Source organism: Haemaphysalis longicornis, unplaced genomic scaffold, assembly GCF_048455015.1.
Source record: "Haemaphysalis longicornis isolate Haplotype H1 unplaced genomic scaffold, Haemaphysalis longicornis Haplotype H1 scaffold_31, whole genome shotgun sequence".
Classification (NCBI taxonomy): Eukaryota; Metazoa; Arthropoda; class Arachnida; order Ixodida; family Ixodidae; genus Haemaphysalis; species Haemaphysalis longicornis.
Genome location: NW_027526340.1, coordinates 3,606,704 through 3,678,792, shown reverse-complemented (window position 1 = coordinate 3,678,792; position 72,089 = coordinate 3,606,704). Strand labels below are relative to the sequence as shown.

Sequence of the window (72,089 nt, the reverse complement as noted above, 5' to 3'; positions counted from 1 at the left end):
CGGAACACCTTTGCCATCCTCCGCTCCATCTTTGACCTCGGCCGCCTCCCGGTCAAGGACGCTGGAATTGGCCGTGTTAATGGCGAGAAAAGCGGGCCCAACGCCAGCTGTTGATCCTGCACAATTCGAGTGATGCGGGCGCGTAATCTCGACCAAGAGTCCGACACCATCGCGCACCCAGTGCAGACACACCACTACGTCGCCATGGGCATCAAGTTTCCGGGCGTTCTCGGGAGGCCTCATGAGTCTCAACTCCGACCATCGGGTTACCACTACTCTTTGGTAGGAGACAACGCGAACTTGATCAACATGATCCCGGTGAGCATGAAAACGGCAACCCCGTTCCGAGCTGTTCCAGTCGCTTCTCTTCTGAGAGAGACGGATGGGCCAATCAGATGCCTTCCAGCCATTCGTCAAACCTGGCATACAGTTTAACAGGAGAAGCTCAACCCTTCGCGTCCTGTGGTGTCGTCTTGTCAGGAAACGCCAGGTGCCAGCCTTTCACGACGGATTTGACTTCGCCTACCTGCTAAAGGTGCTGATAGACGGAATCCGGCGGATGGAATGCACGGCCACTTTTATTCCCTGCACGTTGAATTCCTAGCGACATGTGGCTTCAAGTGCATCCCGAACGGCTGCCCCAGCCTCCAGGAAAGTGCCCCAGAGATGTCGCGAAGATCCGAAAACATCAACGATTCCGGTAACATCACCGGGCGAGTAACAACTGCTCCCTTACTCGCGGGTGTCCCTTAAAGATCCGACAAGTGTACTGTGGAGGCAACATCGAGGCACCCTACTTCAACGTTTATAGAACCGCGTTTCCCTACTCCACGTGCGTTGCAAGCAGAACGTGGAACCTATCTAGTGGAACCTTGCGTAACTGTTGCCAGTTGCTTTCTTAAAATGGCGCCAGAAGCTATAGTGTCGCGGGCGACAGCAAGCGACGGCGGAGTTAATTCTTTTTCTGCAGTTGATGAAGTATTTAATTTCGCAAAAGTCAAGCATGTTTGAATTTTTATAAAGGAACACTGCAAATATCACTTCTGCATTGATTTGTTGTCTCATATTTGCGTAATGTCTTGTTGTTCTTCAACAATGTTGACAAGTATGAACATTACACCGGACATAGACGGGTAGATATAGCTGTGACTATATAAGACTATTACGCAGGCATTGTTTTGCTTTGGCCGGGTGGCTGAATCGAGTCACAGACAGACAGACGGACAGACATACAGACCGACCAAAATTTCTGGGTTTAAGTAGCCCAAGAAAGACTATCGTCTTTAAAAACAGGCAGCCACACCAAGTGTTGGAGGCGACATTTTATACGGCAGCCGATCCCGCGTTTAGTAGTCCTGCAGAAAACCCGCCTTGCTTATAGAGGGAGCGGTTTTCTCCCTTGGTAACCGCCAGCAGGTGCGTACCGGGGCGCAGGGAGGGCTTAGGAGTCTTCAGCACCCCTTCTGGCACAATTTTCGGGACATATAAATGATTTTTTTATGAATAAATATTTTATTTTCTTAACACAACTTGTTGCTGAGCTAGTTGGTACGCTTACAAAAGAAGAAAACGTGGCGCAAACTGGTCATGAACGAAGAAGACAAAGTACGACAGATACAGGCGCCAGATTTCTTTTTTTTTGTTCTGGACAGTACGCTTGGTTAAAAAATCGGTCATCTACGTGTAACATACATTGGTAGTAGTCAAGTTGTAGATTTATTATACGTATTTTATTCCTTTCAAAGGTCGAACTGTGATGACTCAACCCCAGAAAACTGATGCCTCCAAGTATGAGGCCCAAAACAAATTTATTTCAATCTTTCTTTTATAATGTGCGTCGAAATAGTTTCGTCTAGGGAGCATCATCACTTCACATATTTTCTACACCAGCAAAACTGGAATCACAGGGGCTAACTACAAAAATTCAAATTCTTGGGTCTAACACTTTGATGGTACACAAGGGATATGAGGCGCGCCGTAGACTCCGGATTAATTTTGACCCCCTGGGTATCGGGCTCAGTAAGCCATTGCACTCCGGTTAGAACAAGTAAATAGAAAAAAAGTAGAACAACATATACCTGAACCGAGCCGTATACGGCAATCTTTCGCAAAAAAAGGTGCGCGAAGGTGTGGCCGATGGCCTCCGTGCGTGCGTACCCATCTCAGAAGACGACGATACGCGGACTTTTGAAATATACACAGGAACATGTTTTTCTCAAAATATTTGCATTCTTTTCCCTAAATCTGTTTTTTTTTTCGCTTTGATTTCCGTCTAGTTCTATTTATTCTCATCTTAAAGCATCATATGTTCGCACAGTCTTAGCCAATCTCAGTAAGTGGGTATGCGCCTATTTCCTGGCACCAACCAGTCAATCTGCACGATGCACTATCGGCGCATTTGAAGCGTTCTCATCAGATTGGTGGATTTTCATTCGCATGTAGAAGACGAAGTATTTTTATGGAAAAATGGCAGAAGATAAAGAAGAAGGAGTAGGAACAGCATCATCATCATCCTTATCTCAACGGGGGTCTCAGTCGTGGACGCAGAACGCCCTGCTTCCACAGAACAGCTACAGGTCGGCACGCACACGTCATGCAGCAGCTCCGAATGCGGCCGCCACCCGGCCGACAGCATTGGTGGATATAATGGTGAGAACAACTGGCCCAACGCCACCACCGAGTCATCCACCGTACGAGCTGCCTGGGAGTTCAACCTCGACAAGTGTTCGGCACCATCGCGCGACTCGCTCGGACCCTACGGCGCCATGGATACAGATTCCCCGGGTGTTCTGGGGAGACCTGACGAGCCCCAGCTACGACCACCTGCTCACCAGTACGCGTTGGTACGCGAAAATGTGGCCCGGATGAACGTGGTCTCGGTCGGCCTTAAGTTCCTCGACGAGAACGGCAACCCCGTTCTAAGCACTTCCACTCGCTCTTATATTGAAATGGAGACACGTTCCAATGAGTACATCTGGCTGTCGTCAAATGTGGCAAGCAGGTTAAGCAACACGAGGAGAGGGCATTGATCCAAATGAGTTTGCTCCGGTGTTCGCAACATCCGGTGTTGTCCTGTCAGAAACCGCCATGTGGATCGCATTTCCCAATTGGTTCGCCTTAGGCTACCTGCTAATGTTCTGATGGGATATTTGCCAGTGGGAAAGTGCAACCACTTTTCCGCTGCCGATGTGATTCCGGCCATCTATGACATAAAGTGCATCATGCTTCAGGCGGCAGCGAAGCCCACGGGGTGTAGTGAAGATCCAGCAGTCGTAATGCCAGGGAGCCGGCAGCGACGGCTTGTGTACACTGGCGCCGTTTTCTTCAATATCCGCAAAGTGTATTTTGGAGAGAAAGTAATGACAATAAATATGCTGTGGTCTTGATACCAACCTTCCCGTGGAACTTTCTTGGATGGCACTCCCGCCCACGACGCAGTACCGAAGGTTGCGCCTACAAAAAGCTGCCATCCATGCCCCTCGTAGCCGGACCGCATGTAAGGACTCCACTAAGACAAGTTCTTTTTGGTTGCCCTCTACCCCTGCGCCACCCCCTCCCCGGAATCCGACGGGTTATGCACAGTCAGTTCCTGATCAGTGTTTAATTAGCGCTGCCGTGTGTACTTTGCGCTTGTGAGTGTTTTTAAGTTTTGAGAACATGCAAGCCTCGAAGCCTATATTTCCGTGACTCTAGTGTATGTGTGTGCGTGTTATTTTTCTCCTAAGACATTTCTTTCTTCTAGTTTGTTCTGGAATCTCATCCGGGTCTCTTTTTCTCCAAAGGAAAAAAGTATTTGAGAGGCGAATACACGAATAATCTGCGCGTTTCGGCATCAAGTGAAGTTATTGATTGAAATTATTTTTTACCGTGAATAGGTTCATTGATTTTTCATTAATTTTGTTCGGTGTAATAAATATTGTGTTGATTGATTCTTCGATCAACGTATTTATAGACTCACTGATAAATTGAACGTGGCGTACAGGCCGAAAGACGCCTGCCAGTGTTTGCTGATCAAAAATCCGGTGGCCATTCCACCTACAGCCGCGGACCTGAAAGTGTCTTCGGCGACCGTATTCAGGCCCGCTGATCTCACGATTGCCGGGGCAGTTTAAAATCGTAGTGCCTTACCGTCCCTCCCTCAAAGGCGCCATCCGGTTTTGATCACATTGCTACCGTTCAATTCTCGGGCAACAGTGTTCCTTGTCCAAAAACTCCCTTGCAATCTTCAAGCGCAGATCAGCGCCATGAGGCAGTTCGTGTAGTATGCAAATAGTGCTTATATACTCCGCAAAACGGGCTATAGTTCTCGCTCTGTTTCCAGAGTGACGATAATTAATCGGCAGTGTACTCATTCTCCTATAGCTTGAGTTATAATATAAACCAGAGATCTTTCATTTCTGCAAATATTGTCAGATACAAACAAGAACAACACCAATTTCAACCACCGAGAATGTTTCTCCAGTTATTAAAATTGATTGCGCTCGCTCCTAATTACAATTTGGGGATGCATAATTTGATCAATAAAAAGAGAAGCGCACACGACTTGAAAAAAAACCTGAACACACAGACTAACGTCAACTGTCGCTGTACGCCCCATTACTATTGATTGATCATGTTGCAGTCGCTACGATCTGCTCTTCCTCAGATTAACCGACATTTTAGCCCCTCCCACACCTTTCCGGGAACAATCCAGGAAATCTGAAATTTCACCCGCATGAATGAATTTAAATGAGATTAAACGGTATTGTATTCTATAGTGCCCATAAACGGAATGCCAGGGCTGCGTCAGCAGAAACATCAGATGCACTTGCTTCTGTATGGAACAAGTTTCCTATAGTTCGCCATCGCTAAGAAGCGGACAGACAGACAGACAAATAGATGATAAATAGAAAATAGATAGATAGATAGATAGATAGATAGATAGATAGATAGATAGATAGAGAGAGAGAGAAAGAGAGAGAGAGGGAGAGGAAGAGGGGGGAGAGGGAGAGGGAGAGGGAGAGAGAGAATGGAGAGAGCAAACTTTATTGCCCGCAGTACCTAGGTCCAGGTCCTAATTTCAATCTTCAATTCACCGGGTTCACGCAGTACTGCAGAATGTTCGTGCGGATGCAGTGCACAAGTCCATAGGGAGCTCCTGGGCAGCCTGGATGTTTACTGTCGGCGGGGGAGACAGCCAGTGCTCCCAGGAAGGGATGGAGGAGAGGGATGGGACAAGAGATGATGGAGTGCATTTCAAATAAGAATGAGGGATGGATAGGTAGGCAGAGCAGGTGGGACAGGAAGGATGGCCAGGGCGCCGATAGATGCGGTGAAGGATGTCATGGGATGGGAGCTAAGAAGTTTTAGCCTGCCGAGTGAGGCACGCAGACTCACGAGTTAGACGGCAACTGGTCGTGGTTACAGGGTGCGTTGGGCGGAGAGAAAGCGGCACCATGGAATGCAATCACCATAGCAGACATCGGCGGTGCGGTGAAGAAGAGCAGCGGGTATTTCGAAATGAGCTGCAGGCCTTTACGATTCCATAATGCAGATTTCCCATTTTTTGGTCATTTTCGTTATTTTTTTTATCGCCAGAGAATGATAACAAACGCCTCCCACCGATGTGCTTGCCAAGGCCTTTGAGCCTTGGATCCGATTTGGTCGCTTTGAGAGTGGCCCACTCGTTCGGTCAATAATGGGCGTTTATGGAAGATGGGTTATGACTAAGAGGGGAAATGCCCTGGGAAAATGAATGAGTTGGGTGAGATGGGCAGCCCTTCCTCCCGGTACGGGAGAGTCGCCGGAGGGTACTTCTATTTTCCTCTAGAACGTAAGGCTCTTGTGCCGAAAAGGCATCTAACTGCGGACCAGATATCGAATGGGCGCGAGAAAACCATGCAAGTTGGAGCTGTGAACAGTATTGCGAAAAGAACTTTTTCTTTTTATCGCGTTTTCTGCGTGACGATACGGTCACAGCCGAAAGCGATAACGCGCACCAGACGTATCAATTTTCCCGACAGCAAGCAGTCGCGCCAGAGGCCTTAGCCTAGGTGAGTCCACGCACGCGTTGTTTAACTCGAACACCAGCAGCGTGGACGTCACCTGCATCATCTCTGGAACCAAGAGCGCACTTACAGTGCACTGCAACATTTGGAATATCTTTTGTCTTATAAGGCAGTTTATGCTTGGTTTTCAGTGTACATTCGTTAAACGAAACCTGAAGATACCGGGGAAATATATCCAGTTTACCTGGATCCGGAGTTTCGTTTACAGAGAATAGGTTCAGCATTGGGCGATCCAAAATCTGGGTAATAAGAAGCACGGTGCACTATTAGCGTATAATCACTAAGTTTAATGCCGAAAAGTAAGTTGTGGACAATGTTTTTTTTTCAGGCCCTACATGTACTTAAAAAATTAATAAGGGAATCCTTGCAAGTTATAAATCAATCGAATGGTTTCAAGAACATCATTGTTTCAAGAACGTACCAGTCCAGTTAATACCCCATGTTGTTCGGTATCTCGTTGTGCAACGTGAAGATAATGTACTGTTACCAGCTGTAACGTAGCAATGCCTTTGGATGTGTTTTTATTGTTATTGGCGTTCACAGCTAGTGCAAACAATGATTTCTCGTACATGTGATTAGAGACATATGGTTACACACCCAGAATAGCCATAGTATCGACGTAAATTTTGCCATGACTGCCACCCGAAACTCCCTCTAAAGTGCTCAAACCTTCCTCGTGTTCTAACCTTGTGTTTTTGTTTCTATGCCAGGCTATTTTGTTTTGCAAATTCATGTATAAGTGCAACAGGCCGACTTTCTCACCACGTTAGGCGTTTTAAAACAGCGGTTAGAAAATTTCTATTTTGTGAACAGTTCTTGTAAACAGTAAGTAACCTTTACATCGTGTATAAAGCAAAAAAAAAAAAAAACAGTCGTGGGATAAGTCAGAAGCTGGGGGTGCTGCAAAACTTCCTGACTGGCAAACATGTTATTTTCGTCGGCGACTGCACCGTTATATTGGCAATGAACAGGTGGCGACAGACACAAGACGAGAGAAACTAACCCCTGTAGTAAACTGTTGCGACCTGTCGATGTAAACCAAACACCGAGTTCACCTGCAAACACGAAAATTATGGCGGCAATATTTCTACAACAGCACCCAATGTTTGGCGGCTCGCAGTTGCTTTGTGTTCTTAACGGTCTGGTGGAAATTTTGCGAACACAGCTTCCTGCAGTGTCTTGTAGGTGCTTGTCAAACGAGCCACGAGTTATTGAAGAATACACTGCTAAGGCACGGGTTCGATTCCCTGCCGCGGCGGACGCTTTCCTGATAGAGGCGAAAAGCAAAAACACCCGTGTGTTCGAGATTTCGGCGCACGATAAAGATCCCCAGGTGGTAAAAATTAATCCGGAGCCCTCCACTACGGCGTGCCTCATCGCCTGCGTTGCGTCGGTGCGTTAAACCTCACAATCAATCAAAACTGTTAGGCAGCCTACCTGTAAACCTTGCGAAATTCATTTGTAAAAACAAAGGAGAATCAATATCCAGCGAAAATATATTTGCAATGAATCCCCCATGCTATCGAGCGTGTGAATTTATCGCTGCCTGGGCAAAAACGTCACTGAAAATCAATGAACTACACGTGCGGGACCGTGTGAGGGTTTCTAAACGATATTTTCCGCTTACTTTTGCAAGTGAAGCTTAGGAACAAAGAAAGAAGGACAATCAAGAATGATTAGCGATTATTTAAAGAGTTGACTGCGACTACAAACTGGTAACCAAAACCTAAAAAAAGAGACTAGAATTATATGCCCTAAAAAGTAGGGAAGTGTAGCTGGAGCACAATAAAGCCGAGAAAACAAAGCTAGGGACGGGAGAAAAACGAATGTATACGTTATAGTTCTTCTCCTGTCCTTAGCTACACATTCGCCCTACCGAAATGCCCATGCAAAGGATCCGCGTATGGAGAGATACAAGAACTTTGTAAAGTATGGTTTACCCGACCCAGTGCTAAGTACCTAAATGTCAAAATCAACATTATTTTGTGAACTTTACTTTAGTAAGCGAAGATTTCGAAAGCGGGCGCAAAACCTGAAACGTGCTGCCATACTCTATATATGGCCTGTGATAAGCCATGAGGCATATACGCAATCGCTTTTTAGAGGTGGAGCCACGCTTGCACAACCTCTACAAAAATATTACAACACTCGAAGATTTCTCCGGTCCACTAATGTTGGTATTGTTTGAAGACGCATTCCATCTAAATAATGACGTCATAGCGTTGCGTAAGTGACGGACTACGTGAACGCGCAAATTCACACTATTATGACAACGGCAGCAACAGGCCATTCAGTGTTATAAATGCAGTTCTCAGACTTTTCTTTGTTGGACACGGGCTTTAAAGGAGTTATTAAAATCAGCGAATCCAATCAATTTTTGGGGATGTTTTTATCACTACCAGCGCAAGGAAAGTTGCGTAAGCATGCTTTCTGTGAGCCTGTATGTGGTGAGTTTCTTGACTGGACTTTGTAAGCCCGCAGTATTGAATAAATGAAAGGAAAGAAATTGCGTATTTGAGCTATGAGATTAAAACCCGGGAGCTGTTACGGGGCGTCTTTTTCGGGAATTTGGCTTCATTTCGCTGTATTTCTGCGAGTGCGAAAATAAAGGTTGTTTTTTATAGAGCGCTGTGTTGTCCATTTTGTTCCCATTTTGTTCCCATTTTGTTCATGTAAGATATTAGACGTCATAAAAATGTAACCAAGATTGGAACGCTGCTGCGTTCGTTCGCAGAAGAGTAGTATTGTTCGCCTCTGGTTAAATACACGCAGATTAAATTGGAACACAATTGTCTGCCGAGGGGACTGTAGCCGTGTTGGGTTTGTCGTCTGGCTGGCGGAGAGATCGCACAGGAGGTTCTTATCTGCGAAGCTCTTATCGACGTTTACGGTAGAATGCACGACCTTTCACGGAGTATGGTCTCGAAAAATGGCTGTATTTGAGACGTTGCATGGGGCATATTTTCAAAGGAAGTTTGCAGCGTTTGTTCCCAAAACGATTCGGCAACTATATCCAGTCTTCTCGCATTCACATTAAAAGCACGGTTTTTAAACACCTAGGATGGCGCTGCGGCGTTCGTGGTGTTTTTGGCCGAGAAACAGCTGTTAATTCAAGTAGTGGGAGAATTTCCTTTTTAAAAAGCACATCATCTTCGTTCATTAGCATTAACAACTGAAAACTGGTTGTAGAGATACAAGCTGGTAAATAGAGAGAGAGAGAATAATTTTGATGAAGTAAACAGCATTTCAGTATGCGCAATTAAATAATGGGGAAAGGAGAGGGGTACAAAGTAGAGGAGTACGAAATCAGGCCGAGCATTAACCAAAATGGGGATGTTTTAAGGCAGCAGTAAAGATGGTTGTGGTTCGTTTCCCCGAAGTCCGGTGTCGATCAGGAACCCAATCGCCCGGGCTCCGATTGATTTGGCAGGAGGCTGGCAGGGCGATGGTGTTGAGGTTCTTGGAGATGGCGGTCGAATTGACGAACTCGAGGCGTTGAGGTTGATTAAATGAAACGAGGAGTTTATATACAGCTATTTACAGTTGGAAAACTGGGTACATGAGTAGAAAAAGGAAAAAACTTCAAAATTCAGCTAGACGCTAGCTCCGAGTGCGCACAAATCACTCGAGCTCCTCAACTTCGTCTAACTCTCCTATTCTCGGAGCGTACACAAACGACTCGAGACACGACGGCCGAGACCCTGTCTCGCCGCAGGATCCGTCTAGTTGCCCGGTACGGCGCTGCACCCTAAACTTCCGACGCGATCCTAACCTCTATCCTAGGGGGCTCAAAAATCCCAACCTAGCTTCAACGGTCGAGACTCCTTGTCCCGCCGGGAAATGCCCAGCTCGGCGCTCAGACAAGAACGATTTCCAACGGCCAAGTTCGGCCTTATAAAACCTCGAGATTACCCTCTCTCGGGAACGCCCCTGTAGCTTTCGTACACGCGTAAGGGAGTGCCCAAATTCATGTAGACAGCTGTCACTCAGCACGCCACGGAATATTCAATGAGGCGCAGCCATCTTTGGGTCAACGGCACGCTCGCAGACGAGCCGGTGCGTGCGACCCCGCGGGGTGAGAGCGAAAGACGGCGACAGTGCACTGTGCCGGCCGGGGCGCGCTAACAATGGTGTCTTGCGCGGCGCGCGCTTCGACGCCGGTCGTCCCACCACATTCGGCGTCACGCAGACGGTTCCCGGAATCCGGCGGCGCCGTCTGCTTTCTCAATGGGGGATTATCCCTGTGGTATGCGGTGGGCCAGACAATCCGTCTCCCGTGCGCGCCGTGACGAATTGGCGACGGCTGCAGGGTATAGTTTACAGTGCTGGTCCACCAGACAGAGTGGCGGGTTCTCACGCGCAGCCCGGGTGCCTGGCCGCTAATCTCATAAGTGGACTTTACAGCAGCCTTCCCAAATAGTTAAATACAGCTCACCCTTCTAACCAGAAACAAAAATATGAGGGAAAGAATTAAGTTCGCTATCAATGCATACTTCTGGTATGTATTCTGAGTCAGGCTGTGTAAAAGGGCTATGAAGAGAAAATACAAGCAGTCTGTTTAATAAACGGACTGCTTTGTCCCGATAACAACGACACCAATTTTAGCGCGAACTTCAAAACAAACAATGGAGATTTTAAGGAATACAGATTAAAGCAGTGGCGACTCCCCAGCAACTCTTAGGTGACTTCTCTATGCCGTAACAACATCTTTTTCGCGCCATTGCGTCACTACTGCTTCACTGGTGCGCTATTTTTAAAGTTTTTCAATATCCCTCGCGTTTTTCCGGTTAAAAAAACGTCTTTCGTGGCTGGAATGAAGCTGATTGAGTTACTAAAGGCTGCTTCTTTCATATTGAACAAAGTTGTATTTTGTCTTCACTTCCTTTAAAGTAACGACCCTGAAAGAAAACTGAGATTAGCTCAAAGAGGCGTAAAAGATTTTGGGTGTTACCCCTCGTGAGAGAGCGATAGACCGCCGTGCCCTCATGACGAGTTGCTGCGTGTTACCTGACTACGTGTGGATTGTAGCTAACTGTGGACGGCGTGAAGATAACTACACGAAACAATCGTCCCGTTCACGAGTTTGTTCAACGATTCCATCATTTCCGAAGCGAATGACGTCAGCGCCGTCAGGGCAATGCCCACGAAGTTTCACAGCGCGATAAGTGCGTGGCATGATAAGGTCCAGGTAAGGGCTAACAAAGCACAGTATGAGAGCGTTGTTAGCTGGGATTGTGGAATCCGGCCTTTCAAAGGCACGCTGAAGTGAGTGGTGAACATCGTGTAATTACTTGGACGAGCCGATATTTTGGGGTTTAAAGGAACCATGAAGAGAAAATACAACTTCGTTTAATTTGAGAGAACTAGGATTCAGTATCTCACTCAGCTCTATTAGAGCCACAAAAGATGTTTTTTAACGAAAAAAAAGCAAGAAGTATTTAAAATCTTTCAAATTTTGCGCCACAGTGACGTGTTATGAGCAAGAATGACGTCATACGGGCCAACAATAAAATATAATTTTCAGTGCGTTAACTGCACGTTAGCATTCAAGTGATGCGGTCAAATGGGACTAGAGGCCCCATTACAGACGTCCAGTCATGTGACGTCGCGACAGGTCAGTTAGGTGGCCGCCAATCGCACAAACAAGGTTCCGCGACGTCATAGAAAAGTTGCAGGAAATTGGCTAGGGGGCCGCAACGCTTCACACGTTTTCTTCAATATCTCCGTTATTTGTTCGAAGATTTTGTCTTCATGGCTCCTTTAACGCAATGAAGCTGTAACGGTGCCCTAAGGCGCACCGTAGTGGAGGGCTCAGGATTAATTTTGACCACAGGTCTTAGAATCTCTAATCCGGGCCGAAATCTTGACACACGGATGTCTTCACTTTTTGCCTCCATTTGGAAAGCAGCCACCGCGGCCGGTATGGGGCAGCACAACGCCTTTGTCCCTGACCCACCGTGACGGGTTTCTTGGTCAAGTTAGACATTTTAGTCTTGAGTTTTTCTTCTTAAGAGCGGATAGATAACTTTTATTAAGAGAGTTATCAGAAGATCATGTTGAAGTGGTTTACTATTCCCGGAGTTGTTTAAGCTTGAGTTAAATTCGTGCCTGGCGTCGCTCAAAATTCGGCGCAGTGAGATGGAAAGGAGGAAAATGCTAGGTCAAGAAGTGTGAGGAAAGTGGCGACGAGCCAAGGAGCTGACGAGCAGGTGTGGGGAATGGGCGTCCTGAAACAGATGTTCGCGTGGGGTGGCGCGCATCGGGGATTGGCTGCGCATGACGTTTTCACTGACGTGAAGGTGTTCTAGTTGAGAAAGACAGCGTGCGCTCGGAGGCATCACTGCCCGATATACCGATAATATGGGAGACCGAAGGAAAGCAAAAGTAAATCTATAGTGAATACCACCAGCTCTGTTGTTTTCGCAGTCTTCGCATCGAAATTGAGAAGGTGGTCGAATTTTTAGAAAAAAAGTGCGTTAAAAGTTCTGTTACCATATCTCACCGACGTCCCGAGAATATTCAAGCGCATCACTTCACGGACTTCGGATACCTTTAGCAGCTTAGACACATGCCGCAACTAGCACCAAGACGAGTTTAACCATAGGATGTGCAGACACAAACTTTTAATACGGAAAACCGGTGTGTCAACATTGCGAGACAACATTACTCGACCAGTGCGACAAAATTTCGGGAGTTCAATGCGTCCACGAAAAAAAGCAAAGGTTTGAATGTGTGCTAACAATTAGTTGGTCCCACGAGCGGAACTAAAAAATGAATGTATAAAGGAGAGCGTCGTTTTTACTTCCGTGTAGGTTTTGTTATAGACAGACATAGTTGTGATGGTGAAATTTTTGTAATGCTTGAAAACAAGTTTAACGTTCCCGTCAGTTCGCGAAAGGACAGTGGGAATGACTTTACTAGAGAAGTGCTAAATGTAGGCGTTAAATCCGCGCTGTAGTTACACAACCGGGTCACAGTGATTGCTTGATTGTGTTAATATGCCATTGTGTTAATATTGCCACGGGACATTCAGGTGGGCAGTACACCCCAGCACCATGACCAAAGACTTGCGACGACGACGACGAAGGAGCTATGTTATGGTCGCCATGTAAATAATGTAAATTGTTCACCTTCCCCATGATTCCTGTCATGTGCTTTGCCGCTACGTAATATATTTACTTTAAAAGTGTCACATCTGTTCAGAAAAAAAAATGAGGTAGCCCCACGCAAGTGTGGGCGGCGACCTTTGTTAAGGCAGCCAATACCGCGTTTAGTGAACAGCAGAAAACACGAGTAGCGACCCGAACCTGCTAGCAAAGAGAGCTCTGCTTTCGCTGCTCCGTTTACCGCTAGTCTTTCATTTAGCGACATGGTTCTTGGCCAAACATCCCTCGGTAGCACCCCGACGTATTTGCATCCTTTTTATTTGAAAGAGAAAGACCAATACAAACAGGCAATCTATCCAAATTACATTTTGTACTGCGGGCAAAATAGGCTTGAGCTTCTCTTGTCGACGTGCTTTTATTTAATGTCAAAATTTTAGACTTGCTTTCTTTGCGCGAAAGACAAAGTATGAAATGACACTTATGAAAAAATTTCTTCATGGCAAATTCTGTACATTTAAAGTACTTAAACATTTGGGGAACAAAACACAAAGTTTTACTTGATTTCAAACAAGGACCCTTTATTCGATTTGAAAGAATGTATTGTAGGTTTCATTCCCGCTTTTGCAAGTTGAAACGATGAAAAGTTTCTTAGTGCATTGAGAATTTGGATGCACTGATTTTTTAAGAGATGACCTAATTTAGCTTCCTTGCTGTTTCTCCAAGCATAGCGCCGATGTACCACTTGGTTGATTTCTGTCTATTCATTATGCTGAGGATATTGTTCTACGTATACATCATTCACGAAGTTCATCCACGATCTATTGTAAGCTCTGATATGTTTCCAAACCACAAACGGGCGAGGTTTAAACATTCGCACACTATATACAGGGTGTCCCAGCTATCATGCACCAAGATTTAAAAAAAGAGCAATGGCGTTACTCGAAGAAAACCTAGTGCGTAATGTTTGCAGTACTGTGGAGAAGCGGAGAGTAATTTTTTCGTTAATGATACTTCACTAATTAATTGTAATTAATTATCTAACTCGAGAAGTACTGTCCCAATCACTGAAGTGTCAATGAGGCACTTGTAGGTACCCACGAGGGGCATCTAACTTCGGTGTTTTCAGCGACGAACTAATTGCGTACTCATTTATTCTGACTGATAAAGAAAACCCGCGAAATATGAAAAATACCACGTGACGGCGCTTCCGCGCGCATTGTAAAGCAGCGTGCCCAAATAAGCTGATTGGAAGCAACTGCTTCGCCTGTCACCCGCCTGAAGAGACAGCGCATCACCTTGATAATGGCATGCATCGAAAGAGCAGCAACAGCAAGATTCGCGGGGCGCGTGTGCAGATAAGGCACAAATTCGGTCGCGATTTCTTCTTTCTTTCTTTTGTTTATTTCATTCTGGTTAACTCGGAGGCCGCCTGTTTGAGGGCATTGCTTTACGATGCGCGCTAATGCGCGCGGAGGCGCCGTCACGTGGTATTTTTCATATTTCGCGGGTTTTCTTTATCAGTCCGAATAAATAAGTACGCAATTAGTTCGTCGCTGAAAATACCGCAGTTAGATGCCCTTCGTGGGTACCTACAAATGCCTCATTGACACTTCAGTGATTAGGACAGTACTTCTCGAGTTAGAAAATTAATTACAATTAATTAGTGAAGTATCATTAACGAAAAAATTACTCTCCGCTTCTCCACAGTACTGCAAACATTACGCACTAGGTTTTTTTCGAGTAACGCCATTGCTCTTTTTTTAAAGCTTGGTGCATGATAGCTGGGACACCCTGTATAAAAGAAGCAAACACACAATGACATCCTCAAAATATTCATCACAGATTCAACGGTGGCGGAACAAATAATAAAGAAAATGACGGGGTCACTCCCACTTCCTTCACATTAAAAATTGAACAATGGAATGATTCATATTGCGCCAACTATTCTCCAGTGGACAAGATTCAGTAAATAATATACTGCAAGGCTGCAATGACTGAACGCCAGAAAACTGATGCCTCCAAATATGTAGCCCAAAACAAATTTATTTTAACCCTTTTTTATAATGTGCGCCAAAATAGCTTCGTCTAGGGAGCCTCGTCACTTCACATATTTTCGGCACCAACAAAACTGGAATCACACAGGCAATATTCTGAGGTTTATCGCTCCGAAGCTACAGCTAGGCTATGAAGTGCGGCGGAGCCTCATAATTAATTATGACCACATTGTGTCTGGACTCAGCACATCTATTGCACTCTGGTTGGAGAAAGTAAGGGCGAAAAAAAAAAGTAGGAGAGAAAACCTAAACAGAGGTGTGCCAAGTTTCGGCCGATGGTCTCCGTGGGTGTGCACCCATCTCAGAATAAGACTATACGCGGATTTTTTTCGCAAGAGTTCGTCTAATTTAACAAAATTATAAAATTATCCGACAATGCATGACTGTGAAAATATAGGGTCTATTCGTTTCACCTGCACCGCGTGAACCAGTTCAGGCGGTGCCGCACTTCGCCGTTCGTTTCAGCGGTGCAGCTCGCGGCACCTGAACCGCGCCGTTCGATTCACCGGTGGTGCCGACGGGTGCAGGACGGGTTCATGGCTTTGCCTGCACTCCCTCCCGAGGAGGTGCAGAAGCAGACGAAAAATGTGCAGGTCTGGTTCCGCCGATGGCGGAACCCGCTTTGCACCGCTGTGAACTGGTTCAAGAGGTGCAGGCCGAATCGAATAGACCCATAATTAATTACTGGTACTAAATATTGTTTAAGGTAAAACATGGTCGGTGTTCGGATGATACAAAAATTGGGCCGAGAATGCATTGCAGGTGTTCTGTGACGGGTCGGGAACTACGTGTTTATGTCGAGGAAAACTAAAAACACCAACATCTAGGAAGACTAGTAGGGTAACGACGAAATACGAAAAAAAAAAAAAAACAGGAGAATCAAAGATAGCCGAGTTAACTAAACGAAGCAAGGCAGACTAAAAAAAAAATTGGCACACCGGGACACTCGTTTTCCAACGCCTCGCAGTAGAACGTATTATCTCCGGGGGAAAAAACGCGTACTAAAATCACGGGTCATCTCCACTAACGTGAAATTTGGGGACGGGCGAAGCACGCAGTGTATAAGTGTATTCTTGCCGCCTCAGCGTTTTTGCCAACGGAGATGAAACCGTTGGGCGTAGAGGTATACAGCTTTGCTGTGAATGTTTGGTGACTTTGAAGCACGAAGTCTTCTAGCGCGAGGCGTAAACGAGGGTCCCGGTGGTGTTTTGTTAGCACGCGTTACGTTCTAGAGAGAGGTGTAACCGAATGTCACGGTGTTTTGGTACCGTGACTACATGAGACGACGGCTACGACGACGACATGAGAGACCGACAGCCCGACCCCCTGAGGGGCTTTGCCGCTAATATCCTCCGCTGTGGTAAGCCTAATAGTCTCTGGAGGGGCCAGCCAGCATCCCCGCGCGCTTCGAAGCTCCCGCCATACGGTGCTCGCCTCCCCATTGGTGAAAGTCGTCTGGCTCCTTCCACTGCATGCCGAGCGATGCGAGAGTCGCTTTCTGGCCGACGGAGAAGCCACCGCTGATGCACAATCGTGGACGCGGGCGTGTATACAAACGCGCGCGCAAGGCTCATAAACACACGCAAATGCTTTGCCGAGCATTTGCCGGAACGATGGAACCCAACAAGCATGAGCGAACTCGTACGAGAACAAAGCGGCGGTACACGGCGGCGGCGCCATATGCACTTGTAGGCAAGGATCTTGTAGGCAAGGAGCTCGCTCACGTACTCCGTAGCTCGCTGCATCCGCGGCATTAGGGAGCCCGAGCCACCGTTCGAGTTTTATCGAGAACCCGTTTCGGTTATTGCATCTCCCAGAATTTACTTCTACAAAGAAAATTCCGGGCCTATAGTTGCTCATGAAACTTCGTTACACTGAAAATTCGGCAAACGAGACTTCTTTACACAGAGGGTGAAAATACATGGTGTGTGGTTCGTTACATCGGGGGTTTCGTTACACTGAAGTTCGTTACATCGAGGGTTGACTGTTATCAGTGATTTAACCCCACAATCATCTTCGGGCTGTAGTGATATAGAAGGAATGGCTTGCGGCAAGCAACTGAAATGGGCGTTTGGGAAGCATACCTACAAATTTACAATGGCAATATCAGCGGTATTCATTGAAAAGTTTAGCTGTCAATTTCTTCGCTTGGCAACGCTGGAAATGGCCACAGACATGGCCGAAGCGCCACGGACATGGCGCGGCTTGTGCCACTGGGGCCGCACGCCGAAGAAAAATATAACACCGGCGTGTGTCGTCTGCTCCGTTTCAACCCGATTCTCAACGGCCGTGTCAACACAGTTGTTATTAATCGCACTCCCATTGGAGTCGAGGCATTACTTCGCGTTCGGCGGGCTAGAGCTTGGAATGTCCAACCCATATCATGCGCTTCGGACAAGTGCCCCCGTCCCGTGGAGTCCGACGTAACCAGTAACGGCGCACTCACATGGTTGTCTGCATGCGTGCCTCGCTATTGAATGCAGGCTATAGCAATAAAGCTGATGACAAATTATGAAAAATTGTTGATTAGCTAAGTAGATGCCAGTCAAGAAACTATGCTACAAAGGCAAAAACTGAGCTTGTCAGATGGTTGCTCTTAAAGGCACCTTACAACACTGACTTTATAGAAATTCTAAAGGCTTGCAGAACGTAGTCAACCAACGCATCCAGTACTTAGATTAGGGGGTCACAATGTACCCCAGCCAAACATTTTTGCCCTACGCCCACCAGATAACTTGTAAGCTTGCTCAAAGACTTTTCTCTCTTTCGTGGTCTCGGCACATCATTACAGCGGTGTAGCGGCTATTGGCCAGCTTTCCTTCAGTTGCAGCCATGAACGCATTCGCTAGCCACCTTAAAAAGAAAGCCACAAAAGCAAAGTAGAAACATACTAGCAAATTACGCAGTGCCCCTCCAAGCTGGCGGTGACTATTGCTTCCACAGTGTTTCTAGACGCGAAGGAAAGATTGAAGTGTTTATCAGAAGTGTTGCAGAATCCCTTTAAACCTGATACTACTACAAGTTCACATTCAAATCCCGTGGTTTTTATTTATTTTCTCACCTGAGTGCAGGTCATTACCGTCCTATAGTTGCACAATACCGTCCTATACCATCATAGAAAATAGCATCTTTCAAGTATTATAATGCAGTGCCATTGTGACAATGCTGGATGTAAGGGCACTTTGTAAGGACCATCTAAAGCTTTTCAATATGCCGACTGCTCCAGTTCCTTAGGACCATTATTATTGTAGCACTGGAGTGACAGAAACTACTGTAGCATGTTGTGTACATTCTTTTAGATATGCATGACCTCTGTAATGATGTCGCACTGCGCAAGAAATAACGGAGTCCGCATGAATGAGAGAGAGAGAAAGAGAAAACATTTTAATGAGCTCAAAAGTGAGAGTGGAACCCTAGCCCGGGAATCCATGCATTGCCCTAGCCATCTTGGCCCCGTGTCACCAGGAGAGTCTGGCCCTCCGGTTGACAGCTGGTCACCAGTGTCTCCCACAGCTCAGGAAAGGAACGGGTGGAGAGAGGTGGTAAGGCTGGGTTGTGAGCACACTCCACAATTATATGCTGGAGGGTGCCTATACCTGTGGACAAAATTTGCATAGAGCGGTGCACTGTGTGGGAAACAATAAATTCATTCGAACCGGGTGTACGTACGTCCCTGCTTGTAATTGTCGCAGTGTTATTTCCTGACGTTTGCTGAGGAATGGGTGAGGGCACGGAAATTTTTGTCTTGTGGTCCGGTTGTGTTCTCTGTTTGCTTCAATCATTCATGCCGATACGCACCCGCATGAATTATTGAAGCAAACAGAGAACACACGTAAAGCAAGTCGTATTGCAAGCTGATTGATTTTTTCAGGAAGCCAGAAGTTCACTTAAGTGTGGGACTCGTAATATACAGGCACTAATATTTAACTCCGATAAAGAAGCGTTGGAGATGCAGGGAACATTCGACCCTCCACGCATTTGTTTTGCTATGCACTACTTCTGCATAAATTTTATTGCTGTTCTTTTATAAATCTTTGTCTCCTCTCGCATCTACCATTGATTGCACCCGCTGCTCCTGAGCAGTTTCCACTTCAGTGCTAAAATATTGTAGCGTTATGTAGGGGTTCGCTACTCGTAAGCAATTAGTTTAATGCCAGAATTAGGCTTAAATCACAGAGCTAATGGCGATGCCAGTGCCGAGCGGGACACACACAAACGAGTTTCGTCTTCTTTCACTTCCATGCGCCAGAACACGCGCATCTGGTTTCGTGCTGTGGTGAGATTGGCGGCATTGATAGTATTCAGTGTAGAGCTCCTTTCTAGGCTGTCGCTGAATCGATGGGCCGTGGCATTGCCCCCTCTTCTAAGATAGCATCGTCTCGATGCTAGGCTGTGGCTGTAGACGATCATAGCAAAACGAGATGGCGCAGCGGGTTGCCGTCAAACTGGTAACACGACAGTTTTGGCGTCAGCCAAAATTTCTCGCTCTTGTTGATGAGGGTGAGGTCAGTTTCTGTCATAGTAAGGCTTCATTCGCACGACGTGTACGACCTCGGAAGTTGTCCTGCGTCGCGAGGAAGAAGCGCTACTGTCCGGTATAACTTCGTAATTGATGTCACTTAGGCGGCGCACGACCTTATATGGGCCAAAGTACCGACACAGTAGTTTTTCTGAACGTCCGCGCGCGCGCACTGGTGTCCAAACCCATACAGCGTCTCCAGGCTCGTAAAACACCAACCGCCTGTGCTGGTTGTAGCGAGCTGCGTCGGCGCACTGCTGACGTTGGATCCGCTGGCGTGCTAGCTGGCGTGCTTCCTCCGCTTTTTGCTCGAAGTTATCAATGTCGATGTTCTCTTCATCTTCATGAACCGGTAGCATGGAATCTAAGGTAGTAGTAACGGTGCGGCCGTAAACTAATTGGAAAGGAGTAATTGCTGTGGTCTCCTGAACTGCCGTGTTGTAGGCGAACGTGGCGTATGGCAAAATTTCGTCCCAGGTTTTGTGCTCCACGTCTACATACATGGAAAGCATGTCGGCGAGGGTCCTGTTTAGTCTCTCCGTCAAGCCGTTGGTCTGCGGATGGCATGCAGTAGTCCGCCTGTGGGTGGTGTGCGTCAGCATCATAACGGGCTGCATGAGGTCCGCCGTGAAAGCTGTACCTCTGTCTGTTATGACGACCTGTGGTGCTGTGCACAAAAAACTGTGCTACCTCAGCCGAGGTTGCTCGTACGACAGCCGCTGTCTCCGCATACCGTGTGAGGTAGTCAGTCGCGACCACAATCCATCGATTACCCTTCGTCGACGTTGGAAATGACCGTTCTCGAGTTTATCAATGAAGCGTCGACCATGGAAAGGACGCTGGAGCAGCGCTCCAGACAGTACGACCGCAGTCAAAGCTGCACGTCGGTGGACGTACTCTCCGCTGCCTTGGCCACCAGCCCAGACGCATTGCGTGAGCTCATTCGTTCGGTAGTTCGGGAAGAACTTCGCCGACCGCAGCTGCCACCGGCTTTGCAGACATATGACTCGCTATCACAAGTAGTTCGAGAGGAAGTGCGGCAAGCAGTTCAGGAACCAGCTGAACTCGACATGCCGGCATCTCGCAGCTCCGCTACATACGCCGCCGCTCTCCAGCAAACCTCCCCGTACGCCGCTCCGAACGTCGCCGTCGCAACGCCTTCTCCGTACGCCACTCGGAACTTCGCCGCCCCAACGCCTGCCGCCGCCTATGCCGCGTCTGGTGACGGCGCCATGGCCCCTCGCCAGCCGGGATATCGACGCACCCCGGCGACCATTCGGAAGACGGATTTGTGGCGTGCACCGGATAGCCGGCCACTGTGTTTTCATTGTGGTGAAGCCAGCCATCTGTACAGGTCCTGCCCGTACCGCCGTGCCGGTCTCCGCGGTTTTCATCCCAACGCACCCTGCCCGCGAAACGGTGAACGGCCACCTGAAATTCAGGAGTACCTGCTTGCACAGCATAATTGGTCGACGTCTAGTCGTGAGGAAACAAGGCCGTCGTCGTCACCTTATCGTTACCGGTCGCCAAGCCCTCGTCGCCCCTCCAGCTCACCCGGGCGCCGCTCGCAGAGCCCGCGTCGGGAAAACTGAGACCAGCGGCCTCTGGAGGTGGGGTCGCTGAACGGGAAGCCGGTGAAGATCCTCCACGATGCTCTCGACGACGTACCGCTATAGAACCGACGCAGACAGAAACCGACCGAAAACGAGCCACATCGAATCTTGCCGTGACTATTGACGGTTATGACGTTACCGCGCTAGTGGACACAGGTGCCGAGTACTCGGTAATCAGCAGCAACCTGGCCGAGGAGCTCAAGAAGGTTCTCACGCACTGGAACGGACCCCACATTCGCACCGCGGGTGGTCATCTGATCGCGCCTACAGGTCGTTGCACAGCTAGGGTCGGCATCCGTGGCTACACCTACGTCGCTGACTTCATCGTACTTCCAGAGTGTTCCAGGGATGTAATACTAGGCATCGACTTCCTACAAGCAAACGGCGCCGTCATTGACCTGCAAACATCTACAGTGACATTCTCGACAGCAGGAGCCATCGCTACAAACGACGCAGAAGGGGAAGTCCGCGTCCTCCGCGTAGTCGACGACAACGTAGTGGTGCCACCCCGCAGTAGTGTCGTCGTCTTCGTGAAAGGGGACGTGCCCGAATGTTGCGAACGATTAGTGGAAGGCAAGACGAACTTGCTTTTAGAAAAAGAAATCTGTGTCGCAAGGATCCTTGTCCACCTGTGTGACGGCTGCACAAGTGTTGTGCTAACAAACTTTGGAAACAGGCTCCAACACGTTGCAAAAGGAACCGCCATCGCCTCGCTGTACGAGTTTGTTCAGTTGACAGAACTGCATGCAGAGGGGACAGACCGGACCGATGTATCGGCCCCGAAAGACGTCGTGGGATTAATTAACATCAACCCAGACCTCTCGCCAGAACAGAAAAAGCAGCTGACAGACCTCCTCGGGGATTTCCGTGAGTGTTTTTCAACTGCTTCAAAGGACGGACAAACCCCTGTTGCCAAGCACCGCATCATTGTAGACGAAGCAACAAAGCCGGTATGCCAACACCCATACCGCGTATCCTACAAGGAGCGTGAAACCATCCAGAATCAAGTAAAAGAAATGCTACAAGACGATGTCATCCAACCATCGAAGAGTCCGTGGGCATCCCCTGTGGTGCTAGTCGAGAAGAACGACAAAACTTTGCGCTTCTGTGTCGATTACAGGAAACTGAATCGTGTTACAAAAAAAGACGTCTATCCGCTCCCGCGCATAGACGATGCCTTGGACCGGTTGCGCACTGCCAAATATTTCTCGTCCTTACATCTTAAAGGCGTACTGACACGAAATTTCAAAGCTGAGATAACTATGTAAAACGCTTCCTTTTTATCAGGAGATATCTCCCAGCAAGTTTCAACAGCAACCGTTCAGCGAAACATATTTAAAATCCATTTTAATCTTCGCCCGCACGAGAAAGCCCAGACCGGGCCCACATGACATCATCTGCTACGTGCCCCAAACTGCCGACGTCGGGGCTCCCGTGACGAAGCCGACGCGCTGGCTGTGGTTGGCGCGCGCAGCTCGGGCGTGTGTACACGTCATGGTTTTGGGACTGACGTCATGCTGCCCGGGACTGTGGGGACGGCGAAGACCGCGGCCGGTCTGGGCGCGCGCGTGCGCTCGCTCGCGCGCGCTTCCAGAGAGGCAGCGATACGGCAAGAATGGTGACGCCATGTCATACATGCTGTCATGGCGGCCGCTCGGCGTTTTTTTGTCGAAACCGAAACTGGCACGAATAAACGACGCCGTAAATGAATGTTTACGCTGCGCTCGGCCGCCTTATCTGTCATTCTATGATTAGTGGGCTGGTAGGCACGCATAGCAGCGAAAAAAACGTAACATAAAAATTTCGTGTCAGTACTCCTTTAAAAGCGGATACTGGCAGATCGAGGTTGACGAGAGAGACCGCGAGAAGACCGCGTTTGTCACACCCGATGGGCTATACGAGTTGAAAGTCCTCCCATTCGGTCTATGCTCAGCACCCGCTACGTTCCAGCGAATGATGGATTCTGTCTTGGCCGGTCTCAAGTGGCACTCATGCCTCGTTTACCTTGACGATGTCATAGTGTTCTCCGCAACATTCGAAGAACATCTACACAGGTTGCGACTGGTCCACGAAGCCATCAAATCGGCTAAATTAACTATAAAACTTGGAAAATGCAACTTTGGCTACAAGCAGCTGCGGTTTCTAGGACATGTTATTAGCTCCGAAGGAGTCTCCCCAGATCCTGAAAAGACGGAAGCTGTTGCAGGTTTTCCGAGACCAGCTGATAAAAAGGCAGTTAGGCGCTTTCTGGGCCTTGCTGCGTATTACAGGCGCTTCGTCGAAAATTTCTCGGATATTGCGGAACCACTGACACGACTGACCAAGGATGACGTCCCATTTGCGTGGCAAGAGGAACAAGAAGTGGCCTTCAATGACCTGTGAGACCGGTTACAAACAGCGCCAATACTTGCCCATTTCGACGAAAATGCGGATACGGAAATCCACACGGACGCCAGTAACGTCGGACTCGGCGCCGTCCTCGTTCAATGGCAAGACGGAGCTGAAAGTGTTCTAGCCTACGCCAGTCGAACTCTTTCGAAAGCGGAGTCGAATTACTCCACGACTGAAAAGGAGTGTCTCGCCGTCGTCTGGGCCATCATCAAGTTCCGACCGTATCTTTATGGCAGGCCGTTTAAAGTTGTCAGCGATCACCACTCGTTGTGCTGGCTTGCAAACCTGGAGGACCCATCTGGACGCCTCGCTCGATGGAGCCTCCGGTTGCAAGACTATGACATGACAGTAGTGTACAAGTCGGGACGTAAGCACAGTGACGCTGACTGCTTGTCCCGGGCGCCCATCGATTCAGCGAGCCCAGAAGCCGACGACGACGTTCCCTTCATTGGGGCCGTTACCGACTCCCAAATGGCCCAACTCCAACGCGCCGACCCTGAACTACTGCTGCTTATACAGCATTTAGAAAGCCTCGATGTCCGTGTTCCACGTGCATTTACCCGGAACATCTCGTCATTCCGTCTTCGGAACGGCGTGCTCTACAAACGGAATTTTGGGGATACGAAGGACTCGTTCCTACTGGTCATACCAACAGTCATGCGGCCCGAAATTTTGTACGCCTGTCACGACGAAACCTCGGCAAGGCATTTGGGTGTTAGCCGTACTCTAGCGAGGATTCGTCAGAAGTACTATTGGCCCAAATTGTTGCACACAGTTCAGCACTATGTAAAGACCTGCCGCGACTGCCAGAGAAGGAAGACTCCACCTCTGAAACCGGCAGGGCTACTGCAACCGATCAAGCCACCTAATGCGCCTTTTCAACAAGTCGGCATGGACTTGCTGGGGCCATTTCCAACGTCGACGAAGGGTAATCGATGGATCGTGGCAATATGGAGGGCTTAAATGTCTTAGTCAGTGCTAAAGCTGTCTCTTCTTGTAATGAACACCGAAACTGCTTGTCCCATGTACAGCTGTTTTTATTTGAGATGACATAATTAAATAAGGAACCAAAATCATTCAGAAGAAAATTTTTGGAGCATTCAGCCAACACCAGCTACATGCACAACAGGAAACAAGACACCACTGTTTTTTTCACAAAGCACAAGTAATAGCCGGAGGAGGGAAAGGGAGGAGGGACATACTAAGGGCTACTTATAATCTAAAGAATCTCAGTTTTACCTGTTAGCATTATCTTCATAGTTGGAAGAAACATACATCGCACATTGTCAAACTTTGTGCCGAAGTGCACAATGAGGTGTTTTTAACAATTTTAATTGTTTACAAAAATAATGGCTGTCATCAGTTGTGTTTCGAGTGCCTTTTGCAGTCAAGGGTCATTATGCATCGTGTCAACACACCGGCCATACCGCATTAACACAGGTAATGTTCAGGATGAAGACTCACCTTTAGGACATTTTGTTTAGAGGTCCCAAGCCCATCCGTACAGATGAGGTATGGCTGTAAACATCTGGTGTGACTTTGAAACACATTTTCTCTGACATAATTGACGAGTATTGTGTGGCGGCAGTAATCTCCAAGTTAGCAGTGCTTTCATATAAAAGGTAAACGAAACATGTTCGAGTTGTACAATCTGTGTTTGTTAGGCTTATGTGTCAAACTCTTTAAATACAAAGCAATCTTGGTCCCCAATATGCATATGAACATGCACATCCAATACTCCAAAACATACATTTAGAAATATGGAGGAGAAGTGATGTGAACCTTTAAAAAAACAAGCAAGCATCCTTTCAGCACCAAGACTATACAGGCACGTCTAAACTGACAAAATGTGCTGTTTTTTCTTTGGCGTCGGGAGTATCTCCTGCTTGTAGAAGGCAAGACTAGATGGCGTGTGGTCGGCTGGTCAGCAGCACGTTCTCCGAGGCACCGACTGCCCCAGTGGAGGGGTGCCGTCTAGTGGCACGGACCCTTGCCCAGAATCATCCAGGTTCATCCCTTTTTGGTTGTTCAGAATCTGCGGGTTTCCAAGAAAAAGAAAGTTGGTTTGAAGCAAATTCAAATTCACACTTTAAGGGTTTAATGCGTGAAAGTTACGCCGGGGCTTTTAGGCGAGCCGCAGTGGAGGGCTCCGGATTAATTTTGACCACTTGGGAATCTTTATTTATTTATTTATCATATACTGTAAACCATTTAAGGTCCAATCAGGAAAGGTTCAGCACGTTCATTGGTAAAAGAAAGGTACTAGGATACATCAAAGGTAAAAAAAAAACCTGTTAATCACCATCAAATTTTACGTTTTCACTGGGCAGGTTACACACACTGCAACACAACCCAAAATTAAAGCACCACACTCTTAGGCACACAACATGTTCGTAATCTCGACACGGGCGTCTTCGCTTTTTGCATCCACCTGCACAGCATCCATAATGGCTGGGTCAACCCACGCCCTTGGGCTCAGCAGCCACTGAGCCACCGCGGCGGGTAGTTGGCTTGAAGCAGTTTTTATCCTGTGCACTTCGGCGAAATTGTCACGACCACCGTGTGACGGGGAGATCATGTGAAATGTGTTTAAACATTGTGTTTAAATAAATATTGCTAGTCTGTGGCTAGCATTCTGTCCAGGCATAATTAGAATGATACTAAAGTTACGTCCAGATGCTTTGGTATATATATGCTGAATGGCTGGAGCCCAATTATGCCGTTTTTTTAATGTGCAGTGAGAGCAGTCTTGATTTTTACCCAACCCGCCAAATTGGCACCGCTTAATGTCTGCAGCAAGTCACTTTTAATTATTATTTCCTAGTGGAAATTTTACTCGACAGGCTAAAGTACTACTGCTTTCTGCCTAATTATAATAAGCGTTAAGAATTCCTAGTGGAAACTGCTTTTCTTTTTTCTTTGTTCAGCTCCAATAAACGTTTTTCCCTCCTTCTCCTCCTATTAGTAATTGGATGTGCGTAGTAATTAGATTAGACGTAGCTCTACAGATGGCTTTGTCTGGATGCAACTTTAGTTATGATTGCAGTTACGTCCAGACATAACGCTAGATAGTTACCATTGCATCCGGACTTCACAGTGAGAGCAGCCTATCTGGATTTTTACACAACTTGCCAAACCACTACAATTCACTGGTAATTATTGACTAATAATAATTCCACATGGTCGACGTAACTCTAGCGATGGCTACGTCTGGATGCAGCTTTAGTGATGATCAGAGCTGCATCTGTAAAACTAGACACACCCAAACAACTATAACCCCTTCCCCATTACACCCAAAACAGAAAATTATGAGAGGAAGTAGTTTCATTTTTGCCTGATCTCCAGAGAAATAATTGTAGCTGTTTGCTACAGGGACACTTATCCGATCTATTCCACATATATGTATGAAAAAAAAAAATCACCACCGTCCTTTACTCCGGTGCCCAGTTAAAAAGAAAGGTCAAAGACCTTTCCTGGGAGAACGCCACGGGAACACCTGAAACATGAAAGCTTCAAGGCGGCACTACGAACGCATGGACAGCCAGCATTGAATCATAAGAACGCCGCCGTGCAGAAAGACTGGGCATGTGTAGCACTAACAAGGAACAAGAGATGGAGGTTTTAATGTTGAGCAGCTTGGTACCTTGCGAGTGGCCTGGTCATGGCAACTGTCATGCTCGTGCCGGGTAACTTTCAAAAAAGTTTGTAACCTAGCTCTGAGGGTTAGTGACAAAGACTCTTGCGTACTATCTAGCGTTGTTAATCTCTGTATAGCATACACTTACTGGATGGTGTTATTCCCAAGACTTTTTCTGGCTTTATAATTCTGTTAGAATCACTTCTCAGTTCTTTCAGCCAGAATAAAAGTGCTTTCATCCACTGCACTGTAGTATTTATAGGATTCATAGGGGTTACGTAGGGCTGAGAAAGTGATCTTGTCTATCAATGAAAAAACAGCTGCAGGCTAGGAAGTGCTCTTCGGGACGCATTCGTATTTGCAGGCAGCAATTACCGAATGTGCCTCAACCACCAGCCAAAGCCCACCATTATCCACTGAGGAACTCATCTAAGGGCAGTAAACTGCGTGGGCAGTAACAGTTTTACTCGCGACAAGATCATCCAACCTGCACTACTTCACCTAACGCTTTACTTGAAAATAACTTGGCTCATTTGTGTGCTTATTTCACATTTTTAGCAGAAAGCATTCAGCAACTTGAAACTTGGGCGCCCCTCTGATTCGAAATGTTCATCTCATTTTGGAGCTACAGGAAAGGTTAGTACCGTATAGATCGTATGCTGACGAGGCTATCTTGAAGCTTAAATTCTCTTGGGTGAAAATTACCAGAGTTTCTGTGCTAAAATACTCGTCAAAGGATCTGAGTGGTGAACATTATGACATTACAGATGGAGTAAGGGTAGGGGTTTGGTCACTGAAACTTCAGAAGTACAAGTACGCATTCACAACTTCAGCGAAGAATGGGTGTTGTTTTCCCACATACTACAAATATAGACTGAAAAGAGGCATTACTTCGAGCCAGAAAACGTCGTGATGGTGCTGTTTTGTCCTAGTTTCATAGCATTTCTCAGTGTCAAATCGATCTATATTTTTCGTAAATGTGTTGAAATGGCAATGCTTGTCTGCCTTATTTTCAGAAAAAAGTAAAATTACTACCCCAAAGCACTAGATTTGTCCTCCGTGTCCACTGTAAATAGAAAATGTGCCCTGAAAGACGCTGCTAAAACGAATATCAACGGAGTGTGTAAAGACCTAAACGATAGTATGCGACGCCTATATATCCCTAAATGTCAATGTTTAGGGCCTATTTTATTGGCCTGAGCCTCTGATTTTACGTGCCTAAGTTTTAGCTTTTAACCATGGTACAAACTCGACGTACCAATTTCTTTTGACAGTGAAACATCAGCAACTGTATAAGCAAACTGCAATCGGCAAAATGTTCTACCACAGGACAGACAACCACAAGTCGCCCTATGCACTCGGCATGTAGATACCTGTGTTATAAGAAATCGTGCTGCCTCCTCGATGTTCAGGTTCTCCTTGGCTGACGTGAGAAACCAACCGGCAAAGTTGTTCTCCTTGCAAAACTCGTTCATTGCGCTCGGGTTGTTCACAATGCCCTCTTTAGACATGTCACACTGTAAGAGAAACGAAAACAAAACGTGTGAATAACTTACACCCTCGCAAATACCAACTCGCACATTTTACGATTTAAAATGTAGTGCAACATTAGGTACTGTAGCTAATCGCAGTGCTTACTTGGGCACTCGAACATGTGCATTACCAGATATCTAATTAGATCTGTTCTAGGAAATAAGTTTACTCCAAATTCCTTAATTTTTTCTAGTAGGGTGACTTGGGAATAATTAGTATGAACTGCATGATGTTAGGTGGTGTGCACCATAAGGAACATTGGAAGTTGAATGCGTTGCCATTAATCCGCCATATTGGAGGGCTACGTAATAATTCAGAAGACCTGGCGTGTGGCCTCGAAAGACAGCGCCGTTTCTGTAACGCCTGCTATATAGCACCTCCCCTCTCCTATGACACCACTTATGCTCCTCCCCTATCCCTCTGAATCCACTCTCCTCCGTCCCTCTCCTCCTGTCAACAGCGATATTTCTGTTGTACGTTTTTCTTCCTCTCCTCCTGTACCCTTATATCCTCCTCCTACACTTCCAATTCTCCACCCCCCTCCAATACCGCTTCCCACGCACTCCACTCCTCTCCACCTCATAACCCTCTCACCTGTTCTCTTTCCTACTCTTACCTCCAATTGCCTCTCTCCTCCACCATTTCTCGCCTTCATGCTCTTCCTCGTTATCTTCCGTCTCGGGTTCAGCTCCTTTCTCCTTCTCTCTCCAGTTCCCGTCATTCTCTGCTATTCTCATCCCAGCTTGCATTACCTCTCTCCCTTCCCCTTCCCCTCACATAACCCATCTCATATCTTCGTCCTCCTAATCCCTCACCACCACCAATCCTCCTCAACCCAACTCCCCTCAGCCCTGATGTTTTATATTTACCAACGACTACGAGGCGCCTGTCTATCTACCTTTTCTGATTTCTCCACCTCAGCTTTCCTCTAAACATCTCTCCATCACTGTCCGCATTATACCCCTCTTACTCCCATTTTATTATTCGCTTCTATGTCATCTCTTCCTCTCCATGCTACACTTCCACCCCCTTTTTATTTATCGCCTCATTCTCCTCAGCATCTACCATTCTCATTTTCTTCGCTCCCCTCTCCTCACCCACCCCCGAGATATTTCACTCATTCCGATGGCACCCCTCCTCGTCACGATACTATCTTTTTCCCAATGCCACCCTCCTTTCCCTCCACTCTGTCCTAGCTCTGTGTATACTACTTTACCTCCTGCCCTCCCGCTCCCCTCCCCTTGCCAATTACTCATCCATAATGTTGTTCGTTTTAGGGTTTTATATTTTTTTCGAAATCGGGGGTGTAAATGTCGGGTACTAGTTTTCGAACTGATATTCGGGGAGAAATCCGGTGTTTCTTTGAAACCATTCCGAAATTCGGGTTTTTGCGGGTTAAATCGATAGATGCACGAAGGTTATTTTAATAACTCAGTTTATTCTAGAGGGTATCACGAACTTTTTAACTCTAACACGTTAAAATTGGTGTTTATTTCAAGCTGGTAATCGGAGGGATTTCAGGGATCTTTTTAAATTCTCTCCGAAATTTCGCATTTGCTCGGAGATTAAAGAATAATCACTGTAAATTGCATTGATAACTTCTAAAAAACATTCTATTATCGAAAAGCTGGTCATCTATTGATCCCTCATCCTTGTTTACATACAATATTGTGATCTGCTTGCGCAACTTGTCGGTCTTCATTCCTAACCTGTGTGATCACTGAACGTATCTCAACTGGGAGAAGGTTCTGCCCACTACACAGCTTCCATTGGCTAGGCACAACAATGTCAGGGTAGCATTTGCCAGCCTGAAGTTGCGGGTGGTAGTCATTAATACTCAATGAGTTCGGAGGATGTGTATGTGCGCTTGAGTACTGGTTGAGAACGGTGGAACGTGAGATCACAATTGTGCAGATTTTTACTTTGAAAAGGTCCATTCGGAGAAAAATCGGTTTAACCTGAATCTCCTGAAAAATGTTCGGGGTGTAAGAATAGGGTAAAAAAAGAACAACCCTAAATATCCAGCAGATTATCAGAGGATCAATAACCTACCAATGAGCAGTCTCATATAACATTTTGGCTGATTAGAGTGGTAGACAGATCGAAAATTTCACGTGTAGGTAGCTCAAGAGGGCTATCGTTAATTAACAAGGAGCCTCTTCCCGGCTCACAACAGCAAGAACGCGAAACACTGTTGGCACTGCGCTGGTGTTGCTCGTAAATGGCGTGCAAGGAAAGTCGAGTTGCAGGCTTTTGAAAGCTGAAGCAAAGCGTGCACGTCCGGCCGATCCTCAAGATCGCGAGGCAGAGCAATGCCATGATGCTTCATTCGTAGGTATCAACCAGTGGGCTCTCATTACACAGACCTCTTCCCTCCCCAGCTTATTTTGCCGCTGTAACACTATTCACGTGGCGAAGCCCACCTACCAGCCATCATAAGCATGGTTGTGGAAGCCCACCGTAGTAAAGAGAAGTTTTTAAGCGTAGAAGAAAATAGACAAAAAATGGTTTTAGCACAAGTTGAGGGCGTCTTTCGTATCTCTGGCTGCAATCATAGCAGCAGTGGCCAAGTTTCAGAGGAATCCGAATTACGACCCCGAAGTGCATGCTGCTCCGCCCTTTGTAAACGCCGGCTTTACCAGTCATAACTAGTCGCTCGGCCCGATCGATCCTGTTCTGCACGTTGGAAAGAGTGAGTATAGAAACACCAAACTAGGTTGTTTCCACCCCTGTCGAGCCCTTTTGCTAATGGTTCCAGCATTTTTGACCTGATAACAAATTTGTTGCCGCCGGGGCTGCCTGTGGCACCACTGCAGTGCAGCTCCCTCTTTGCGGAACACCATGATGCACACCAAGCAAAGTTGGCTGCTGCTGAATCCCCGAGCTGCACCGAAGCATACACAGTGCGCAGAAATACGTAATTCACACTCCTGTTTCCTGTTCTTGAAATCTGACCTCTCGGAAGCAGGGAGAAACAAAGTATAGACGCGTCGGCCGCTCCCTTCACCGGCTCATGCCAGCTACAGCCACGCTAACGCCTCAACGCAGATGGTAACTACAGTTTTTTTTCCTCCTGAATTAACCCTATGGGGACACACCCTGAGCTCAATTTCTGCCCGTAGACACGCCGTAGTGCGGATGTGGGAGGAGCGCACTTATGTATTACCTTGTTTCCCAGAAGCACGCAGGGAATGGTGGTCCCCTCCGGCTGCTGCACCTTGCTGTCCAGATCGGCCTTCCACTTGCGAACCGCCTCGAAGGTCTGCGACCGCGTCACGTCGAACACGATGAATGCGCCCACGGCCTCCTTGTAGTACACGCGCGTCATGTTGCCGAAGCGCTCCTGGCCTGCACAACGCGTACGCGGCACGATAGAAATGACACGCTTCGAAATTCTGTGCCAACGCTGTGATGGCACTTATATGAAAGAGGCCTAAAAGTTGTAGCAACAGAAAGCAGCAATAAATCTCGTGTTAATATGGTAAATTTACAAGAATTACAATACCTTTAACTGCTGCAGAATAAAATATGGCGTTTGATTCTTGTCAATCGCGTAATTCTTGCATGTTTCTTTTTTTGTGTTGCAGAATTTTATTTTAATCGCAACGGAAGTTACCACGAGGGGCATGCCTTACCTAACCTTTGGTTTGAATTTGTTTCGCTTCGCATGTGAGACAGACACGGACGGGCAAAAAAAAATGCCCCTAAATACGTATGCCTAATACTTTAATTCATATTAAAACGCTGCATTGGACCGGTAATTTTAAGGGTCGACTCACCAGCGATATCCCACAACTGGAGACGGATGAGGGTGTTCGCATCCCACTCTAGGACCTTCAGAGCAAAGTCGACGCCAATCTGTCAAGCCCTCGCGTCAAGGATGCATTAGTCAATGCTGCTTGAAGCCAAGTGCCAGAAAGAACGCATCCCATTAAGTACAACCATCAAACCGGCGTTCCCAAAGCACTTATGGACTGCTTCAGCATACTCGATGAGGGAATATATTGCACGCTGGTATCCCTGGGGAAATGGGGAGCCATTACTGGAAGCGCGAAATAGGAGGCTAAGAATGGCACTGTTTGTCCCCTAATAGTACATTCTTTTTTTGCTCTTGCCAAGCAGCTTAGGAGTTATTCAGGCACAGCTCACTGGAACAGGACACACAAGTGGGGGCGGACACAGTGCTGTGTCTGCGTCCCCTTCATTCCAGTGCGCTGTGCCTGAAGAATGAAAATACCAACTAGCCCACAAGTCAACCCTCCCCCATTTAAGAGTTCTGGTTGTATTTATTGTTGGTAACGCAGTGCGTAGAAAAGAGGGAGCAAGGGGAGCTGGCGAAGCGAGTGGGTGAAGAGGGGCGCCGAGTCAACCAAGGATACGGTGGCCCGGTAGTGGTGCGAGAAGAATTGGTGCACGTATCGCTTGATGATGCTCGTCTTTCCCGTGCCCAGCTCGCCGATGACCAGGATCTTGTAGAGGTGCTCGCGCTGGGGACCGCTCATCGTGCCCTGCGCGCGCCGCCAAGTCATTAGCGTTAAAAAATGCAGGTGAGCCCGTGCTCACTATATTCTAGGCAGCTTTCTAGCCATTGATATTGCACCGAAGTTGTTGTGGAAGAAAAGGGCTAAAATTGCTTGCCGTAACAAGCTGAAGAGATGTACCGCTTTCTTAAAATTCTCACGGCAAGGCTCATTTACTCGTTGTGTAATCTAAAATGGCAGTTCACAACAAATAAACTCGGAACTCGAACTACACACTTCGACTGAGACGACCTTTCGACAAGCTCAGAAGGCTTTTCACGCCCTTTCTCTATTACGGTGCTGCAGTTTTGACGTTCGTGATCATACAGGCCGTCCACAGGTTGCTGGACCTGACTTACTTAACCGGAATTGGAATTTGCTGCTTTCTTACGCTTGCTGTCTTCCTTTCTCTCTTCCCTTCTGTATATTCCCTTTCCTGTTTCATGGCGAGGTATGGGAGCTCATTCGAGTGACTCAAGTTCCCAGTGCAGCCGATTCACCTTCCCTCCCGACTCCTAACCAGACTACATAGTACTCGATATAAATATATTTTAATTTCGTGAGGAAGATCACGTCAAACATGCGTCGTTTCGCATTATATTTATACTTTACTATTTTATTTCGTGGTGAATTTGTAGTAATATTTTTTCTTTAAACTACTGAATATGTCGCGCTGGTTTTATTTTGAGAAGATCTTGTCCCAATTTATAAAACATTGCTGAAGCTATACTTCACTTGGCATGCCGTGATGTAGCCTCTTAAAAAACGCGAGTCTACGTTTTGTAGTTTTCGAAGCCTTACGTCAAAAGCATAATGCAGTGCAGGAACATTTGCTTATAGAGGTTTGTGAAAAAAAAAATGATTGCAGTTCACATAAACACGTAAAACCGCAATGTATACCAAAGCTGTACGCAACCTTCACGACCATCAGGCGGGCTTAAGTCCACGATTGCAGCCGATTTGCTTCTTCTTCACTGCCACAGCGACGTTTACTCTAACACTATTGCTATGAGTGTGAGCTCTCTTCATTTTTGTTGGAAGTGATAATGATTGGACATCACCTCGGAGGGGCGTTCGCTATGACATGTCTATCGCTCCGAGCAAGGGTTGCCCCCCACTACGGGGAACGCAGGAATTTTTTCGTTTTTTTACCTATCTTGGCCAATGTCCCTAAGTTTATGCTTGGATTGCAAACGTGCCTGGGGGATGCTGGGCGGTCAGCACGGGGCGTGCACGCACGAGCTCTCGCTATTTTCTTGGTTTTGTTTACTGCCGGGCGGTCACTGCGAGGTCCGCGCTCACGTGCGCGCGCTCGGCAATTTCTTGGTATTTTTAACTGAGGACACGAAAAATTATGATTTGCTAAATAGCTTCGTTGTTAACAAAATTTCTGAATAGTAAACATTTTTTGCATAAAAATAACGGTTAATAATCAATTTAGAGTCACAATTAAAACATGGTCGACCGTGTTGCGAAAGTGACACCAGTAAGGCTGCGCCGCTCTTGATAAAATGTATCGGGAACTAAATATTAATGAGAATGAAACCGAACAAGCAGCAACGTATGCGTCGTACACGCGCTGCATGTTTGGTAGGTTTAACACGGATTGGAAGATGTGCATTGCACGTTGAAGACGAAGTATGCTTTAAAAAAAAACCGAACAAGAAGCGTAACGCGGCACCGAGCACCGGGTGGGTATGTCCCATTCACCCTGGGACATCATCATCCTCATTATCGTAACTGTCGTCGTCATCGTCTTCGTCATCGCATTCGTGTACACAGCAGGTCCAAATTCCACGCAACAGCTGCGTCTCGGAACACGTCTGCCATGCTCCGTTCCAACTTCGAATCTGGCCGCCACCCGGTCAACAACGCTGGAAGTGGCCGTGTTAACAGCGACAGCAGCGGGCCCGACGCCAGCTGCGAATTCTGCGGAAATGAACGACTCGTGTGGCCACCCAACCTGGAGCCAGGGTTGGACACCATCGCGCACCTAGTGCAGACACACCACTACTCGGCCATGGACACGGAGTTCCCGGGCGTTCTGCAGTGGCCTCACGAGTCTCAGCTCTGCCCATATCATTACCAGTACTCCCTGGTACGCGACAATGTCAACTTGATGAATACCATCCCGGTGAGCATGACTTTTCCGGACCGAGGCGGCAACCCCGTCTCAAGCTGTTGCACCCGCTTCTATACCAAGACCGACAGATGTGACAACGATTCCATCCGACCACTCGTCACATCTGTAAAACAGTATAAGGAACACGAAGAGGATGACCTTGACCTGAGCACCGAACCTTTCGCGTCCTGTGGTGTCGCCTTGTCAGAAAGCGCCAGGTGGCTCGCCTTTCACGGCGGATTTTATTTTGGCTACCTGCTTAAGGTGCTGATAGGACAGGCCTTGCATAATGTAATGCACGTTCTCTTTTATTTTATGCTCTTTGTGACGTCAAGTGCATTACGAACAGATGCCCCAGTCTCCAAGGAAATGCCCCCAAGATGTGTAGAAGACCCAGCAATAACGAATCCGGTAACATCACCGGGCGGGCAGCGCCGGCTTCCTCACTCTGGTCTGTCTCTTAAGCATCCAACAAGTGCATTTTTGGGCAAAACCGACTGCGACAAATGCACTGCAGACCCTCAAGATATGGTGGCTTGCTCGCACTTAGTGCCTTATAATCGCTCAACTCTGTAGCTGCATGTATGCCGCAGCGCTGATAACTATTTTGTTTTTTCTCTATATACAGGCGCCGGTCTCAAAGCTGTTTGTTATAACTCTCTAGTTTTTGCTGGCGGCTTATTTACGGACATAATTATACTATTTTCGGAACCACGTGTAGTCTTCTGTTGTGCTTTGTAAAATACAACCCTCACCTATTTTGTCCACCTCCCGCCCCTTGCCCACTCTAGTAAAATTTGTGGACAGCTACTTAGCAGTGCTGCAAATTAAGACGCAAGGTTAACTAGCCTTGACTAAAATCATTAAATGAAAATGATAAATTGTGATCGTGCCAACGTCAGGTGGAGTGTGCATGGGGACCTTTGATACGGCAGCTGGTACCACGTTGTGTGCGCCGGCATAAAACCCAAGTAGTGGCCCAACTTTGCTTGAAAGGCGAGATGTTTTCGCTGACCTGGTTACCGATTTGATTTAGCTGTACTGTTTCTGTGCAAAGAGTGAGTGAGTGAAAGTTTTTTTTATTAACACAAGGAGGGTCCAGTGGCCGAAAGGTGGGAAAGGGGAAGGGAGAGATGGTCTTGAGGTGATGTTCACTTGAAGATCCTTGACAGGAATAGTGAGTTCCTGAATGCACAGATAGGGCTGGTTAACCCCGGCTAAAGTACTTTTGTGAGGAAACTCCCGAGAGCGAAGCGGCCAAGGGCAGCAAGGAAATTAGGGTTGCTGAGTGTCGTGAGGGTTATCTCGTTTGGATTGTGTAGGGCATTCAGCAGGGTGGGGGGAAGGAGTGGTACGCAGAGCCGTGCCAAATAAGGTGGGTCAGGTTTGCTATTGTAGCTGTGTTGAAACATGGCAGTAGGGCGGAGGATCGACGGTCGGGTGACGCCATTTGCGTGTGATGTTGGGAGTCAATGCAGCGTTCGCGTGAAATTTGTTAATAAAAACTTCGGCAGAAAGAGTGAGTGATGGGGCGTTATGCAGGAAACCTACAGGAGTGGCATCGGCAAGGCGGTTGTGCCTAGCCTGACGAGCGCGATAGAGCTGTTGCCTAAGGGAGACCGGGGGAGCAGGGCTATCAACCAGTGGAGGAGTTACTTCAAGAATCTCCTGCGCTGCGTCACGGGCAGCCTGGTTTCCGGAAATCTGAGCCATGTGCCCCGGTATCCACGCAACACGTACAGAAGTACTATTTCGAGCAAGCAGACTAATCATATGTTGAATCTGATGAACCAGAGGGTGATCGGAGGACGGTTTCTGGAGCTCACGTAGCGCCATTAGGGAGTCAGTCAGGAACCGAATGCGGAGTGGTAATGGGGCAGACGTCTCGTAGGTCAAGTGGTCGAGGGCCGTCATCCACGGAAGTGCTCCGCGTGCTCGCGCGGAGAGTCGCTGCTCGGAACAAAAGCTCAGAACAAAGTAGCGGATGTTCACGGGCGAAACCGCAGGCCTGTCTGCTCCAGTACCTCCTCCGCCGGTAATGACTGCAGACTTTATCGCCCCCTCCCCCCCCCCCCCCCCCCCCCCACCTTCTTGAGCTTTGGCCTGTGTGAATCTTGTTCCCTGCGGGGGATTTCTAGTTGCTTTCATGCGTCACTTTTTAAAGGGTTTGCTGTAGTTTGTTCAAAGGTGGGGGCAGTCTTCTCCGTAGGGGGTGGTGCCTCGAAGTTGGCGTGGTAATTTTTTCTCACGAACATATTTTGTTGCCCTAATCGAAATATAATTTTCACGTTTACTCTCTCTCTCTCTCTCTCTCTCTCTCTCTCTCTCTCTCTCTCTCTCTCTCTCTCTCGCTTTTTTTTCGCCACAAGGTCACATTTTGACGTCTTTTTGAAGGGCGAAGCCTCTTAATGCCTCGGGCTGTCGGCTTCTAATGTCGCCCTCTCATGCAGGCACGGTACTGAAACACCGGGACACTCGTTTCATCTCAGTTGGCAAACACGCCAAGGCACCAAGAATAAACTTATACAATGCATGCTTCGCCCCTCCCCAGGTTTCACATTGTTGGAGATGGACCAGAATTTTGTGTGACTAATTTTGGTGCAATTACCCACAGTACGCTATGGTTGAAGAATTGTTCTTACGCAGTATATTGGCATAACATACATAGGCGTTAAGATTTGCCCCTAACCGTCCAGTACACGCACAAATGAAAAAAAAATTCTTCGATGACAAAATGACACAAAAATGATTTGATTGTAGGGTTTAACGCGCCGACGCAACGCAGGCGATGAGGCAAAATGACACAAAAATAAGACGGCCACCCAGAAGCTGTTTGTTTCGTGCTTTGCACGTTTATGATATCCGCTGCATGCAATCCTTTGTTAGTTTCATACAGGCGCAGTTATTTACTTCTGTGTTTCTGGCTTTCATGATTGTTAAGCATTTATGTTTATATCTGCTCCGCATTTCCATACTTTTGTAGGTGTTATTTTTTTTGTGCATAACAGAAAACTGCAAACAGACAGCAATTCTGGCAAAATTTTCGGAACATACGAATAATTGTTTTTATGAATAAATATTTTATTTTCTTTGTTCTTGACAGTACTAGGGTTCAAGAATCGTCCGCTACATGTAACATACATTGGTATTAGTCAAGTTGAATATTTATTATACGTATTTTATTCCCTTCAAAATCACATGGATGAGGTCGAGGTGCAATGACTCAACCCCAGAAAACTGATGACTTCAAATATGAGGCCCAAAACAAAATTATTTCAACCCTTTTTTTTATAAAGTGCGTCGAAATTACTTCGTTTAGGGAGCATAATCACTTCACATATTTTTTGGGCCCCAACAAAACTGGAATCAGAGGGGCAAAGCACAAAAATTTAAATTCTGGGGTCTAACACTTTGAAGTTACCCAAGGGATATGAGGCGTGCCGTAGTTTCCGGATTAATTTTGACCCCCTGAGGATCAGGCTCATTAAGCCATTGCACTCCCGTAAGAACAAGTAAATACGATACCTGTTCCGAGGCGTGCTAAGCTTTGACCGATGGCCTCCGTGTGTGCGTACCCATCTCAGAAGACGATACGCTATAAACAGCACATTTTTTTTCTCAAAATGTTTACATTCTTTTCCCCAAATCTATCCTTCTACGCTTTTATTTAAGTGCAGTTCTATTTCTTCTCATCTTAAAGCATCATATGTTAGCACAGTCTTGGCCAATCCTACTAAGTGAATATGCGTCTATTCCCTTGCACGAACCAACCAATCTACACTATGCACTAGCTGCGCGTTTGAAGCGTTCTCAGCAGATTAGTTGATTTCTATTCGCATGTAGAAGACAAAGTCTTCTTATGGAAAAACAGCAGAAGAAGACGACGAATGAGGGGGAGCATCATCATCATCATCACCATCATCGCAACGGGGGTCTCAGTCGTGGACGCAGAACCCTCTGCTTCCACAGAACAGCTACAGGTCGGCACGCACACGTCATGCTCCTATCCAGCAGCTCCGAATGCGGCCGCCACCCGGTCGACGCCATTGGTGGATATATTAGTGAGAACAACGGGCCCAACGCCACCACCGAGTCATCCACCGTACGAGCTGCCTGGGAGTTCAACCTCGACAAGTGTTCGGCACCATCGCGCGACTCGCTCGGACCCTACGGCGCAATGGACACAGAGTCCCCGGGCGTTCTGGGGAGACCTGACGAGCCCCAGCTTCGACCATCTGCTCACTGCAGTACGCGTTGGTACGCGACAATGTAGCCCGGATGAACGTGGTCTCGGTCGGCCTTAAGTTCCTCGACGAGAACGGCAACCCCGTCCCAAGCTCTTCCACTCGCTTTTATATTGAAATGGACACACGTTCCAGTGAGTACATCTGGCATGTCGTCAAACGTGGAATGCAGTTAAAGCAGCACGAGGAGGAAGACATTGATCCAAATGAGTTCGCTCCGAAGTTCACAAGGTCCGGTGTTGTCCTGTCAGACAGAAAATGCCACGTGGACCGCATTGCCCAACCGGTTTGCCTTCGGTTACCTGCTTATGCTGCTGATGGGACATTGACCAGCGGAAAAGTGTAATCCCTTGTCCGCTGCCCATGTGATTCCGGCCATCTATGACATAAAGTACATCATGCTACAGGCGGCAGCGAAGCCCACGGGGTGTAGTGAAGATACAGCAGTCGTAATGCCAGGGAGCCGGTAGCGACGGCTTGTGTACTCTGGCGCCGGTTTCTTCAATGCCCGCCAAGTGTGTTTTATAGAGAAAATAAGGACGATAAATACACTGCGGTCTTGATCCTCGTCACCAGCTTCTGTGGAACTTTCTTGGATAGCAGTTCCACCTACGACGCGGTACCGGATTCCTCTACATGAAGCTGCCATACATGCCCCTCGTAGGCGGACCGCATGTAGGGACTCCATCCCGATTAGACCTTTTTGGCGGCCCTTCACCCCCCCCCCCCCCCTGTTTTCCCTAGGCCCCGACGGGTTATGCAGAGTCAGTTCCTGATAGTGCCTAATTAGCGCTGCCGTGTGTACTTTTTCGTTTAGCCAAGATAGACCTGAAGACCTATATTTTCGTAACCCAAGTTATTGTGTTTGCGTGTTTTTCTCCCTAAGACATTTCTTTTGTGTAGTTTCTTCGGGAATGTCATCCGGGTTTCTTTCTGTTCCCGAAAGGAAAAAAAAATTATTTGAGAGGCGAACACACAAGGATTGTGGGCGTTTCGGCATCAAATGAAGTTATTGATTGAAATAATTGCTTAGAGTGAATAGGTTCATTTACTGATTGAGTTATTTTTGTACTGTGTAATAAATACCGTATTAATTATTCTTAAATATTTGATTGTTCGATCAATTTGTTGATAGGCACTCATAAACTGAACATGACGTACAGGCCGAATAACGCCTGCTAATGTCTGCTATTCAAAAATCCGGTGGCCATTCCACCTACAGCCGAGGACCTGCAAGTGTATGCGGCGACCGTATCCAGGACCGCTGATCTCACGATTGCCGGGGCAGTACAAAGTCCTAGTTCCATACCGACCCTGCCTTAGAGGCGCCATTCCAAAGAAAATGATGGTGCCGCTCCCACTTCTTTTACATTGAAAATGAAACAAAAGCAATAATTTGTATTGCGCAAACTATTGTTTTTGCGGGCAGGACTCTGTTAAAGATTGCAAGGCTGTGTGCAGTGGTTCAACCTAGGAAAACTGATGCCTCCAAATAACTCAAATTTATTTGAAACCTTATTTCTATAAAGTGAGCCTTAATAGCTTCGTCTAGGGAGCATCACCCCTTTATCTAATTTTCGGCACGATAATTTCTGGAATCGCCGGGGCTAAGTACAAAAATTTGAATTCAGGGTTTTAACGCGCCGAAGCTTCGCCTGTCCTATGAGGTGCGCCGTTGCCTCAGTATTAATTATGGTCACCTGGGGATAGGGCTCAGTGCAGCTATCGTACTCCAGTTAAAGCAAGTAAAGACGAAAAAAAAATGTACCAGAAAAGATACCCGAATAGAGGTGTTCATACCCTTCGTGTGTATGCCCCTCTTCCAGAACAAGACGATACGCGGACTCTTTATGTAAATTCACCTAATTACTATATTATAAAATTATTCCACAATGCATGATTATAACATAAAAATAATTACTAATGCTCAATATTCCTTGGGGGAAAACATGGTCGGTGTTCGGGTGACACAAAATCGCGGCCGAGAAGGCGCTGCCGCTGCTGTGATGGGTCGGAAACCATGTATATATGCCGAGGAAGGCTAAAAACAGCAACATGTTTTCCTCAAAATTCTTCCATTACTTTTCCGAAAGTTTTCTCCTCACACTGATTTCCGTCTCGTTCTATTTGTTACCTATCCTTCAACATCTTGTGCAATCCCCCTGAATGGGGATGCGCCATCGATATCCTGCCACTGAATGTGCATCATGCTCGTGCTGCGTGTTTTATGAGCATTCAGCACATTCGCGTATTTGCATTCGCGCCTAGAAAACAAAGTATGCTGAAGAAAAATTACGCCCACCTCCCCTCGCGGGAACCCTGGTGTGATGCGACGCTGAGGGGGTTCAAGCGCATGCGGAGAGCACCCGTCGACCGAAAGGCCGCCGGAGAGCGGCACACCGGTTATATTCTATAGTTCATCTCACAACCTACATGCAGCACTGTGGAGGCTACATTGTTGTCCCCCTCAGGCCGCCTAACTCACCGCGAAGGAAGCGACAAAAGGCGCCGGGGCCGTGCGGTGCCACTTGCCGAGAGGGGAGAAGGGAGTGTCCTTTCAGGACCCCCTTCACGGCGGATTAGGCGCCCTCAGTGGGCGCACTATTGATAACAATGTAGCCTCCACAGTGCTGCATGTAGCTTATGAGATGAACTATAGGCACTGTATATGCGCAGCGCGCCCGAAGGAGAGGAAACCGCGGAGAGAGAGAGTACTGCACATGCGCAGCATAGGGTGCCTCGATGCGCGCCCGCTCCGCGGAGCGGGCGCGCATCGAGGCACCCTAGCGCAGCAACACGCGCAGCGCCGCCCTCCGGCGGAGTGAGAGCGCGCTGGGTCGCACGCGCTCTCACCTGGGCACGCGCCGGCGCCAGTGCGTCTGCCGCGGCTATGACGCAACACAATCCAACACAGTCCACTTTAATCCAATCCAATCCAAATCCAATCCAATCCAAGCCAATCGAATCCAATCCAATGCCCCTCGCGAGAGAGTGTTCGCTATCGGAGAGGAGAGCGGGAGAGTGGCTGCGGACAGCGGACGCACGCCGCGGACAACAACGGACGCACGCAGGAAGGACAGGGCCGCCGACAAGAGATGCTCTGAGCGTCGCATCTAAAAAGTAATACCGCAGAAGAAGAAAAGGCAAAGCCCCGGTTCGGTATGTGCCTTTCACCCAGGAAAATGGTCATCGTTGTCGTCGTAACCGTCGTCGTCATCACATTCGTGGACACAGAAGGCCTGGCTTCCACAGAACCACAGAATCTCGAAACACCTTTGCCATGCTCCGTTCCAGGTTCGAACTAGGGCGCCTCCCGGTCAACTAGGCTATAGGATTGACCGTGTTAATGGCGACAACAAGCGGCCCAACGCCAGTAGCTAATCTTGCACGGTAAGAGTTCTGTTACCACCCGACCTTGAGCAATAGTCTGACACCATCGCGCACCTAGTGAAGACGCACCACTACGCCACCATAGACACCCAGTCCCCAGGCCTTCTGGGGAGGCCCGAAGAGCGTCTGCTCCACCCATCTGCTTGCCAGTGCTCCCTGGTACGCGACAACGTGAACTTGATCAACGTTATCTCGGTGGGCATGACTTGGAGCTGAGGGGGCAACTCCGTTACAAGCTGCTCCACTCGCTTCTATACCGAGAAGGCCAGACGTGCGAACAATGCCATCCGGCCACTCGTAAAACCCGGCCTACAGTTTAAGAAGCACGATCGGGGGGGGGCATTGACCGGAACACTCAACTCTTGGCGTCCTGTGGTGTAGCCCTGTCAGGAAACGCCAGGTGGCCCGCCTTTCACGGCGGATTTGAAGTCTGCTACCTGCTAAACGTACTGATGGGGTTATAAATTTGCGGAATGGAGGACCACTTTTATCCGCTGGTCGTTGAATTTCCGGCTGCGTGTGATGTTAAGTGCGTCATGAACACCTGCCCTAGCCTTCAGGGAAGTACCCTCGAGATGCAGCGAAGACTCAGCAACTTCAACGAATTCGGCAACATCATCGACCAGGCATCGACGGCTTCCTTACTAGCGCGTGTTCTTTCAAAATCCGGCAAGTGTATTTTGGAGGCAAAGTCGATGATTATAAATGCACTACCGTCTGTCAAGCTCCGACGGGTTGCTCGCATTGACTGCCTAGTCAGCGCTGAACTGTGTGGCTCATATATATGCTGTTGCGAACTTTTATTGGGCTTTTATATCTGTACAGACACTGGCCTCAAATCTGTTTGCTATGTAACTCTCCAATTTGCACTGATGTCTTATCTACGAGCTTTAAGTATGCTATTTTCTTAAACCCTTGTCCTTTATTCTTCTCTTGTATCCATGCCCCATTCGCTAAGGTGCAAAGGCGAATTAAAGCGTAAGCTAAGGTTACCGTTGACTAAAATTATTCATTGACGTATTTTTATCTGAGGAACATCAGACCTCCTCATATAAAAACCAGGCAGTCTTACGGAAGTTTTGGCGGTCACATTTGTCATGGCGGCCGATCCGATATTTAATGATACTGCAGTAAAACAGAGTAGCACGCCAACTTTGGTGGTAAAGCAAGCTGTTTTTGCTGCCCTGGTTACCCCAAGTCCTTAATTTAGCTGCAGTGTTCTTGTCCATACAGCCCTTGGCAGCATTCCGCTGAATTTGCACCTTGTGTATTTCTAAAGAACAAGACCAGTGCAAACACCCGCCGCGGTGGGTCATTTCTAAGGCGTTGTGCTGCTGAGCACGAGGACGCGGGTTCGATTCTCGGCCGCGGCTGCCGATTTTCTAATGGAAGCGAAAAGAAAAAACGCCCGTGTGTATGAGATTTTGGCGCACATTAAAGATCCCCAGGTGGTCAAAATGAATCCGGAGCCCTCCACTTCGGCGCGCCTCATCGCCTGCGCTGCGTCGGCGCGTTAAACCCTACAATCAATCAAATCAAAACCAGCGCAAACAGGCATCCGGTAAATTAACATCTATTATTATAAGTCATATTGACTGAAACTCCTTTTATCGTCGTCCTTTTAATAGCGTTAAAATTTTAGACACCCAGCGATGGCGCGCGGATGCGAAAAATGATGAAATGCCACACATAAAATAATTACTTCATGTATCATGCCAAGTCCACAACTTTTGAAGAAACCAAAATTTTCTCCCACTTTACAAAGTCTCCCATAGTTCCAGTTATTCTTGTGGTGGGCTGAGATGGGGGACGCATTGTAGATTTAATTCCTGCTTTTTGAAGTGAAAAAGGATGAAAGGTTACTTCGTACATTTAAAATGCGTTTTCCCCAACTTATATACACCTAATTTAGCTTCCTTGCTCTTTCCTATCTTACGCTTAGTCGGTTTTCGCGTTTTTCGTATTATGCTATGAACATTGTTCTATATACCTGAGTTTGTGAAATCGCAGTTTCTAGAGTGCCGTCCGAGTGCCGTCCATGGCACTCTAGCTCAGCGCTGCAGGCATGGCTAGTAGGTGCCGTCCGACGACATTCGTATATTTAGGACTAGGCTAGCGCCACCTAAAGTGTCTGTCGGTGTGGTGTAGGGGTTCCGTCTTAACTCCTTGATGCCAAGATCGGTTGGTTGGTTGGTTGGTTGCCTCAAACGGTTCGAGACCGGCTTTTTACTTTTATGCAGAAATGCATTATAGTCGGGGGTTGTCGTGCGTCCCTTGGCCGGCGTCCGCAGCGCGTCTGATGATGATTGTGGCATGATGCCCCAAGGGATTGGCCAACCAAACGATCCATCACGAGATAGCTTCGCGCTCAACAACCATCGTCATCTTTTCGTAGGGGAACCGCTGAAGAAGAAGAAGGAGAAGAAGACAAAGCTGCGAAGAGGAGGGCTGCGTGAGTTGCGGCTACCGTTATCCTCCTCGGCCGGCGCATCTTCCCGATCTGAACCAGGTCGAAGAGCGGCTCATCGCGCCTCGACTCCCCTTCATGAGCATCAGGCGGCTGACTCGAGGCAACGGGCAGTTTGGAATCAAGGGACAGGCGGTGAACGTGCCCATCGACGTATCAAAGGTTGTGCGGTGCCTTCCTCGCATGGTACCCGAGGACGTTGCGTTCGACGTTCGCATTTCTGCATCCTCACAATCCCCCTCGGGGAGGTTCGGGGTCGCTTATAAAGTGCGAATGCACTTTATAAGCGCTTTTTGTCTTCCTTAGCAACGGGGGGAGATGGGCGCGCGCTGCCTGGCCGCTGACATGGCACATACCCACGTGGGAGATTGGCCAGGAATAAGTGCGAATGCACTTCTTAAGCGAGCCTGAATCGTCGCGCTCGCATAGCGCCTCCTCTCCCCCTCGCCTACTCTCCTAAAGCCCCTTTACTACTCTCCAGCTCGCAACACCCTCTCTCGGCGCGCCAGCCAGGCCACTACACTATATAAAAAAAAACAGCATCCGGCGCCAGGTTTCAATCTGCGGACTTTGCGGCCGCAGCGCGACGCTCTACCGACTAAGCCACGGACGCGACGTTGATATCAGTGTTAGTAACGCGCCTTATATCTTTAACGCATTCAAACTACGTCGTCAGCGGCGTGCGTTGGCGACTCAGCGGCGTTATAGCGGCTTGATAACTGCGTGGTGTACACGTGATACTACAAACCCGCTAGTTCTGCATTCTCTCACGTGACTGCGCCTCCTCTCCCTTCACTACGGTCGGCGCTTCGCAGCTGCGGTGCGCTGCGGTGCGGTGCGCTCCTCCTCTCGAACATACACGTTAATTCACCAAGATTTCCGCAGAGGGACAAACGAGGCGTGTTAAGCCGAACGTGATCACGAGGGGGTGTTAATGTAACTAACGGGCAAAATGCCACCAAACTTCAACAAACTCCCCCTCATAGCATCACCCCGTGCTTCGCACTTCCTCATACTCCCCTTCGGGGAAATGCGGGGGATTTTTTGTTTTCTTTTTTCATCCCTGGCTTTGGTTGGTTTTTCGTGTTTTGAATTATTTCTTTGTGTTGTCACGTCATTTTATGTTAGTTTAGATTAGGTTATCTCGCTTTATGTTAAGTAAAGCGATGTAGCACCGGACGCCGAATTTTTTTACCGACCCCGGTGGACGCCCATATAGTGAAATGCTTATGGTACCGTCGGACAGCGTTGTAGACACAGCCTTGTGAAATTCCTGCACGATCCGTTCTGAGCTCTGATATGTTGCTGAACCCAAAGCCGCTCAGTGTATCAACCTTTCAACACTTTCCACCCAAAAAAGGAAGCAAACCTTGAGATCCTGAACATGTTCACTACATATTCAGCTGCGCTAGAACTAATCATAGGCAAAATGAAGGTTCCACTCCCACTTCTTGCAGATTGAAACCGAATCTAAAGCAGTTATACTGAGAAAACTATTGTTTATGTGGTCATGGTTCGGTAATTGAGACACCGCAAGGCTGTACTGATTATATCCAGAAAAACGGACATCTTCTAAATGTTTAAGCATTATTTTGAACCAGTTTTTCTCATAAAGTGCTTCGAAGGTATCTGGTCTAGGCGGCATCATCGCTTCATTCATACTTTCTGTACCAAAAGAAGTGGAATGGCAGGGGCTAAGTATAAAATTTTAATTCTGGGGTTTCACGCGTACAATGCGGTATTAGGCGCGGCGTAGCGGATGGCCTCGGGTTACGTTTTACCATTTGTTCAGGCTAAGCATAGCTTCCGCACTCTTGTTAGAACAGGTAAAGGAAAAATAAAATTTAGAGATAAAGAAATGACCTGCACAGGAGGCGCGGTAAGCTTTAGTCGATGCCCTCCTTAGATATGCTCCCCATTTTGAGAGGACGACACGCCTTCCCCCCTCTTTCTCAATAAAGTTTATGATGACAGCGGTACGCGGGCTTCTTCAAATGGATTCTTCTAATCAACGAAATTATGAGATCAGCCGACAAAGCACGATTACAATGATAGAAATATTTACAGATACTGAATGTTCCTTTAGTGGCGAAAGATTCTAGGTGTTCGAGCGACACAAAAACGGGACCGAGAAGACACCGCAGCAACTGTGATGGATCGAAAACTACGTGTTAATGTCGAGAAAGACTTGGAAAAGCAACATCCCATCCTCAAAATTCTTACAATCAGTTCTTGAAAGTTATCTCCTCATTTCAATTTCCCCCTAGTTAGGCTTACCCATCCTTTAACATAAAATTTCAGCCTGTCTTGGCCAATCCCCTTGAGTGGGTACACGTCGGTGATGTCTCGGAACCAACCAACCTCTATGTGAACTATGCTCGATCTGCGTGTTTGATGCCTTTTCAGCAGATTGGAATATTTTTTGCATTCGCATGTAAAAGACGACGTAGCCTGAAAAAAAAATCAGAAAAAAAAACCAGCAGAAAAACAGCAGTGGGGGCCGAACCCAGTTTGGGTATGTGAAATTCACCTAGGAACATCATCATCATCGCCGCCGTCGTCGCCAATGCATTCGCGGACACAGAAGGCCAAGATTCCAGAAACCAGCTGCATCTCGGAACGCGTTTGCCATGTTCCGTTCCAGTTTCGAGCTCGGCCGCCTCCCGGTCTTGGACGATGGAATTGGCAGTGCTAACGGCGACAAAAGCTGGCCCAACGCCAGCAGTGAATCGGACACCAAACGAGTGGTTCGGGCTCCCAACCTCGACCGAGAGTCCTATACCATCGCGCACCTAGTACAGACACACCACTACGCCGCCATGGATACCGAATTTGCGGGCGTTCTGGGGAGACCTGTAGAGTCTCAGCTGCGACCATCGGCTTGCCAGTACGGCTTGGTATGCTACAACGTAAACTTGATCAACGTTATCCCGGTGGGCATGACGCTAAGCGGAGGCGCCAACCCCGTTACAAGAAGCTCCACTGGCTTCTATTCCGAGAAAGACAGATGCGCCAACGGTTCCTTCCGGCCACTCGCCAATCCTAGCATACAGTTTAAGAATCACGGACAGGATAGGACTCAACCACTCAACCGCTCGTGTCTTCTGGTGTGGAAAGACGTCTTGAAATTCGACTTTCACGGCGGATTCTATTTCCACTGCCTGCTAAAGGCTGATGAGACAGAATTCGCCGGATGTAATGTACGACCTCTTATCTCCTGCTCGTTGAGTTCCCGGCCATGTGTGAAGTTAAGTGCATCATGAACAGCGGCCCCGGCATACAGGCAAATGCCCTTGAGGTATAGAGAAGACCCTGCAGGTGAAAAAACCAGCGAAATAGACGGAAGACGTAGAAGAGACGAGACAACACACACGCTGGATGCAGCGTGTGTGTTGTCTCGTCTCTGCAGCAAGCTGCACTTCAAGACCCTGCACCTTCAACGAATCCGGTAACATCACGGAGATGGGCCCTACGGCTTCTTTTCCTGCGCGTATGTGCTCAATATCCGGCAAGCGTGTTTTGAAGGCAAAGTCGATGGCGCTAAACGCACTGCGGACTCCCAAGATGCGACGAGTTTCTCACACTGAGTGCCTAATAAACGGTGAACTCTGTAGCTCCTAGTATGCTGCTGTGAACTCCTTTTTCGTTTTTCTACCTATACAGACACTGATCACAGCGTTGTTTGTTATATCTATCCAGTTTGGGCTGGCGTCTTACGTACGGGCCATAATTATACTATTTGCTTAACCCCTTGTATTCTATTTTTAGTATCTTCTAGAATCCTCCCCCTTTCCAAGTTCAAGAGGTCATATCTCTGGACAACCAATCAGGGGTGCTTCGAAAAGAAGCATAAGGTAAAGTTATCTCTGACTAAAATTGTTCAACGAAGGATTGTTATGTGATAAGCATTAAGGGCTCAGATAAAAACCAAGCAACCGTAGGCAAGTGTGGGCGCAAACTTCGTCACGAGCCGATCCGACTGTTCGGGGGCCGCTGATGGGTGGAGTATATCGGGCCGACCTTGCTTGTAAAGCGAGTTCTGTTTTTGCTGCTAAGGTTATTTCTACTCGTTTAGCTGCCCTATTCCTGTCCAAGCAAACATTGGCAGCTCCCGTCTTATCTGAATTCTCTTTATCTTAACAGGAACAGCGCGAAAAGGCATCTAACCGATTTATATCTTGTACTGAGATTGAAGCCCGCTGGTGCTTGTTTTATCGCAGTGCTTTTGTTTAATGAGGTTCAAAATTTTACCCTTGCTTCGAGCCCGCCAACGGAAAAACGGTGAAATGCCACGAATAAAAGTTTTCTACTTTTAAATAAGTTATAAGTATGCCGAAGTTTTACATAATACCTGGCGAGCACTTTCTATTGGAGGATAGAAAAAGCCATATGAGCAAGGAATCAATTCGGCGGCAGAGTCGGTCGCCCACCACCGAGCCCAACAAGGGAACGTGACGTTAAAGTACACGTTAACCGTTACCCTGCCGCTATAACCCTATACTTGGTACCAAGTTGATATCCTTGAACAGGGTTAACCCTTACCTCCAGGAAAAAATTAGAAATCAAGAAGGAAGGAGATGACAGGACAGGGATAGGAGAGGAGATAGGAAAGTGAAAGAGTGGAGAGAAAGAGAGGAAAAGGGGACTGGCTGATTCCCCCCGGGCGGGTCAGACCGGGGGTACCGTCTGCGAGAAGCGGGGGCCAAAGTGGAGTGTTGCCGCTGCTGGGGGGCCGTAAAGGTCCAAAACAACCCCAACTTTGGCTCAGCCACCAGGTTCCCCTTTTCCCCGGACACGGCAAAGCCACGCACAGCCGGGACGTGGGTGGGTCCAACCCACATGTGCTCGTGTCCGTGGTGTTGCAAGACACCAAGTGCCTACGGCAGTAGGCACCCCTGCGGAGCTTGGGACCGTGGTGGCGCTACTCACCAAAACACCTCGAGTACACAAAGTGCCCCCTGCGGGGGAGTGACAAATTCATTTTCCCCTTCGGTAGAATGTTGTTATAGAATGCTTCACTGGACGAGTTACTTAACGGCTTAAAATAATACACACCGCTGGAGGACGAAGACAGAAAATGAAGTAGACGGGACAAGCTCTCACAAATTCAAGGGAGTTGGTGTACGCTAGTCCCGTCTATTTGTCTTGCTTTGTCCCCGTCTTTCTGCGGTGTATTTTATTTTTAAAATAGTGTCATAGCTATAAACAAGAACAAAAAAACAAAAATAAATAAAAAATAAAGAAAAACAATTCCAACCACCTAGAGCGTTTTTCCACTTCCTAAAACTGATTAAACTCGCTTCTAACTAGAATTTTATTGATGTAGAATATGCTAGTCACGAATGCAACGCACACGGCTTGAAAATAATCGCTACAAACGTGTAGGAACACGTCAACAACTCTCGCTGTACGCCTTATCGCGTAGGGTTGATCTTCTGTTAATTTTGTTCGTTTCATCAAGCTGTAGCCGTTCGAAGTATGTTACCACACAATCTCTTTTCTTCCATTCAGCAGTATTCTTAATCTCTTACCCATGCTACACTAGCATCCGAATGTCATTTGACTCAAATGCGAAGTTTTGCTGCTCCACTAGGTTTTGGAATTCCATTTGGCTCAAGTGACATTCGAGCCAAATGAGCACCCAGAGACATTTGGGCTCTCAAATGCCATTTCCAGCAACCTCGCGCATAGCGTTCCAAGTCAGCATAAAAAAATACATTACTGATGTACTTTAAACAAACAAAATATTCTTAATTGTGGGACTTTGTTTACTTCTCGTTCACTTAAATCGTGGTATCAAGATGTAATAATTCCGTACTCAGCACCAGTGCGAGCAAGCGACAGAACAGTGTGGCCAGACAGCACAAAAACCTCGATTGCGATTCAGAATTGAGCAAAAACCGTGTCAAAGATTACGTTATTGATAATTTGATATCATTGTAATACAAAAGACTGCGGCTAAATTTGATTTTTGTATTATTGTGTAAAAAAAAAAAAGATGTCGAAAGCAGCAGCGCCATGCAGCAAGGCGAACGATTGTTAAAGCTTTCATATGCCATCGAAACTGTAGTGGAGCACGGCGGATTCTGAATGGAGTTCGAAGCATCCCAGTTTAAATGGCATTCGGACCGTAGCGTAGCCGGGGTATTAGTCTCCTCCGGAGCTTCATGGAGTATGAGAGAAATCTTCGCTCTCATGAATGAATTTCGCTCTCATGGAATGAATTGTTTGGGAATGAAGTTCGCTCTCATGAATGAATTTAAATGGCATGAGGTGCACTTTCTAAAGCGTCGAAGGAACGGAACGCCAATGCTGCGTCACCGTAACATGAGTTGCTCTTCGTTCTGCAAAGGTCTCCATCCCCTGCAAGCAAGGGGAAATGCACCTCTGATGCAGTTGGCAGTTTCGATCACTACAGTGATAGAAACCACCATACTGGACAGCGAGCGAGCGAGCGAGCGAGCGAGCGAGAGAGAGAGAGAGAGAGAGAGAGAGAGAGAGAGAGAGAGAGAGAGAGAGAGAGAGAGAGAGAGAGAGAGAGAGAGAGAGAGAGAGAGAGAGAGAGAGAGAGAGAAGCACTTTATTAAAGAAGACTAAGTGAGGGAGGTGACAGCGACGGTGCGGAGAGAAAAGAAGCACGCACGCATTTTGAAACGAAATGTGCACAACGGCAACGCCGCGAGGCATCTTATTTTTTTCTGTATTCTTTTCCCGAAGGATACCAAACGCCTGCCAGCGATGTGTTTTCCGAGGCCCTCAAGCAGCCAGTACCCTGCCGCTTTGATCGGTTTTGTGAGTTGCCTACTCGTGACGGCAGCAACCAGCACACATGGAGAGTGCTTATGGCAAAAATGGGAAAGCGTGCATGAGAAAGGAAAGGGTTGAAAGGGTGGGGAGGACCTACCCCACCAGTTTACACGGGAGAGTCGCTGGAGGGTACTCCCTGTCCCCTCTTCAACCTGCGCTTCGATGGCACCTGGCCATTCGCTATGTTGCGGGAGAAGATGTACAATGAAAAGGATATGAAATGGAAGACTGATATTGGAAGATCGTGACAAAACCGCGCAACTTGCCCCTATGAAGAGCATTACACACAAAAATGTCTGCTTTATTTTATTCTCCCAAGGCAGGCCACAAACTCGTCCTTCCTTGTGTGGTGATATGGTCACAACGGAAAGTGATAGCGCGCAGAAGACTATCGAGTTTGCCGACAGCAAGCAGCCGCACATGAGGCCTCAGCCTAGATTCTGAAGGCGAGTGCGTACACGTGGTTTCACTCGAGCGCGAACACAGGGGGCGTCTCCTACATTTGTGTACATAGAGCTCGCCAGCCATGTGACCCAAAAAGCACCTTAAATAGGCTACGACGTCGGGAGCAACGCTTTGTGCACGTGTTTTATCTGTTCAATGAACAGTTGAGAGTCAGCGTTTGTCATGTCTGTCTTGTAAGACTTCATCCACCTTTCGCGCTGTTTTGTTTGGCGGGGACCAACTGGCCGAGCAAGATATCCTTCCGGTTATGATTTTTTTTTATTACTTGCCTGCACAGCTTGTGGAAAGCACGAGTGTTAAACTGACCCACTCAGAGCAATGGCTGCCATGATTTGAAGCGCAACAAGAAAACGCGGACGATAAAACAGAGTAGACAAGAACGGCGCTGTCTAGTCTTCTATTCTGTTTCATCCTCCATCTTTTTTGTTGCGCTTCAAATCATGGCAACTATTCACCAACTAGACCAGCTAGAAGTTCTTCTCCTAGCAGGGCTCCTTCTAAATGCAAGGTGATTTGTTCCAGGCGATTACACGCCTAAAAGAGGCGCACGATCAAAGTAACTTTCGCCGAGTCTAGTATCCCTAGCTCCGCCTAAAGTGCCCACCCTTAATCTAACTTTGTTTCTTTGCTGTGCTTTCTTGCTTTTACGTACACGCATGAGCTTATCAAGCCATTTTTTGCCATATTTTTAATGGTTTGGTCATTTTAAAACAGCTTCTAGAACATCCGTTTAGACACCTGTTAAAACGCGAGTTAAAACATACGTGTTGAACCGTGTTTTAAGTGTTTCTTATTTTGCAAGCAGTTCTTTGAAATACCATTTGCTTCATGTAGTAATACTGCGAATAAAAAAAAACCTAACGCCGCTTCGTCAGAATGAGAACGATGGTTGAAACGCTGAGCTTCCTCGTGAGGATTCGTTCGCTGTCGTTGTGAGTTGGGAGTTCACCGAGTTTTGGTGACGGGACGGTCACCAATACTCTGATTTGCTGCGTGAGATGCAGGGGGGACTTCGTCAGATCCCGAGAACGTTTTAATTGGATATTATGTTTTGCTGGTTGGCGCATGTGCCGTGATACCAATAATTAGCACACGACGACACACGCGACGAGATGTAACTTTACACGATCACACTTTAGCACAGAAAATGAACAAAAGACCAAGAAATGGAACATACGTACCGCTGTCCCCTTTCTTAAGCTTGTGTCCGTTTTTTTTTTCTTCTTGCGATGTCAAGCTGAACCAATTATCCCAAACTTCATTTTTACCAAGTTACCTCTAACAGTAAGCTACCGACACATGACGATGTAAATGAAACACTCGATGGTTCACCTCTGAAATATGCAAATGCTCGTCTATTAGTTTGCTGATTTTTGTATTCGCGGTAGTATAGTTTTTTTTTAACGTTCACGAGGAAATGTTGCGTACAGTTTGTAGCCGTTACTTGTATTTCTTCTGCGAAACCCGCGAGTTACTTCAAAACGGATAAACCCTTCCTGTTGCTTACGCGGAAAGCTTGTGAAAATCGTCTGTAAAAATGGAGTGCCTCCAGGGAAAATACGTTCGCAATACGCCCTTCATTCTGTGAAGCGCACAGGGTGGATTAGAAGAAATACGAACAACGGAGCACACACCCTCCGACGAATGCCGTACCACCTGGCTTCAATGTCAGTAAACTGCGCGCATGCATACTTCTTTCAGAAGGTTTGAGAGTGTGGCCTACTGTTAATGGAAATACTCGGTAAACAAGCGACGCCGGTCTTTATTTTGAGGCGTATTTTTATGCTCTGTCGCCACTGAGCGTCATTTATCTAGTACATTGGAGAGCCAAGCGCGCAGCAGGCTGATTGCGGCTAACATGATGCCCTTCAACGATCATCTTGCTCAGTGGCGACACAGCGTGAAAAGGCGCCTCAAAATAAACAACTGGAGTCGCTTCTTGATCAAGCATTTACCATAAATGTAGGCCACACTCTCAAACGCTCTCAAAGAAGTCCGCATGCGCGCAGTTTACTGAAAGAGCAGCCAGACGGTGCGGCATGCGTCGGAGGCTGTGTGCTCCGTTGTTCGCGTTTCTTTTAATCCCCCCTGTACAATTTAGCGCCGATTCAGAAACTATCTTAAACGGCGTTTTTGTCCCCTGTACTTCAGTAAATGTCGAGGAAAAAAAGAAAGCTATGGCGACGAGGGAGGATTAGTCCGTATATTGGAGATTGGCTCTGACCAATAGCTGCTAACCTCAGACTTGAAAAAAAAATAATGCGCATTGAGGAGTAGACGACGTAGAATCAGCACGGTACAGCAAAAACAAGAAAGCGAAGAACAAGATAATACTATAACGCACGCATTCGCCGTAACTAAAAGATGCATGGAAATGATCCGCATACAAATTAGCGCAAGCATTTGTTAAACCTGGTTTACCCGACCTAGTTCCAAAACCTGTAGTGTCAATGTCAACAGCACCTTCCAAATACTGGCTGATTAAAATTTTACTTGAGTGAGCGAAGTCTTCGAAAGCGGACGCATAACCCGAGACGTGCTGCAATAACCTAGAATATGGCGTGTGCTAAGCTATGCTGCATATACGCAATCGCTTTTTCAAAATATAATCTCGACTGCTGCACGCTTACACAACTTCTTGGAAACTAAAACAAAAAAAAAAGGACCCGAGGATTTCTCATGTGAACTGGTCTCAGTATTTAAGACGCGCGCCTTATAAATAATAGGGTCATAGCGTTGCGTAAACGACGGACTACGTGAACGCGCAAATTCGCGCTAATCTGACACTGGCAGCAACTTGAATATTCGGTGCTATAAATGCAGCTCTCAGGCTTTTTTTTAAATGAGACACGGCACTTTAAAGGAACATTGGAATCAGCCGGAGCGATAAGTTGTCGGGGAGGCTTTTACTGCTCCCAAGCGCAAGGACAGTTGCGTAAGCATGATTAAGTTGAGCCTGTAAGCGAAGAAAATTGCGCACTTCGACTATGAGATTAAACCCCGTGTATTATTGCACGTTCTTTTTCGTGAGATTCATTCCGCTATATTTATAAGACTGCGAAAATAAACGTATTTTTTTTTATACAGCGCTGTGTGTTACTCATTTTACCCATGTTTTGACAGCAATGGTTGTATCAGGGCCACCTCGCAAAGTTTCAAACTATGTAAGACGTTAGAAGGGAGATAAACGTAACGAAGATTGCCATGCAGCCGCGTGGGCTTGCATAAGAGCAGTACGGTTCGCCTGGCGTTCTAATACACGCATCTTAAATTTCAACACACTTGCCCGCCAAGAAGACTATAACCGGGTTGGATGTATCGTATTGCTGGTTAACATTTAGAACATTTCGGAATTTTTAGAAATGAAGAACTTCCATCGATCTTCATGTTGAAATGCACAACCTTTTATGGGAGGAGTATGGTCTCGAAAACGGATATAACGTGCGCGTTGTAATGCGCGTATCTTAAAGTGAAGCCTGTCGAGTTTGTGCATAAAGAGTATCGACAACGATGTCCATTGTAATCGCATTCGCGGCTAGAAGTGTGTGAAATCGCGGCTTTAAAACGGATCACATGACGTTGCCTACGTTCGCAGTCTTTTTGACAGCCACAGCGGGCTTTGAAAACAGCTGTCAATATGACTTCTTATGCGGATTTCTCTTTCGGAAAGCACCTTCTGTTGGTTAACTAGCATTAACAGCGAAAAATTGGTGGCAAAGGCAGAAGCTGGGAAACAGCATTTCAGCTCATGTGATTAAACGCTGAAAGACTCGAGTGGGAATTTCTTGGGTATTTATTTCCAGGCAGAAACTAAACAACTCAGGTCGAGCATTCACAGGAAGTGGGGTGATTAAAGGCAGCTTACCTAAACAATTCAACTCAGCTTACTCCCCAAACAAAAATAAAAAAAGTGTGCAAGACATGCATGCTTCTAGTATTTATTCTGATTCAGAAACTCTGAGTCATAATGGGACAATGAAGACAAAATACAAGTTTTGTTCATTAAAAAAATGCTTTCTTCTGATAACATGGATACCAATTTTATCGCAAGCTGCAAAAAAAAAAAAAAACAGTGAAGATATTACGGAAGACAAGAGAAACAGTGGCGACTTCCGAGCCACTTTCCGGCAATTTCTCTATGACGTCACAGAACCTTGTTTGCGATTGGTGGCCGGCGACCGAAGCCATCGCTGAATGCATGATGGTATAATTGGGCCTCTGCTTGTAATTGACCCTATTACTTGAAAGCTAACGTACACTTGACACACTGATAACTGTTTTTTTTACTACTGGCCTCTGCTGCGACCAGTATTGCCCATTCGGCTTTGAACGTTTTCCAATATTTTTTGCTTGAATTTTTATCTAAAAAAACTTTCTTCGTGGCTGAAATAGAACTGAGGGAGTTACCGAAGATTACTGCAGTAAAATTGAACGAACTCGAATGTTATCTTCAACAACCATGAAAGAAAACTCAGATGAACTCGGAGGGACACGAAAAGATGTTGGGTGTTACACCTCGGGGGAGAGAGGGGTGCGCATGGCTTGCAGCCATGACGAGTTGCAACCCGTCGCCTGACTAGGTGTGGAGTGTGACGAACTGCGGACTGCGTGAAGATAAGTACCCAGAGTAACCGTCGCGTTCGCGAGTTTGCTCAACGATTCCAGCATTTTCGAAGCGAATGACGTCAGCGCCGTCAGGTCAATGCTCACGAAGTTTCACATCGCGATAAGTTTGGGACATGATAAGGTCGTGGTCAGGGCTGACAAAGCACAGTATCAGAGCATTGTTAGCTCGTATAGTGGAATCCGGCCTTTCAAAGGCGAGATTACACTATACTACTAGCGCTGTGTGAGTACTCTATCAAGTTAGAATATTTTAGTCTTCAGTTCATGTTGAGATTTTATTTTTTCAATTTGCAGGACTTTTATGTTTAAAGCGAAGCTTTCATGTTCTCACTCATGGCGTGTGTAACGCGAAAATACCTAAGAGAAAGAAAAAAAAATGCTTCCCGAGACCGAAATAGAACCTGCGTCTCTTTTGTTATGAAGCCGGCATCTACCAGATTGCTCCCTTTCGACATAGTCGGAGCGGTTTGGAAATCTTAGACGACAAACAAAGAACCCGTCGCAAGAAAGGTTCGCGTTCAACCATTGTCGTCGTTTGTCGGAGGGGTGCGTGATTTTCTCAAAAGAAAACTTTTTGCAAGGCGCTGTTACCCTTGCACACTTCTCACTGATCTGGCGGCGTGGGCAGTGACATATTCACAACTTCTTGGGGTACGACTTAACGAATTTTGGATACATTTAGCCGATTGAAAAATCATGCACCCCTCTGTCTAACGCCGGCGATGGTTGAGCCTGAAGCTTTCTTGTGACGTAATATTTGGTTGTCGTCTGAGTTTGAACTGAGGTTCGACCATGTCTAAATGGAGCAATCGGATGCACGCTGGCTTCATAACACAAGGAACCCAGGTTCTATTCTGGCCTCGGGAAGCTGTTTTTTCGTTAACTAGTTGCACCCACAATCATCCATTATCATCAGAGAAAATTGGCTTTCCTGCATGGCGTTTTCACGTTACAGACGCCATCAGTAAGAACACTTATGCGTCCTAAATAAACAACCAACAGACATTAACCACAAAATATGGAGACATTAAAACTTTGAATATTGGTATGCCACCAGCCATGACAGTCCAGTGGGACGGCATGGCGGCATTTAGAAGCATCCACGAAAAAAAAGCAACATACTCTAAACGTATACTGACAATTGATGACCGATTGCACGAGCGGTACTACAAAAGAATTGAGAAGAGTGTCGTCTTTACTTACATGTCTCTTATCTCTTCATCGCCTTGATTGTGTATCCCTCTTATAGCCCGAGAGCATTGCAATAGTAGAAAGGTCGTTAGGCTTGAAAAGGAGTTTAAAATATCCCTTATTCTCTGGCGTAATCACTAGTTAGGCGTAAAATCACCAGTATATATAGCGACATTGTTGCACCAGAGTAATTGCTTAATTATGTCGATACGTCAAGTCAGAAACGGTGAAAACAACAAACATTCAAGGAAAGCGTGGATCTAACAGGCCGGTATGAAACTTTTTTTTTTTTTTTGGTAAAGGCGTAGAAACGGGGGTCAGTCCTAGACTCTTGGATGTACAGTCGCAAATGACGGCGTAACGATCTTACTCTCGCGCAAATCATTTACGTGGGAATAGGCATCTAATGTGCATAGAGGTCGTCCTCGAGAAAACCCTCGACTGATCATATGGGTTCCGAACTTCCGCTGGGTTGCTTCCCGTTTTAGATTCGAGCGACCACTCCATACCCTCTCCATGCTCCTTTAAACCATTTTTTTGTGCAGAACATGGCGCGTATCTGCCGTTGATCTGCAACGCCTCCTTTCCCCGGCTCTTCGTTTGAATCGGAGCGTTGTTTGCAGAGTCGAAGGCCCCCTACATCGACAGCTCTCTCGGAAGCGTACGACTTATCGATGTTCTTATCCCATGCGACAAGCGGGCGTTGGGTCAAGCTTTCTACCTCTGGGTATCGACGCCCAACGGAACAAAGCTGGATAAACCGATTAGGTTACTTCTGCAACAGCGAACTGACGAATAGTTATGGTCTGATGCGCGCACCGTTCCCATTCCTGATATCGACGTGATTTCAGCCACGTTAAACAGTGACGAAATTAGTATCGCGCGAGTGGGGACTGCAGTTATTGGCTCTCTTGTTCAAGCAGGCAACAAGATGTCACCAGTGACGCAGCGCTGGTTTCGATACTTCATTCACCTTTCACATTTTCGACCTAACCGGCATGAAACATGCGTGTACCGGCAACACGGTTATAGGGAATACAAGCTTGTCGGAAAACCGGCAGCTCGAGGGAAAGTGTTCTCTAGTCAATTTCCTGAAGGCAGGTGACCATTATTTAAAAAAAGGTGATAAACATATTAGATTAAGTTTACTTATTTTAATTGAACTACCATTGAGTAGCATTTATAACTATGACAAGAGAAGCGCTTGTATTCACGGAAAGGGGCGCGTAGGCGGGAAAACCTCCGGGGGTGCTCTTTTCTTTATTTAAAGCTAATGTGCTTACGCGACGCGTGTTCCAGGCGTCCCTGAATTGAAGCCACGAGGTTTTTATTGCCGAATTCGTGGCCCAATTTTTTGCCAAACTCCAATTAATTCTGGTACTAACAAAACGCAGCGGGGTGGTGTATGAAGAATAAAACCACAATGGCAAAATTTTTGAACCACGAGCCTATTTCTTAACCGAGGCATCTTTCAAGCTGGTGTTGTTCACACTTGCCGTAAAATCAGTCATTCCAAAGGTGCTCAAACGTAAATTAATCGCACATTCATTTCAGCTTTGAATGAGCACTCGAGCACGCATGCGTGTACGGAGGTGTTCGAAAACGTTACCTTCGTATTCCATTGATGGAATTCATGCTAGCAACAACATCTACAGCAATCGCATTGTCTTTCCCTGCTTGATTGGAATGGAGCATCAGTAACATTTTTAAGTACAGGGTACGTGGCTTGCCTCATTGTTTGTTAGCCTGTTTTTGTTTTCTGTGCACTTCGTATGTATGCTCTCAGAACCACCTTCAAGTGATTAAAAAAAATAGTTTGTAGTTTCACCTGTAGCAGGATATATTTCGTCGACTCAATCCCGGTATATGTTCCCACCATATTGTTTTTTTTTTTCTGCTCTGTTTTTATCTCCGGATTCAAGCACCTTCACTTTTTCGAACCAATTAAGAAAAATCGTTTAGCGTGTCAATATGTGTAGGTCGGGTACCCGGCTAAAGAAAAACTTCGTGAATTTTTGGAAGTGCAAGTTGTTTTATAAAGCAGCATGTCTTCGAAATGATATAAATTTGCAAGGCAAGGTGCTGTTTAATACAAATAAACAGCAGTGCTGATAAGCAAAACAGTGCGAGAAATGCACTGATTACCATAGTCGCGAGCTCTGTAGAAATAAAAAAAGCAACAAAACCATAACAAGTGGCTAAATTCACAGCTGGACCTTCCACAGTGCGGGATTTACCCCAACGTGAATCACTGTCCCGTGTTTCAGCAGCGCTAGAAATCATAACGACTGCCTAAATGAACTAGCGCTGGAAATTATCATATTCATCGGAAACTTCAGCTGTACGGAAGCCATATCATTTATATCTTACTTGCGTACCTACGATTAAGCCTGAGACGCATGCCATGAGATTCGGTTTGATCAAAGGTGTGAATTCTTGTACGCAGACTGAAATACGCAGTCCTAAATCGGCTCGCTACTTTCAGGTAGGTAGACACAGTATCTCGATCGGTGTCAGCTGTGCGCCCCAAGCATCCGTAGAAGAACAACAAACAAGTGTTCTTGGTTACTGTTTGACCTTTTTGTGAGCGTAATTGATGCGGTTTCCTGGTACAGTTGCTAGAACATCGCAGCGAACTACGTCGGTGAATCGCAACAGTAACCCAGCAGTAGTGTTGGTTGCTGCAATGGGCTTGTTAATTCCGTCAAATGTAATGGTTTCGCACGTTCAATACGGGTAAGTATTGCGAATGCGTGCTTCAATGGAAACGCTCTGGAAGTATTCCAAAAACGTGTCCAAGTCAAGACTGAACGCGTCAAACGGCGGGATTGCGGCAAGAAGATCCAAATTACCTGCAAATAATTTGCTAATATGAGTAACACGCAGCGCATTGAATACTATCTTCTATGCAATCAGCGGAATGCTCAGACATGCGTCGAAATTGATTCGCTATGCCTACGATCCAGCGTAGCGTGTTTTTCCGAAGATGAGGAAAATTCAACTTTCAAGTGGTTCACGTGAACAGCTGATAAATGACTCAAGCGAGACAAAAGGAGCTGAAACAACTGCCGCCGTGGAGTATGCCGCAGACCCTCCCCACATACAGAACGCACCGAACACGCGGCCAACGAAACCGCGCTTTGGGTTTCGACAACAGCCGACGGAACGGATACGCGCGTTGGAGTACGCAGAGGGTACATCCCTGCATCCTCAAGGACGTCAGAACGCTCGTGGGACTTTTACAACCAAGGTGGTGGGACCAAAACAACAGAGAAACAATAAAAAAGTGGCGGCGACTTACGGTGGCGTCCGAAGATCCCCTTGCAGAGCCGAGAAAGCGGACGGCATAGCGGGCGGACGCTACGGCGATCTGAGATAAGCGCCAATCTGTCGCGCTGACGTCTGGCGAAGGACGGTTGTACTATCTGTTTGGAGAAGCGCGGTTGGAATGCTATCGCCGGGACAAACGAATTGGTTAACAAAAAACAAGCAAAAGACAACCAACTGATAGCCGGCCGCAGAAGAAAGAGCGAGCGAGTGTGTATGCCCCGAACGGCGCTGCTGTCTCTCTGTAAGGATGAACCGCTCGTTCTTTTTCGGGACATTCGTACATGCGACACTCGTAACGGCTATCCTTCTTCTAATGAGGCGTGTTAACGGACGACCCCGTTTGTAAACATGCACGATAACGCTATTTAAGCTGACGTCAAAAGGCGTGCTTATTATTCGGCACGAATTTGACCGGATAAGCACGGTCGGCTAATATTGTGCGGCTTGTAATACTCGTCTTTGAAATTTCCTAAACTCTGATGAGGGTGCAGACAGATATTATTAGTCCTATATGATGTTTGTTGATATTATGGACGCATTTTCACAGGGCACACCGCTCGGCATCATTGTTTGTGTTCCATGGACAATAATTACCTCGGTTAATCAGGTGGCCTGTTCGCTCTCAAGTGTAGCACACGAGTCGCATCTGTTGGTCGGACACTTCGGAATGGTTTTTGCCTCGTTTTTCAGCTGCATTTTTTTACAAGAAAAAATACTGATGCGGTGTTCGGTCCCCACAAAAGAAACCATTTAATGAACTGTGTCCTTTTACATGCTTTGCAAAAGGTAGTGCCGATGTAATCTCAACTTAAGGTCAAGAGCACCATATATAATATCTAATCGATAAAAATCGGGTTCATTTGCGTGCATGACCCTCCTTTCTTTGTCCAGTGCACAGAGAAAAACAAAGCTGAAGGATTATACATTGGGGCGCTTCTTTATCTGCCTTCCAATAAAAAAAAAATTGGCCGCGTACCTGCTCCTTTCCTTGCAAATGTCGCCAAAAGACGATAGTCTTTGTAGACATTTGCCGAAGAAATGCCCCCCTTTTCTTACCCGCTCACCTTTCATGCTGTTCCTGTTCCGTCGCGCTCATTCCAAGGTAAACACACTAAAGGTTTGCTCAAGGCGATTTGAATTTACCGCGTTCCACTGCTTCAGGCCGGGTTCCTCGATGCCAGAGCTGCAGTACGGCTGAGACGCGCGTGAATCGAGGCGGCCAACTTCAAGGTTTATAGAACCGCGTTGTCGTGCTCCACATGCGTTCCAAGCAGAACGTGAAACCTAGCTAGTGGAACCTCTCTTTGCTGTTGCCGCGTGATTCCTCATATGCCGCCAGGAGGTGGAGCGGGCAAGAGCAGGCGGCGTTTTCTGCAGTAGATGTAGAATATCATTTGCTATCGAAAAACCAAGCATCCAGGAATTTTTTAATAAAGAAACACTGTAAATAACCATTGTGTACCAATTTGCTGTCTTATATTCACGTAATGTCTTGTTCTTGTTCAACAAAGTTGACAAGTGTAAACATATAAACCAGGCTTAGACGTTTACCTTTGGCTGTGAGTGTATAAGACTTCTTGCGCAGTATGCATTTTACTTTGGCCGGGTGGCTGAATCGAGTTACAGAGAGACATACGGACAGACATACAGACAGACGATAATTTCTGGGTTCAAGTAGCCCAAGAAAGAATATCGTCTAAAGGGGGACATTCCTGACATTCGGCGTTATCCCAAACACTTTATCCGAGGCCAGGTACATTAGCAGTTTTAATAAAGCAATTCGCGCTTACACGTCCAGTCCACATCACGACCCCTGCACGAAAGTGCCGCCACTTATGCTTACCTTCAGCTATTCCATCAGGTCGAATTTATTGCATTCGCCCCTTCTGTTCTAGTGTCCTATTTTCCAGCCATCAATGAGGTTCTACCGGCTTGCAAATACGCCTCAGTTACTAACTTCGGCATCTTCATTGTTACAGATTTACAGGTCACTGAGGCTCGTGAGGTGACTTATTGCCATAGTACATGATATTAACCTAACACAGATAAACTTTTCCGGGCGCAGTGTTCATCGAGGGGTACGAGGGCACCACGGTTCTGTCCCGGGCAGCCAAAACTACCTGCGAAGCACCCTAACAGGTGACACATCCACACTGACGCATATATCCTTATACCCCCCTCCCCCCATCCCCGCCTTTACAACGCTCCGAGTTCATATTCGTGGACCTAAAGGTCTACCATCTCATCTACAGTGAACGTTCGTCCTTAACCCTTAATCCCCACCCCCTACTACGCGTCCGCCGCGGTGGCTCAGTGGCTAAAAAGCGTTGTGCTGCTGAGCCCAAGGAGGCGGGTTCGATCCCGGCCGCGCTGGTTCCTTTTCTGAGGGAGGCGAAAAGCAAAAACGCCCGTGAGTTCGAGATTTCGGCAAACGTTAAAGATGCCCGGATGGCAAAAAATTAATCCGGAGCCCTCCACTACAGCATGCCTAGTAGCCATTGTGAAGCTTGGGAGCGTTAACCCCCCCCCCCAATTAATCAATAACCAATCCCCTACCACTCTCCGAGACCATAAAAGTAGACCAGAACGATTCCCGCCATCTCATGTAGACCTGGTGTGGGACGTTTATTGGTGGCATCACATCTTCCTAGGGCGAACCCGTGGGATAACAGGGAGGCCCTCCGGAACTTCACTATTTCTAGCGCCATGCAATGCCTTGAGCCTCCCGGACTCAGTCCATGTAGCCGCGGGCCTGGCCGGATTACTGGCCTCTCCTGGCTTCCGACCTTCATTCCATGAAGTGAACAACAGTAGAGCCCACATTCCATTCCGTCTAGGTAGATGGCCAGCGAAGCTGTAGAGGTACACCACAGACTATTGGCCCCTAACCATTCCAGAGATAAGAGAACAATCCCGCCAACTGCGGTTGTGTAAGGGGAGTACAGAAGAAAAAAATAGTTTTAATCTTCACCGTATACATTTCCCTACAAACATCCAAAGCCAACATTGACAACTTCGTGTGCACGGACTTTGCCTGAGTTAAATTGGATTAACACACTGTGGTGACGGTCGTCAGGGAATGTTTCATCCATATCATGTTTGAATGAGTGAGTGTGAGCGCGTAACTTTATTGCGCCCGAGACGGGGGTGAGGGAAGAAGTGAGGTGGGAGTCCCCTTCATTCTTCTCCCCTCAGACAGAGGCCAGGAGTCCTTGGGAACTGGCGACGTCTTCGGCCGTCTGGATGACCCGGTGTTGAACGAAGGTTTTTTGAACGATGCGACCAGGGACGAGCTAGAAACGTTCATGTAGGAGCAGTTCGGACTAGACGAGGCCTGCCTTCCTAGCATGGGGTGTGGAGCCGTGGCCAGTCCCTCATGAGTGTATGTTGCATGAGTTGGCTAGAGGCAGGAGTTGCCTTGCTTTTGTTTGCAACCTCAACGTGGATGTCTTCAAATCAGCCAAGAAGCCGAGTACCTGGATCCTTTATTAATTCATGGCCAATCCCTCCTCCAAGCCTATGTCGCATAAGTGGGTATGATGCAGTGGGATTGTCCTTCGAGGAAGATAAAGCGCGCTGTGGCTTGTAGTGACAGTCCGGTTGATCGGAGCCTCCATTAATTATTGGCTAATCCCCCCACAAGTGCAGGTTGCATAAGTGGTTGTGACACAGGAGCAGTTCTTCTGGGACGTTGAAGCACGATGAAGTGAACAATCGTTGTTCATGCACGCACGACACAAGAAAGCCCCCAACCTCAGCATTTATTTTATTTACTTATGTGTGTGTGTAATACTGCCGGGTACCTCTGGGCAGTCAGGGCAGGAAGCGTACAGAGGAAAAAAAATGCCCCCACCCCCCCGAAGGGAATCGTGAGGAAGTGCGAATGCATTTCTTGCGCCGAGAGTACACGGCGTAGTAATTCTGCCATCGCCTTGAGAGGCGCAGTACCGGCGAGGGGGAGCTGTCAGGCGAGGGGAGAGGCGCGCGCCGAGGGTGAGTGCAAACCTAACGGGGGGAGAGGCGCGCCAGCTGCAGAGCATGTGACGTCACGGCGCGAGGAGAGGGGGAGCAGACGCAAAGGCGCCAGCGCGCGGTCACGTGGGAGTGTGACGTCACGGCGCGAGGAGCGGTGCGGGAGCCGGCGCGGGCGCGCGCAGCCACGGCGCGGGAGGCGGAGCGCGCGCGGGTCACGTGGGGTGTGACGTCGCTGCGCCGTTGCTACAGACGCTCCTCTCCGCTCCTCGCGCCGTTGCTAGGGGAGAGGAGGAGGAGCGCGGATGACGGCGGATTCAGGGTCGCTTATAAAGTGCATCGCACTTAAAAAAAGAACGCAGAGGCAGGACGCAAATTGCTTTCGAACTGCTTTAAAATATTTTCTCAATGTTCCCTAACTAAATAAGAAAGTTCTTTCTTTTCTCTATCCACTAAAGATTGGCCGATCCCCTTATTGGGTATGTGGCACATTCAAAACAACAACAATAACAACAACAACAACAAGCATACGTGACCAGGAACACGTTCTGCCGTTCGCAAAGTAGCAATAATGCCCATTGCAAATCCCAGGCCTACATGCATACGCAACGAAAATCACAAAAATACTAATCCATTATAATAGACAAACAAAATTCATTACACGCGCAGTCTAAGAAGTACAAGTAATAATATCACGTTCTTTGCAGACTCAGATCGGTTCAGAATAATAGACGAGAAAGAGTGCACTTAGAGGACCGTTGCAAGGTGGCACTCGGAATACATTGGGCCGAAGAAATCGGCCAGCACTAACATAAAAAAAAGACATCCGGAGAAATTCAGAGAATTGTTAACTAATGTGCACCATTATTGCGCCACTTTCCTGCGTTGTGCGTTTTTTAAAGCTAGATTTGGTTATAGGTAGCGAGGTACGTTGGGTAATTTTACGGCTGCGAAGTTCTATTTTGCTTTTCTTCGCCGTTGATGTAAATTTACACCATTACAGTGATTAACATCAGTGCCTTTACTTCGCCAATTCTGTATTTTTCCGCAGATACAACCGTAGTGTAGGTTGATAGACTGCGCTTTAGGTTACAAGGGACAAACTTTTTAATGAAGACAAACTGTCGTCCGTTTGTCTCTTGTAACCTGGAGCAAAGTGTGCTGTGACCTAAAGCGCAGTCGATCAACATGCGAAAACAACTATCCCGATTTATTACTTTGCTCGCGTAGCGTAGAATTCGTTCGTTTCTGCGATCTTTTTAATTCGTGTTGTTAGGACTCGACTGTCCTCCTCCCGCGCTACCCTTACGGCCTTCGCAATACCGGCTCGGCGCATGGTATTTTTTCTGACGCGTGGTTGGGGGGATGGGGGGGCGGGGGGGGGGGGGGCTGACCACACGAGGGCAGCACCACCTCACCGCAAGCTCCGCTTCACCGCGTCTCCGCGCAAGGAAAGAGACAGGCATCTTGAGCGTCGACAACACAACCAGTGAGCTTTCACGGTGGCATTTGCGCATGAAACGGGGCAGTTGGTGTAACTGATATGGCCCAGAGTTTTTTTGTTCTGGTATATATAAACGATATATACGCCTCTCTTACGCAATAAGATGAGAGTAAAAGTTTTTCGCGTATATACTATATTTGCTTCCAACATTCCTGACTTGAGGCGCACCGTGACACATAAAGTTTTATTTTATGCCAAGCTTTATACAATTTTGGGAAAGAAGCATATACCGTATTACTATACATGAATAAAAATGCAACACATCGCACAAGAACTGCCTAATGTAGACGCGTAAAACGCAAAAAATCACACCAAGGACGAAAAAGAACGACAGGGACAAGTGCTACTTCCGACTAGCATTTATTCGCAGCTCAGGGGTGCGGGTTCCATTCCCGGCCACGGCGGCTGCTTTTCCGGTGGAGGCGAAAAGCGAAAACGCCTGTGTGTTTGAGATTTTGGCGGAGGTTTAAGAAGTCCAGCTGGCCAAAATTTATCCGGCGCTTTCCACTATGGTGCGCCTAATCGCCTGTGTAGCGCCGGTACATTTAACCACATAAACAATGAACCAGAATTTATTCGTAAAAACGTTCATATATTACACAAAAAATGCGCACATCAGCGAAAAATTACATTTCGCAGCGTAAATAACCATCTGTCAGGCGACAAAAGCCAATAGTTTTGACAGAGCTCGTGACCTCAAGTACAGATAACAACTAGGCAACAATCGACAACTGTGTGACACCCGGTACCACACACACACACAAAAAAACAAAGCAGAGAAAGCAGGTTGCGGTCGTTTAAAATTATTCAGGGGCAAGATACGCAATTTATTTGACCGATAAACCCAATGACGGCATACTTATGCGGGTGTGATCAAGGCGAGCCATTTAAAACGTCCTAATGGTTTTTCTTGCCAGCTGGTTTTTATGTGTTGCTATCCCTACAGACTCATTAAAGAGAGTCGTGCATTCGCATTTCCGGCAATTTGCACTGAGGTGCAGTGTGATCATTCTGCACGTCCCGCAGATGCTCGCGCAAGCGGACGTTCAGCCATCGCGATCTCAGCCCTACGTAATTGTGACTGCATGGTAGGTCTACGATGCAATACAAACTTTCCCAGAAGTCCGCCCTAATCTGCACAATACAGTCCATCAGGCAACTAAGTATGAAACACCAGTCCTTAAAAATCAAACAGGGTAGAAAAAATACAAAGGCACAGTTGTCCAGTTTGCTGCAACTATAATGATCCCATCTGTCGTTTACAGATTCAAAAAAATATATTCCTTGTAAGCTGTGTTCCTACCCCGCTTTGCGAGTTTTTCCGGTTGATTTCTCGGAAAAATTGGTGAGGCCTGGATATTTATATACAGCTTGGCAATCACAAATTGTCACATATGTGGCTGTAGCCGGCGTTGCAGTGCACCCACTGCGCCTGCGAACGCGCTTGGCGGCTGCGGAGAAACAGCGGGCTAGCAGCGCCACCCCCAACTTGCGGCGGCAGGCAGCAAGACGGCCCAATGCGAAGGTCAGTCCGGCCGTGGTTAGGACGTGGCTTCCGCGCCGCCAGTAGTCGGTCTCGGAGGCCATGGTTAGGACGTGGCCTCCGCGATCGGCTACCGGCGGCGCGCCGAGCAACGGCGCGCCGCCGGCAGCCGATCGCGGAGGCCACGGTTGGGAGTAAGTAGTGCTACAGAGTGCCAGGAGATGGTGCTAGGTGCGCGAGGCGGGCGGCGGGAGACGCCGGAGTCGGCAGTCGGGACCAGAGTGTGTAGAAGGAGGTGTGTGAATAAAAGGTCTACGTTGGGTCAGGACTTGGTGTGTACGTTCGTTCCTACCCCTGATAGTGTTTTTGTCCTTCTTTTCTAGGCTTCTTATTTTAGACTTCATTTTTTCAGAGGATATGTCAAAGGGGCACATTTTTAATTTAGCACACTTTTTTGCAATTTTTTAAATGCGGAGCATTTCTTAGGCTCGCCTGGTCCTCCGTCGTTGATGGCGGCGCCGTCCACACTCACACTGCGCATGCGCAACTCTCCTCCTTACACCCACAGTTCCGCGATACTACACTATAAAAAAAAAGAAATAGTTAGCGGCGCCCGGTTTCGATCCCACGACTCTCTGGCCGCAAGGGAGGTACGCGGTGCTCTTCCCACTACGCTACAAAAAATTTTTTTTCTTTACTGCATGGAAAACTGCCTTTAATACAGCCTCCAAAAGTTAGAAGTCATCCAAGAAGATGCACATCACTGCAGCTAAAATAAGCCGTCCGTTAAAACTCTGGCAAGCAGACGCACGCGTCCAACAGATGCAGCCATTCGGGTGGGTCACTTTGCGCGGCATAAATGCTCCGCACCAACGCAGTTTGCTCCCGAAAAATGGACTTCGTTGTGCGAGGGGGTTCCGCGTGCCTGTCCGTCATGCGGCACTTCCACAAGCTATACAATCCGATCACAACAAACATATCATAGGGCACTCCAGTAACATCTCTAAAAAACAAGAACCGAATTGTATAAGGGGTAATGTCCATGTCCTTTTTAAGAGTTCGTTGCAACACATCCCAGAAAAACACCGCATCCCGGCACAAAACAATACAATGATCAATGGTTTCAGGTTGATTGCATAAACGGCAATTGTCAGACCAAGGAATGGACATTCCTTTCTCGCGCAACCATGTTTTCACTGGGAGTGTTGATGTATGCAGCTTAAAGAAAAACGTTTTTGCATTTGGAGGAAGACACATACGTGTGACCCGCTTCAAAACACTGTCCTTATAGTGGCCAATGTAAGGCTGGCGATAAACCGGCACTGGGAACAGACTCTCTAATAAAGTGTTCGTCAAAGCCTTCCTGGAAAGGGTAAACAGATATTGCAGGGAAAACCTCGCAGTAAGGAAATTGAAGGTGTCAACCACCTCCTTTAAAAACCCCCATGGCGTCTTCGTACTGACTTCACCAGTGGAGACAAGCAAAAACGGTAAATGAAAACTGTAAATGAAAACTTTTGCGGGACAGGAGCAAGTGCTACGAACGCGCCTTATGTCCTTGACTCATTCAAACTACGTCAAGAAGCTACTGACACAACGAAGGCACGCGAAGCTGAACGTCAACGGAAACGACGAACTGAAAACTTTAGAGGGGGATGCTGAATTTCCAGTGGGAAGGCTGTGGCGGGAAGCGCCACGCGCCTTGCAGCTCAACCAGCCCCGTCCGCAGCGCCTCTGATGCTGATTGTGGCAGGATGCCCCTAGGGATTGGCCAACCAAAGAATCCATCACGAGATAGGTTCGCGTTCAACCACCGTCGTCATCTTCCCGTAGGGGAACCGCCGAAGAAGAAGAAGAACGAGAAGACAAAGCTGCGAAGAGGAGGGCGTGTACATTGCTCTCAGCCGGTGCACCAATGTCAACAACCTTTACCTCACCAAAGCTGACGGAGACTACCGATTCTACCACAGAGACAACATCGACAAGAACATGATGGACGAGTTTCGGCGCCTCGAGAACCACCGCATACTCACCGTAACACAACAGCACTTGCGTGCCTTTGCCACCGGTGTGGACCCGGACGCGGAATTCCCTCTGGCGCTAGTAAAAACCAGATCACTCAACATAACGGCAACACAATGGAACCACAGGAACCGCCACGATACTTCGCATCCTCATCAGGGTTCCCCACGGGAAGATGGTGTAATTTTTTTAGTTTTTAAGTCCGTTACATCAATTATTTCCATTTACGTTATTATAACGCCTAAATGTGCTATTTCCGCCACATGCATTTTGATGGAAATGGAGTGCGTTACATGGTCCATGCTGTGGATGTACCCGAGAAAGAATGCCAGGCATTAGATAAGCACTGTAAGTATACATAATTTTGAGCAGCCGATACAAATAAGCCTTTAGTAGACATGTCAGCTACTTCGTGAGGCAACGCATTTTATTCCGCTATGGTTCTCTGGAAGAAAGGGAAGGCGGTGGGTGTTTGCTTTCGGGAAAGGCATTAGGATAGCTTTGTTGGCGGGACGGGTTGGATTCCTTGAAAAGAAAAGTACGCGAACAGAAAAGTGTTCTAACGGTTCTGCCCGTATATTTTGTGTCTTTTGACCCGTCGCATTTGTTTCGGTTTACACTGGTTCCTGAACACAAAAGCCACTTCGAATGTCGCTAAGAACAATACCTTAAACAGGAGAAAAGTCCCAACAGGTGTTCTTGCAATTGTGTCCCGAGTTTCTTCAGAAACTTTAAGACCATGCGCCCGCGCCAAAATTGTCTTCGTTTACAAAGCCATGCATGAAATGCATAAAAAGGAATTTTTGGGTTCTTTAAGATGTTTCCTTCTACCCTGACACTTGTTCTTTCTGTGGCATAAAATTTGTTTGGTCCACTTTCTATACACAAAGTTATTCTGAAGCCAACCTTGAAAGGAGAAAAAAAAATGTTATTTTGTAATTCAACGCCTAAGGAAGTGAAGAGTTCGAAATGTATTGTTATTCTTGATTCCGTGTTGGTAGCAACAATGGGAAAAACAACACGAATGGCCGCAGCAAGCAGGTTCG

General features: G+C 47.2%; 1 protein-coding gene across 2 annotated transcripts; it reads right to left on the bottom strand.

Annotated features, from left to right (window-relative positions):
- Positions 1–25,242: 25,242 nt before the first annotated feature.
- On the bottom strand, positions 25,243–62,179 carry LOC144177813 (ras-related protein Rab-32-like). Of its 2 annotated transcripts, XM_077705399.1 has the most exons (6): positions 62,034–62,179; positions 33,280–33,408; positions 32,680–32,758; positions 32,067–32,248; positions 28,741–28,884; positions 25,243–25,765 (listed from the first exon to the last, which is right to left on the bottom strand). In XM_077705399.1, exons 2-6 carry the CDS (start codon positions 33,400–33,402, stop codon positions 25,655–25,657), a joined length of 639 nt encoding a protein of 212 aa, XP_077561525.1. In that variant the 5' UTR covers positions 33,403–33,408; positions 62,034–62,179; the 3' UTR covers positions 25,243–25,654. The 2 variants fall into 2 exon arrangements, with proteins under 2 accessions (XP_077561525.1, XP_077561524.1); XM_077705398.1 differs by lacking the exon at positions 62,034–62,179 and having other exon boundaries at positions 33,280–33,429.
- Positions 62,180–72,089: the final 9,910 nt, after the last annotated feature.

Coding starts and splice junctions, on each gene's coding strand:
- LOC144177813 (XM_077705398.1), bottom strand. CDS start 33,429: ATGACTTGGCGGCGCGCGCAGGGCACGATGAGCGGTCCCCAGCGCGAG. Junction 32,249..32,679: donor CCAGTTGTGGGATATCGCTG/GTGAGTCGACCC, acceptor CGCGTTGTGCAG/GCCAGGAGCGCTTCGGCAAC. Junction 25,766..28,740: donor CACGATTTCTTATAACACAG/GTATCTACATGC, acceptor GGAAACCCGCAG/ATTCTGAACAACCAAAAAGG.